At 42.0% G+C, this 70,619-nt stretch overlaps 5 protein-coding genes, 2 long non-coding RNA genes and 1 pseudogene across 9 annotated transcripts in view; 2 read left to right on the top strand and 6 right to left on the bottom strand.

The window, feature by feature from the left end:
• The window catches only part of LOC116512146 (proto-oncogene Mas-like), a 7,881-nt gene extending 405 nt beyond the window's left edge, over positions 1–7,476 (top strand). The window contains exons 2-4 of the mRNA XM_032222451.1: positions 2,511–2,606; positions 3,510–3,564; positions 5,472–7,476. Coding sequence (XP_032078342.1) covers positions 2,579–2,606; positions 3,510–3,564; positions 5,472–6,501 — 1,113 coding nt within the window. The 5' untranslated portion in view covers positions 2,511–2,578 and the 3' untranslated portion in view covers positions 6,502–7,476. The remainder of the gene's footprint in view (positions 1–2,510; positions 2,607–3,509; positions 3,565–5,471) is intronic.
• Positions 7,477–15,293: 7,817 nt separating this feature from the next.
• On the bottom strand, positions 15,294–16,693 carry LOC116512706 (proto-oncogene Mas-like). The gene has a single exon (XM_032223318.1). It carries the CDS (start codon positions 16,501–16,503, stop codon positions 15,547–15,549), a length of 957 nt encoding a protein of 318 aa, XP_032079209.1. The 5' UTR covers positions 16,504–16,693; the 3' UTR covers positions 15,294–15,546.
• A 335-nt stretch (positions 16,694–17,028) lies between these two features.
• LOC116512158 lies at positions 17,029–19,730 on the bottom strand. The gene is made up of 2 exons (XR_004255831.1): positions 19,643–19,730; positions 17,029–17,272 (listed from the first exon to the last, which is right to left on the bottom strand). It is a non-coding gene; the product is annotated as an uncharacterized LOC116512158 (long non-coding RNA).
• Positions 19,731–28,029: 8,299 nt separating this feature from the next.
• On the bottom strand, positions 28,030–41,573 carry LOC116512527 (proto-oncogene Mas-like). 3 transcript variants are annotated; one of them, XM_032223061.1, is made up of 4 exons: positions 40,737–41,567; positions 37,278–37,410; positions 32,887–32,950; positions 28,030–29,428 (listed from the first exon to the last, which is right to left on the bottom strand). In XM_032223061.1, the coding sequence occupies exon 4, from the start codon at positions 29,359–29,361 to the stop codon at positions 28,444–28,446; it is 918 nt and encodes a 305-aa protein (XP_032078952.1). In that variant the 5' UTR covers positions 29,362–29,428; positions 32,887–32,950; positions 37,278–37,410; positions 40,737–41,567; the 3' UTR covers positions 28,030–28,443. The 3 variants fall into 3 exon arrangements, 2 of the variants coding, with proteins under 2 accessions (XP_032078952.1, XP_032078953.1); XR_004255891.1 differs by lacking the exons at positions 28,030–29,428; positions 32,887–32,950 and adding an exon at positions 35,368–35,432 and having other exon boundaries at positions 40,737–41,573; XM_032223062.1 differs by lacking the exons at positions 37,278–37,410; positions 40,737–41,567 and having other exon boundaries at positions 32,887–33,131.
• A 10,147-nt stretch (positions 41,574–51,720) lies between these two features.
• Positions 51,721–55,035, bottom strand: LOC116512049 (proto-oncogene Mas-like). Its single transcript, XM_032222324.1, has 3 exons — positions 55,008–55,035; positions 53,992–54,043; positions 51,721–52,750 (listed from the first exon to the last, which is right to left on the bottom strand). The coding sequence occupies exons 1-3, from the start codon at positions 55,033–55,035 to the stop codon at positions 51,721–51,723; spliced, it is 1,110 nt and encodes a 369-aa protein (XP_032078215.1).
• Positions 55,036–55,056: 21 nt separating this feature from the next.
• Positions 55,057–58,001, bottom strand: LOC116512192. Its single transcript, XR_004255844.1, has 2 exons — positions 57,880–58,001; positions 55,057–55,102 (listed from the first exon to the last, which is right to left on the bottom strand). It is a non-coding gene; the product is annotated as an uncharacterized LOC116512192 (long non-coding RNA).
• A 5,900-nt stretch (positions 58,002–63,901) lies between these two features.
• On the top strand, positions 63,902–64,825 carry LOC116512048 (proto-oncogene Mas-like). Its single transcript, XM_032222323.1, has one exon. It carries the CDS (start codon positions 63,902–63,904, stop codon positions 64,823–64,825), a length of 924 nt encoding a protein of 307 aa, XP_032078214.1.
• Positions 64,826–66,221: 1,396 nt separating this feature from the next.
• The window catches only part of LOC116512047, a 5,433-nt pseudogene continuing 1,035 nt past the window's right edge, over positions 66,222–70,619 (bottom strand).

Raw genomic sequence — 70,619 nt, 5'->3', positions numbered from 1 at the left:
AGACGGGAAATGGAGCAACTATCGTGTCTCCCCCAAAAGAAGACATTTTATTTATTTTATATTGACCCACAAAATATGGCCTTGGTCTTATTATCGGGGGAGGGGTGTCTTATTATTTGGGGGATGCAGGAGGCAGCAAGCATGGGACTGCATGTCCTGTCGCCTCCATCGCCTCCCCTCCCTGTTCTTTGCGCCGGCTGAGCGGCTGGCTGGCACTGCTCTGACGTGTCCTGTCACTGCCCTGCGTCGGATTGGGCTTTCTTTGCAAGGGGAACAATCTGGGGCGTGGGAGATTTAGGAAGCCTGGGTTGGCGTGGGGCAGTTTCTCCAGTGAAGCGTCTGATTCATTCCCAGGGGTGAGCGTTTTGTCTATTCTCTGCCCCGGCTTGGAAGCTGCAGAGGAAGCCTGCCATGCTCGGCGAGGGGGAGGAGAAGAGACGACAAGAGCTGGCCCTTTGGAACGATCTACCCCCTGAGATCCGGACCCTCCCCACTCTCTTGGCCTTCCATAAGTCTGTTAAGACCTGGCTGTTCCGGCGGGCCTGGGGCTGTTGATCTAGATTGATCTTCAGCCCCATTAAGATGGAGTATATGTTGTGCCTTCCTTTAACTCATCTTTGTTCTGTACTTTAAACTTTTTGAAATGCTTTTTAACTGTTTTTATGTAAGCCGCCTGGAGTCCTTCGGGATTGGGCGGCATACAAATCTATTAAAATTGGAAAAAATTGGAAAGAGGAGCCATGTCTCACTTCACACCTCTCATTTCTCCCCCACCCCACTTGCCACCCCTCTCGCTAAAGAGATGGTGGGAAAGGGAAGCAGCCTGGATTCTGTTAGCATTGGGGTGGGGGTGGCGGAGGAGTTGGGCTGTGAGACAGGCATCCTACCCAAGTCTTACAGCTCTTGCTGTTTTGTCCAGGGAAGCACCCTGTAAAAAAAACATCTCGAGAGTTCAACTTCCCAGGACAAAACAGTGAGGAACACGACGGAGCTGCAAATCTCAAGTAGGACGCATGTTAATGAACTTTGCTCTGTCTGTGTCTCTGCAGGCATCAGTGTCGGCAGCATCTCCTCGCAGGGTTCATTCTTCCTTCTCTCTGGCTGAGTCTCAAATATTTTCAAGCAAAACACTGCCAAGAGAGGGAAATATCTCTTCTCCCTCCCTTGCCAAACTTTGCGTGTAGGCATAATGTTTCACAGAGCTTCTTAATCTGTGGCTGCTGGCTCCCTTGGTTTTTATTTTTTATACACATATCCACATACCCACCCTTCCTAGGAATGCCGTTTCCCACTCCCAAGATTACGTTTACAAGGAAAGAAGAGCGCTGGGGCCGCACTGGACATTCCTCCCTGCTCTGACTCAACTTTGTTTCTGAAACCCTGCGGGCCACTCCTCTGCTTGAGCTCAGCCGAAGGGGGGCTGAGAGCAAGGGCAAGATGAAGCTGATTGCTTCCCCTTTGCCTCCTCTCCCAAAAGCAGTCTTGGGCGCAGCCACTTTTGCAGCAGGAGACTCAAGCCGGCCTTCCGAAGGGTAATGTAGCAACAGCTATCCACAATTTTTTTACCCTTATTTTGTCCCGATCCACGTGGCTCACACAGCCACGTGGGTCGGGACGAAATAAGGATAAAAAATTGGGGATAACTGCTGCTACAGTACCCTTTGGAAGGCCGGTGCAAGGCGCGTGGGGTGCATCACTTGGCCTCCAGCTGCTTTTGTGGCCGTAATTGATGGCAAAAGCAGCCGCACTTGCTGGAGGCCACGGAGTGAGCAGCACCCACAAATCTGCTGTTTTTTGAATGGCAGCCGGATCGGCTCAACTGATCTAATTAAGGAGCCGAGAAGCGCTGAGGTGAAGGGGAAGGGAAGAGCCTCCTCCTGCACATCTCATGGCACCCTTTCACTAGGGCTTATTTTTTGTGGGAGGGCATATATTTACACCCACCTCAAAAAAACAGCCCTGGGCTTATTAGCAGGACATGTCGTATTTTCAGGGAAACACGGTAGCCTTGTGGTGCAAAGAGAACAATCTTGAACTAAATAGACTCAAAATGATAGAAATGGTGTTAGATTTTGGCAGAAACCCTCCTATCCTATCACCTGTTATAATACTAGACAATAAAGTATCAACAGTAGAAACTGTTTCTACGTTCTATCATATCTCAAGACTGAAAATGGTCACCTAACATCACAAAAGTAATCAAAAAAGCTCAACAAAGAATGTTCTTTCTGTGCCAACTCAGAATGTTCAAACTGCCCAAAGAGCTGCTGATTCTCTTCTACACAGGAATCATTGAGTCTGTGATCTGCACCTCTATAACTGTCTGGTTTGGCTCTGAAACCCAACAAGACAGAGACAGACTTCAATGGATAATTAGAACTGCAGAAAAAACAATGGCTAACAACCTGCCTTCCATCGAATTGAATTTCCCAAGAACACACCATTTTGACAATCAGAAGTACGCACAAGTTTAGTTTCTTTTATTAATTATATTTCCATTTAAATTGCAGTGTCCCGGGTTGTCCAACTGACCAATGAATTGAACCTTTCTTAGCAAATAAACAACACATTTTGCACAATGGAGCAAGAATTTTATCACTCAGCAGGTATGAAAAGCATGAAAACTATATTATATAACTGAAAATGAAAACCTCAAGGGTTTAATAATGCTTTGTGCGTTTATTCCAAAAGTATAACTCTATTACTAAATCATAAGATCCATCAACCCCTGAGGCTAGGAGTTGTGTTGGCATATTGAAGACATTCACAAAGGGTGCATTCCAGTGGTGGGATTCTGGTCCTGTGGGCATGGCTTTGTGGGCATGACAGGGGAAGGATACTGCAAAATCCCTATTCCCTCCCCCTCCCACTAACCTGCTTTCCAGCTCTATTCTCCTGTTCAGGGCAACAAAAGAAGATCAGCTGGGAGGCAGCAGGGGCGGGGCCAGCCTATTTGCAGGTTCTCTGAACTACTCAAAATTTCTACTGCCGGTTCTCCAGAACTTGACAGAACAGGCTGAATACCACCTCTGCTCCATTCACAAAGTTTTTCCCGAGGGAATTTCTCATAATATAGCTTTCATACGTAATGTAAGAATGCGAACACACTGACACCTGCCATTTCCTCTAGGATCATCCAGAATTGTCTTTTGGAGGACATGAGAGATGAAGTCAATCTCCATGCGCTTTAAGAGAACTTTAAGGAAAAAAATGTGATTGGAGTCCCAGATGCATTTCTGAAAATGAAGCAAAAACGAGATTGGGGGAAATGGTTTCTTCTTCAAAATGAGCATCGTTGAGTTGATTATTAGGTTAAATATTCTGGGGCATCTTAGACAGAGCCACAGAGATTGAATATTGGCTAATACTATCTGAGCAACCACAGGGGTGGGGGATAATCCCCCATTCAGAAAGACACAAACCAGTGTGGAGGAACATTCTAAAATATATTCGCATTTTTTTCTCTCTTGCTGCCTCATAATCTTTATTTACTTTAATTTCTTCCTTAGACAATGCTGGTGAACTTCTTGACGGCAATGGCATGTGGGATGAATACTCTCTTGGGTAAGAATATCACAATATAAAATATTTTCTTTGCCGGAATGGAGGTGATTTTCCAATTGTTTCATAACACTCTAAAAGGAAAATTGCTTCTCTGCCCATTGCAGCTGCTGGTAAGGAAACCTCTTGTGGATGAAGGAAGCTGCCCAACTCAGCTTGCTCTTAATCCACATTTGGGGGTGGGGTGGGGAGGATGTCTAGATACTTCAGAGTCCTAAGAAAGCCAATGATGATTTTTGTGTTCATTGTAGGGCAGTGGTGAAATTCAATTTGTTTTTACTACTGGTTCTGTGGGCATGACTTGGTGAGTGTGGCTTGGCTTGGTGGGCATGGCAGGTGAAGGATACTGCAAAATCTCCATTCCTCCCCACTCCTAGGGGAAGGATATTGCAAAACCTCCATTCCCACCTTTTCTGTCCCCCCTTCACGGCTTGTTAATAAACGGCAAGCAGGCAAACTTAAAAAGGAAATTTCTTTATCAGTTCTCAGCTCAGACTGGCTTCGAGCCCAAAAATAACAGAAATATAGTCTCTTTCAAGCAGATAACAGAATACAAAACAACTCTTACAAGCAATGCACTTCTCCAAGTGTAGCCTTGAATCAGGGTTACAGGAAACACAAAACACTTATCCAAGTGTATCTTACATAAACCATGACTGATGATCAAGCAATGTTGTACGAACCAAGGAATGAACGAAGGAACGTTGACTCCTGCGACTAGGGCATGGCAGCATCCGTCCTTTTATCTCCAAAACCTGCCCCTAACAAGCCCCAGCTGCATAATGAATCTTATATCCCGAAAAGACTCACAGAAGACATCTGCTGAGTCACAACACCACCCCACTCTGGGGTCAGCCAGATGTGGCATTTGCCGATTCTCTGAATGACTCAAAATTTCCGCAACCAGTTCTCCAGAACCTTTCAGAACCTGCTGGATTTCACACCTGGTGCAGGGGGTAGACAAGGTACAGGTTTTCTTAGAGAACGAGTTTGTCTAATAGTGAAATTTTTTACTACCGGATTTGTGAGTGTGGCTTGGTGGGCAGGACAGAGGAAGGATATAGCATAATCTCCATTCCCACCCCTCTCTGGGGCCAGCCAGAGGTGGTGTTTGCCGGTTTTCCAAACTACTCAAAAAACTGGTTCTCCAGAACCTGTCAGAACCTGCTGAATTTCACCCCTGTTTTCTCTCCAAGTTAATGTCTAGGTAATTAAAATTCAACACTACTCCTGTGGTATGTTCTTTACACACATTTGTTAACTTTCGGCAAAACCTTTGGCAAAAAGTTCATCTATTTCTTCTGCTTGGTTAGGTGGCCTATAGCAGTGATGGCAAACCTTTTGAGCACCGAGTGCCAAAAAGGAAGCACGTGCGCTCATCCGGGCCACAATCTGGAAGAGGAGCTGCTCAAGGCGCATGCACATGCCCAAAAATGAACTTCCAGTTTCTGGTGCTTCCATGCATGTCGGCCATCTAATGTTTCCGTTTCTGGAGCGCATGCGCACGTGACGATCAGCTGTCCAGCATGAATCCTCCTGCAGGAAAATGGAAGTCCAGCTCTTTCAGTTTCTGGCACTTCCACACACAAAAAGGCCAGCTGATCATTGTGCATGCATGCACCCCAGAAACCCCAAAGAGGAACAGGCAACACCACATGTGCCAGGTAACATGGCTCCATGTGCCATTTTTGGCACGCAAGCCATAGGTTCACCATCATGGGCCTATAGTATACAACTATGTGATGTTATTCTTTTTTCCTTTTATATTGCCCCATATGGATACTCCAAAGACTGAAAAAAATATTGATGTAAGTTTTTAAAAAAAACTGTGTGTGTGTGTATGTGTGCATGCATGTATATACATTTCTGTTAGAAGGACTGATTTTCTTTTGGTATCTTTTCATTATCAGGATACTTGAGCCGGAAAAAATCATTTGGTATATTCCTCAACCTAATGTGAGTGATCCTGAACTTGTCAGCACTTCTTTCAATACAACAGAAATTGTGGAAATTGTTTCCAATATTACCAGAATAGAAGAAATTTATCCTTACCCATATGAGCAACTGCACAACAACTTAACACGAAACCTTTCTAATGGTGTCATTGTCATTATCTGCATATTAGGCCTGGTGGGAAATGGAAGAACAATTTACCTCCTAGCCCATCGCATTAAGAGGAATCCTTTCACCACTTTCATCCTGAATCTCTCCATTGCTGATTTTGGGGTCCTTGTATCCCTCATTATTTCAGCAATCTTTGTGGCAGTGTTATCTCTGGGTCAACGAACTTACACTGTCAGAACCTTTTTCTTCTTATTTTTTGAGTTATTTTTCTTCACCTATTCTGCCAGCCAGTTTTTGCTGACAGCCATCAGCCTGGACAGGTGTGTGGCTGTCCTTTTCCCTCTCTGGCATCGCTGCCATCGTCCACCACATCTATCTTCCCTTGTTTGTGGCCACATCTGGATCCTCTCCTTCCTGCTCTCTGCGGTGCACTTCATTCTGTATCTGACCGAAAGCTTTGGAAGGTCACGTTTTCTTTACCAGATGATTGTGAATGGTTTACTTTGTACACCTCTCATGGTTGTGTCTACTGTGACTCTCTGGATTCATGTGAGGTCTAAATCGCAACACAATCAAAGGAAACTTCTCACTACCATCCTGCTGGCTCTCCTTTTCTTCCTCCTACTTTCTCTCCCAATGAATGTCTTTTATGTCATTGAATATTTTGGTTCCTATAATCCCATCCTCATGACTGTTGGGATAGGTTGTACGGCTCTCAGCAGCAGTATCAACCCACTCCTTTATTTCTTAGTGGGAAGGAGTAAGACGGGAAAGGATAAGCCCAGAGCATCATTGAAGGTGGCTCTGCAAAGAGTCTTCAAGGAAGAGCAGGACAGCCCAGAAGATTCAAACACTATGGAGGAATACGAGTTGTAAATACTCACTATCACGGTTTATTCATTTTCTAAACCTTAAATAATATCTGGATCCAAGGAGAACAAACAAAATTGATGGAATCTGCAAAACAAAATAGCTAATAAAAAACCAATGTAAACAGAAAAATACTGCTATATAGAGAGTTTTGAAAGTGTAATCTGAAAAATAAAATAATAATGATATGCCAATACCTACATATAATATATGGCACAGAGGAATAACAGAGTCCAGTTCGGATGTATACATATACATGCCAAAAATAGAATTCTGCAAGTTTACAAATGGATGCGATAAAGAACAAAATTGTTACAGAATCTATCACAGTAGTCCTGCTATAAGTATTTTGAAAGCTCCCCCCTCCATGGAGGAGCAACAGAAACAGACCATAAAGTGGTTGTCGGGGGTCTCTCACAATGCTTCGAGCTCTAACCACATAGTACTCATATGCAGCATCCTGAATAACATGAAATGAGCTTCCTATAATCTGCTTGGCTGTCTTCCCCACTCTCAGTTGTTGTCTGGGCTTCAACACGGATCAATGTGTACTCCATGGAGGTTCTACCTAGACCTATTATGAAGATCATCTCTCTGTTTCTCTTGGGATATAGCTAGATAATTTATTAATGGACACAAAATAAACAAAAAATAAAAATAGGGGAAGACAGAGTGGAACAAACGGAAAAAAGATTAGATAAAATAGAAAGTAGAATGATAGCAGTAAATAAAGAACTGGAAAAAGCCATAATAAATTTAGAGATGGAGAAATCAACATTTTATCTTCAATTCCAAAATATAGTTGAAAGTAAGGAAGAACTTCCAAAATTAATGGCAGAACTCTTGGCTGAACCCCTGGAAAAAAACAAGCAAGAAGTGGAAAATGAATTAGACAAAGTGTATAGGATTCAGACGAATTATGCATGCAGAAAAAACTCCTGATTGAAAGCTGCAGGAGTGTAACTGTGATTTTAATGTTGGAAAAATGTTGAATAAAAATTTATTTTAAAAAATTATTAATGGATTGCTCCTATGACCAAATTAAAAGTTTCCGTTAGGAGTTCGTGGTGGCTGCATTGGGACACAAAGTCACTCTTTTTAAATCTAGCATCTTTGTCAGTGTGTGTATTTAGTAATGTATAAACCACTTTCATTTGAAAGGAGATTGCAATCCAGTTATTGTTTGGGTTCCAGAGCATTTTAGACCATGTAACTATTAGAGACTCTGTGTCAAGTGGTGCCTTGCCCTGCATTTCAAAACTAATTATCCGGCAGCTCTCTGAGCGAGATAAGGTTCGTGTTGATAAATATTCCCCTGAAAGACTATTTGTCAAACCTTGCTGACTGTGAAAGAAAGGAATTCACAGTCATGCAAATAAAAGAGGTTTTGCCAGGACCAAGACTTTGCTTCATGCTTTTTAAGGAATCCTAGGTCAGAACAGCGGGAGGGCAAAGTATGTAGGTCAGCAGAAGGCCCATTCTCTCTCAACACAAGGAGACCTGGCTTTGTAACCAAAGCATCTTCAGTGATAGGATGGGAGACCACCAGGAGAGATCAGGAGGAGGAGACAAGGGGGTGACGAAAGGGCAGCAGATGTGTTCTTCCCGAGCTCCATTTGTTCCTCTTTTGTTTCCTATGGGAGGGGCCAATCACCTCCAAGGTGTGGTTTTACTCCCAAGTCGACCCTGCTTTCTTAGTTGTTCTTGCCTTCTGGCAGCTCTGCGCATGGGCACACAGGGAACAGGCTCCAGCTGCTCCTCTGCCTCACTGCTGTCTCGCTCCCTCTCTGCCTCTGATATGGAGCCCACATCTGAGCTTCCCTCGGCCCAGGACTGGCCCATGTTCCTCCCCAAAGTCCTCACTGTCTGACTCTGCTGCCAGCTCCACTGGCCACCAGCGGGCCACAACACTGGCACACACCATGAGCAACCTGGCCAAGGAGAGCAAGAACATCAGCAGTAGCCACAAAGAGAAGGTAAGTGCCCCTTGGGGAAGCAAGCAGGCTGGCCTGGACTGTGGGGTCCCAGTGGCTGAGGCACCCCTGCTCCAAAGCAACTCCAGGTGAATCAAATAAGCCCAAAGAGACAGCACTACTTTTGGGATAGATAAAGCGATCCTAAGTAAGCTTGGTGCCCTCACAAAAGGGTCTGACCAGCCCTGCTGGGTTGAAATGGGTGGGTCCCTTGGGGGGTCTCTGAGCTGGGTTGCTTTCCTTGCAGACATTTCATTATTAGGATAGCATAGCATAGCATAGCATAGCATAGCATAGCATAGCATAGCATAGGATATAGAATGGAATGCAGAGTAGAGTAGAGTAAAGTAGAGTAGAACATGAAATGGAATGCAGATAGAATAGAATAGAACAGAATATGGAATGGAATGGAATGCAGAATAGAATAGAACAGAATATGGAATGGAATGGAATGCAGAATAGAATAGAATAGAATAGAACAGAATAGAACAGAATATGGAATGGAATGCAGATAGAATAGAACAGAATATGGAATGGAATGCAGATAGAATAGAACAGAATATGGAATGGAATGGAATGCAGAATAGAATAGAATAGAATAGAATAGAATAGAATAGAATATGAAATGGAATGCAGAAGAGAAGAGAACAACTTTATTGTCACTTTGAATGTATATGAATCAGCATACATTAAAGTGAAATTTCATTGCATACAGCTCTCAAAGGGTCACCACCTCCAGTATATACAACATAAACAGACAAAATAAATAAATACAAAATGATGCATATACCCGCATATATTACATGACACAGAGAAGATCTAGGTGACGTCATCAGTGCTGGGGTGGGGGAATGGGGTTTGCTCTCAGTTTACATTCTGGGCAAGGAACTAGGGTACAAACTGGAAGCCAACCCCATCCTCACTGGCACTGATGACGTTACCTAGTCTGAGTAAGGAAACGCCTGCAAGAAAACCACCGAGCTCAGACAACACCGAGAGCCGCACGTGGTTCAGTGACACAACCACACTCCTTGCTTTGCACCATCGCCGAGAAGCCTCGACGGCCTCCATCCCAGCCCACGGCAGCTTCCAGCCTTTAAAACCTCCAGCTCTTCCAACCTCGCCCGAAGCAGAGCTGGGTCTCTGCGGAACCCGACCGGGAAGTCCAACCCTGAGCGGCATTCTCACGAGACCCTGACCCAGAACGCCCCCTCCCTTCGCCCGGGTGCTCCCGACGCCTCCGCGGCCAAGACTGAGGATCGCAACGGGCAGAGGGGAGGGAGAAGGGGGCTAGTCCGTGACGCCCCGTGTCGTGGGAACGCAGGAGCCGGGATTCCGCGGCAGGCAAAGCGCTTCCCCTTTTGCAGACCGTCCGGGCGGAGTCAAAGCTGCCTTTCCAGGGTTCAGGAGCGGAAGCCTGGCGGGCAGGAGAAAGGCTGGGTCTCCCCAGGCGTGCAAAGGACGCGGTGGTGGAAGCTGACTATTGCTTGGAGGCAAAGGGAGGCCGGGCTTCCTGCGCTGCCTTATAAACCAGCCCCGGTCCTTCTTGCGCCACTTGGGCGAGGAAGCCTCCTCGGCTGCAGCTGGGCCGCCGTCGCGGGGGAAATCCGGACGGCCGCCTTGGAAAGATGCTTTGGAAGCGGCGCTTTCCGGCTGGCAATGAACGGAGCACCTTCCCGGAGGGGCTTTGGAAGACGCCCTTCTGGACGAGAGGTTTGGAGGGTCTCTGGCTCCGGAGCGCCCCGCCTTCAGGATCGCCAGGCAGCTGCGCTAACGAGACGGAGGCCAGATGTTCAAGGTGGAGAAACTCTGGATTCTGAAGAGCAACGACCGTCATCCACCACCGTTTCCGTATCTGGGACGGTTCTTGTGGGAGCGAAGGAATAGAACGGCCTCGTCAAAGCCTGGCTGAGTTTTCCCACCGCAGAGGACGGACGCCGGTCGCCCCAACGGAGGTTTTAAAAGGGGACATTTACGTTCCTGTTCTTTTTTCTTTCTTTCCCCTTGGGCGCTTTTTTCTTCTTCTTTCCCTGTTAATGGAGTTTCCTCCCCAGAAAGTCTCCCCTTCGCCTCTTTTCGTCTCCAGGTGAAGATTTTTCTATTATCCTGGGCTTTTTCCTGAGTCCCCTTCGGGGGGGGGGGGGGAAAGGGCGGCATATAAATTTAATAAATTGAATTGAATTTTTCTATTTTCCTGGGCTTTTTGTTTTTTAAAAAATATATTTTATTTTGTTTGTACAAACTTCACATCTTTGCAACGCATTAAATAAATATATAAAAAGAATATTTTCTGGGCTTTTTGAATCCACTTTGACTTTGATTTAATTTGGAATGGCTCTCTTGGAAGCTGCCTAGTTCACATGGCAGCTTTATGTTGCACTTTCTTGCTTTTATTGTACAGTTTAAAAAAAGTTTTGTCGTGCACCACGTAGAGAACTTGGATCATCAAGTTGAAACTTGGAATCAATAACGTTTTAATGCTCTTTGGGATAATATTCTAGATCTGGAGCCTGGGAGGGGCAGGTCGTGGGGGACCACAGAGAGATGTTAAGCCACAGTTTAAGAAATGTGGTTTAGTCAGTAAATACTGAACTTTTAAGTGCATTTAGCAAATGGGAGAGGGCAAATTTCATGTGGTTAATTTGTTTAGTGTCAACACTGTCAGCCATTATCCTGGTCGTCGTCCCCCCAACCCACCCAAGCGAAAAAATACATCCATGGAGCTCACTTTCCAGACTATCAACAGCCTCATTTAAAGGAAGTGCCTTGTTGAAAGGACTTGGCCAACTTACTGTTATCTGAAGTTGCACAATGGGTTGGGCTATAGAGGGACTGAAAGGACTTTTGCCCAAATGTAAATGGAGGAGCAGGAAGAGGGAGAAAGAGGAAGAGTCATTCCCAAGTATGGACAATGCAGGTGGGCTTGCAAAGGTGCTCATTGGGAAGAACCAGTTAGAGACCAGATCTGATGGAAGTTGCGGCAGACAGTAACAAGAAACTAAGACCTGGGAGGGGGAGGGGGGCTCCCTGGAGGCATCCCGCAAAGGGAAGGGAAGGGAATAGAAAGGGAAAGGGGGAGGGGATGGGGAAAGGATAGGGACAGGAGAAAAGGAAAAGGGAAGGAAAGAAGAAAAAAGGGGTAAGGAAAGAAGGAAAGAGAAAGAAATAAGAAAAGAGGAAAGAAGAAAAAGGGAAGGAAGAAAAAGGGAAAAAGGAAAGAAGAAAAAAGGAAGAAAGAATGCAGAAAAGAAAAAAGAATAAACAGGAAAGAAAGAAAAAAGAACAGAAAAGGAAGGAGGAAACCAGGTTCAGCGTCTTCCATAAATGCAGTTGTTAAGTTTTAACTGATCTGATAAAAAGGTGTAGGAAAATGCCATAAAAGTTGCTCCTGGCAACTCATGGCTCTTTTGCCTGATTTTCAACTAGGACAATGATGGCTAACCTTTTTGTCTTTACATGCCAAAAGCCCGCACCCATAATACAATGTGCACATGGCACCACCACCCCGTGCTCCCCCCGCACATGCATGCATGCCCCTGCACCCTGTTTTGGGCCTAACAGGCCTCCCTCTAGCCTCCTGGGAGCATAAATGGGCTGCGGAGGGAGGGGGCACGCTGCACCCCACACATGCGCAGCAGAGACCTGAAAATCAGCTGCGCAGCAGGAAGTGTGCGTGCATGCACAGTGGGGTTGAGCTGGGGCGACGGCTGGGGTGCCTGCAGAGAGGGCTCTGCCATAGGTTCAGCATCATGGAACTAGGAGATGCCCCAGTGGGACCTGAGAATAAACTAGGAGAAAAGGAGAATCCTAAAGTCAGATTAGACAAGACCATTCCTCCTCCTCCTCCTCCTCCTCCTCCTCCTCCTCTTCCACTATAGGGCATTGCATGCCAAAACAACTAGACACTGAGTTAGTTCCCTCTCCCATGCCATCACTCTGCTAACACCTAATTCCCATAGCCCTGTCACATGCCTAAAGATATTTACCCATGTTGCAGTGCTGTATGACTATTATCCTTCTCATGTTTTCTGTTATCTTCTCCTATTACTGTCTTATGATTAAATCAATATTTTGTTTGTTTGTATGCACACTGAGAGTTTATAGACCACAGACAAATTCCTTCTGTGTCCAATCATACTTGGCCAATAAAAAATATTCAATTTTATATTCTATTCTATCATCTGGCTGGAGGAAGCTTCTAAGAGGATAGAACCAAAGTGAGGGGCATGAAATACTGAGGCCTGTTAAAAAGTTTTTAATTATTAAAATCTATTCTTCTCTCTTCCTCTCCCTCCCTCCCCCTCCCTCCCTCTCTCTCCCTCTGATTTTTATTAAAACATTTCTTTAAATTAAACATAACTATAGGGAAACATATAACAAGGAAACAAAAGTTGCAAGAATTTTTTTTTTAAAAAAAGAGGTGATTTTAAACTTTTTACGCAGGTTTTTTTTAATAGCAATAGCAGTTAGACTTATATACCGCTTCATAGGGCTTTCAGCCCTCTCTAAGCGGTTTACAGAGTCAGCATATTGCCCCCACAGTTTGTGTCCTCATTTCACCCACCTCGGAAGGATGGAAGGCTGAGTCAACCTTGAGCCGGTGAGATTTGAACCTCCGAATTGCAGATAACAGTCAGCTGAAGTGGCCTGCAGTACTGCACCCTAACCACTGCGCCACCTCGGCTCTCTTACATTCCTTGTCTCTCCAATCACACTTTAACCTCTTTCTCTTATATTTTAACTCTCTCTCTAAAGTTACCTCATAATGCCTTGGATTTTTGACCTCACTTTCTTAAACTTTACCACTAAATATGTACAATCTGACCTAAAGCAATGTTAAAATCATATTCTGAATGAAATCCCATTGAAAAGGCACCAGGAAAATCAGTATTATTAAAGTCAAGCTGGAGCTGTGAGCCCACCAACTTCCTAATCACTTTACCGTGGAGTGGAAGATTAGAGATTCGTCTAAATTTGCACTACACTTACGTTGTCTCTCATCTTAAACCCCTTCCCCATGTACTAATCCTAGCCAACCTTTTTTTTTAAACAAAAAATCCATTTAAAAAGAACTTGGGGGTGATATTTTTCTCAGTTCCCCCTACTTGGTTTTCACCAAGAGAGAATTGAGTACAGCGGGCAAAGTATTATATGATCTCTCTGGCCACAATCTTGGAGTAATAGAAAAGTAATTTCAAAGAAGAGGAAGATCATTCTTGGCAGGTAAAAAAGAAAAGTGGGAATAATCCAGCATTTACTGGGTTGGCAGTGGCGCAGTGGTTAGAATGCAGTACTGCAGGCTACTTACTACCAGCTGCTTGTAATTTGGCAGTTCGAATCTCACCAGGCTCAAAGCTGACTCTGCCTTCCATCCTTTCTTTGAAATGTGGATCTCAGGGGCCAGAGGCAAACACATGATTGCAAACACATGACTTCGAATGCATCTTGTATTTTTACACTGAAAGCTTATACACCAAAGACAAATTCCTTGGGTCTCCACTTGGCCAATAAAGAATTCTAGTCTAGTCTAGTCTACAAATAGTTATTTCTTATTAATTTATTTGCTACATTTACATCCTTTCTTTCTGTTTATTCAACATTCAAAATGACTAACAACAGATACAAATAGAAAATACAAACCAGAAAAATAGATGACTACAGTTTTAATTAAATCCAAATTGGTCTCCTTAAAATTGAAATGAACTGTGAAATATATCTTTAAACATGAATGACATATCAATGAAGCATAGATAGATAGATAGATAGATAGATAGATAGATAGATAGATAGATAGATAGATAGATAGATAGATAGAAGAGATAGATACAGGATAGATAGATAGATAGATAGATAGATAGATAGATAGATAGATAGATAGATAGATAGATAGATAGATAGAAAGATATAGATGATATAGATATATAGATCTAGATATATAGATACAAATATCTATATCTATCTATCTATCTATCTATCTATCTATCTATCTATCTATCTATCTATCTATATAGAGAGAGAGAGAGAAAGAGAGAGAGAGAGAAGGATATAGATAGATATATATTGACATCTTACACGGGAACATCTACAAAAACGTGTGCGTGTGTATGTATGTGTATGTATGTATGTATGTGTATATATATATGTGTCTATGTATGTATATGTGTGTGTGTGTGTGTGTGTGTGTGTGTATGTTTTCGTAGATTTTCACAGCTGTAGGTATGCAGCTCCAGCCACACTTTAAGCCAAAAACACCAGCCTGAGGATGGCGAGTGAGACCTCGCCGAAATATTGCCAAGACAATCTCAATCATACATGGGAACAGACCCAAATACAATAAGACCCGGGTGGATGCCCTGCTAGTATGGATGCTAACACAGAATCAGGTTTTCAGAATCACTGATCAATTCTCACTAGTAAATGAACTTTGCTGGGTGTCTGACAATGAGGATAAAACGCCTAGGAACATCAAAGCAGTTGAAACAATGTTTGGAGCATTTTGAATTGTGCCTGCAGGTGAGCAAACATCAGGCGCAGAAATGTAAAGATAAGGAAAACCATTCATTTAGCTTCTCATTGTTAATTACCAAAATTGAAGAAAAGTTTAACTCCTTTCATCCACAAGTTGTTTCATCAAGTCGCCTCAACAGCAGTGGTAGGATTCAAAAAATGTTACTACTGGTTTTGTGGCTGCGGCTTGATGGGTGTGGCCTGGCTTAGTGGGCGTGGGAGGGGAAGGACACTGCAAAATCTCCATTTCCTCCCAATCACCTGGGACTCGGGGGCAGGGCCAGACAGAGGTGGTATTTCCCAGTTCTCCGAAGTACTCAAAATTTCCGCTACTGGTTCTCCAGAACTGGTCAAAACCTGCTGAATACCACCTTTGCTCAACAGGATCTGTACAAAATGACTTGGAAACCACTGTTACAGTTGGGAGAATGGCGGACTAATTTCTCAATCTCCTTGGCATTACATTTTTGGCAATACTGGATTTGCCAGAAGACATTTCTCTGAATTAATTAACGGGTGGTGGCAAGGTGGTGTAGAAATATGGACTTTCCCCCCTACTCTTGTGAGTACATCATACCTGGGTATCAACCTGGACCTCTGTCTGCGTTCCATTCTCTTCTTCCTCCTTGAAAACTGTCTGGAGGATAATGTCTAGGTTATACGTAGAATGATGTTCCTTCTTTCTCCCCAGTAGAAAATAAATCAGTGGGTTAACGCTACTGTTTAGACAGGCACATAAGTAGCCGTATGTGATTAAATTGTCATACTTCTGCTTGAAAAGAGTCTCGCTGAGATAAATGGCAGTTGGTGGAATAGAAAAGGCGAGGAAGAAAAACAGGGCAAGCAAGGTGACTTTGAGAAGTTTTCCTCGCTTCTGCATCTGTGATTTAAGGTACCCTTTGACGAAGAGGGCCAGGCTGGAGACCACCATGAGTGGGATGCAAATGGAAGTACATATGAGAATGTGATAGAAGGAGGGGAAGGTTTTAGTCAGTCCTGCCCCACGCAGAGCATAATGATTTACACAGAGGAGCAAAGAGACTAGCCAAGAAAACACACAGAGTAGGGGGGCCAAGTATGGGGGCTGATGGCATCGATACCAAATTGGGAAGAACAGCGCCAAACACCGGTCGATGCTGATGATTGTCAGAAGAAATTGACCCGTGCAGTAAGTACATATGAAACCTTCTGTTGTTATGAGGGGGAACCATCTCTTAGCCAGGTACAGAATTGCGGTCAGAAATAGGAATAGCAGAGTCCCACTGTCAGCCATGGCTAAATTGACGATGTAGACAGTGAAAGAATTTCTCTTGATCTTGCTTCCCAAAAGTCGGATGACGATTCCATTTCCAATAATCCCTGGAATGCAAATTAAGATGATTAAAGAATAGATGACTTTCATCTGATATTCAGGCTGATAAACGCTGCTCTTTACGTAGATGATGTCAGTCTCATTGTGACCGCCGAGCCTGAATGCCAAACTTCCCGTTGGAGCATCCGTCAGTCCAGAAAAGTACAGAGTGTTCATATTGGTTGCTGCCTTCTGTGGAAATGAATCTCACTTTTGATTGTCTTGTTTCTGCTTCGCCTTGAGAGCTAAGGATAGATCCAGACAGCTGGAGGACAAAGCTTTTGGTTTAGTCAACAGTCATCAAAGAGCCGAGGTGGCGCAGTGGTTAAATGCAGCACTGCAGGCTACTTCAGCTGACTGCAGTTCGGCTGTTCAAATCTCACCGGCTCAGGGTTGACTCAGCCTTCCATCCTTCCGAGGTGGGTAAAATGAGGACCCGGATTGTTGTTGGGGGCGATATGCTGACTCTGTAAACCGCTTAGAGAGGGCTGAAAGCCCTATGAAGCGGTATATAAGTCTAACTGCTATTGAAATTGCTATTGCTATCAAATGACTTTTGCATCTGTTCTGATTTTTCCAAGAAGGATGTGGACAATTTCACAGGAAATCTTCAGCAAAAAAAATAATAATCACTTTTGGGTACTTCTGCAGTGGTTCTTGCTCAAGAAGGCAGAAGTGACATCAGTTTAGATTATTTTCTCCCATGAATTTTAAGCCATATGGATCAATTAAACATCTGGCATCGTCTGGTTTCAGAACACGTAAATAATTTAACTCCTACAAAGTAAAGGTCTTGTTTCACCTTAACACCTTTCTATATAAGCAAAAGCAGAAATGACTCGTGGAGAACAGTTAATTTGATCACTTTGTCAGTTAAAAGCGGAAATCTTTTCTGTTTTGTGGGTGGTTTGGTTTCGTCTGCTTCTTCCCAAGAACTGTGTCATATCTAAAGTTTAAAAAAAATAGTCAAATGATCACTTTAATGGCATACAATACAGTATGGATCTTTCCATCTTTATGTTAAAGTGTAAAGCAACTGCCATGCAAAGTTATTAATCATAATTCTTATCCTTCTAAAGTGCCGAGGTGGCGCAGTGGTTAGAGTGCAGTACTGCAGGCCACTTCAGCTGACTGCTATCTGCAGTTGGCCGGTACAAATCTCACCGGCTCAAGGTTGACTCAGCCTTCCATCCTTCCGAGGTGGGTGAAATGAGGACCCAGACTGTGGGGGCAATATGCTGACTCTGTAAACCGCTTAGAGAGGGCTGAAAGCCCTATGAAGCAGTATATAAGTCTAACTGCTATTGCTATTGCTATTCTCTTTGGGACCACCTATAAGTAACGGAACGTTTAATAACATTCTGGTTGGATTAATGTTTGCTCACGAGAGAAGAAAAAAATTGTCCTTTGGAATAGTAACTGATAAAGGTCTTCCCTACTAAATATTTCTAATAATGTAGAATCTCACATGGTTGGTGACAATTTAACAAGGGTTCTAGGTAGCTACCATCGCATTGAACCAAACCAAACCAAGCTAAATTAAACTTCAAGCTAATGAAATGAAATATAGTGTACAATGAAACAATGGCCGTATACAACACCAGAGAAGCAACCTTAAAATCATCTCCTGCCCCAAGTCAATTCTCTTTTGTAGAATGGCCCAAATGTAGGGCACTGATGGCCTTCAACCAGTTTAACAACTGGTTTGGTGAGCCCGTGCATGCAGCATTCAAAAACTGCTCATTTTAATCTCTAAAATTTACCTCCTATTGGGGCGCCGATGAGTAAAACAGCTGTGGCGTGGCAATTTTCTGTGCCATGCTAATCATCTGAGCTGAAAAACATGGAAATATAGGATAGAATAGAGCAGGGGGGGGGGTATGGGAGGGGCCAAGTGATCACCAGACCTACCGGTTCACCTGAATCAGTCTGAACCGGCTGAATCCCACCTTTGACGTAAGGACATATTTTCGCAATAATATAAAATGTGTAATTCCTTGATCTGAAAAAGGAATGAATGTAGGGGAGAAAGAGCAGGGGGGAAGTAAGCAAAAGACAAGAATATTTGATACAAAGGAGTCGATTGCAGAAATATCTCTGCTCTCTGTGACCTGGAAAAAAAAACATGATCAAGGAGTTCAGCTGCACAACACAAGACATATCCAGAGATGGTTCTCCAGGATGAAAATGAGGATCTTAGAATTGGGTCACGGGGAAGGGAGTCAGTAGAAAAGTACCAAGAGGGAGATCTTCACCAAGTCTCTAACAAACATTTGAAAGGAAACAATGTTCTTGACAAATAGCCACATCTGACAAGAAGATTACTTAGTCAAGCCTGAGAACTCACTAAAGAGGATTGGCCCTGTGCTTACAATTCACAGGGGTTACGCAATACAACACACTAAGGCACAATATACTGGAGGCATCAGAAACCTACACATAGTCTCCAAATATACGTCAAAACTCAGTTGGAGCCATGAGTGCTTTCATGGCAAGTTGGTTGGCTTAGAGGTGGCTACATCTAGAAATGGTCTACTTGTTCTGACCGAGGCTTCTCAAGAGCATGAAGTAAACTCCTTGTCATGGCAAAATCCCCTTTCATTAATTTACGGTGAATTCTGCTCATTCACAGCCGGCAAAGTCTTTCAAAGGAGGATTTACGATCATACACCTTATCTGATTTGGAGAGCTGACAGGCCGATATCTGCAGAACTTGGCAAGGAGTCTCAGAGAGTCACGAACCAATGAAGCGAACTAATTGTCTCCTGCAAACTCCACTCCCCTTTCGCTCCTCTTTTATTTCCTCTCGGAGGGGCCATTCATCATCCACCTGTGGCCTTACTCCCAAGTCGACCCTTGCTCTTTAGTTGTTCCCTTCATCTGGCAACTCTGCGTATGCACACAATGGGAACAGGCTCCAACTATTAGTCTGCCTCATCGCTGTCTGATTCTGACAACAGCTGATAACTGGCATACGGCTCAGGCCCCCTCTCTCTCCCTCAGACAGAGCCCTCATCAGCGCCTTCCTCAGACTCCAGGACTGGCCCATGTTCCTCCCCAACCTCCTCACTGTCCGACTCTGCTGCCAGCTCTGCTGGCTGCTGGTGGGCCACAACACTACTCTACCCAACCATTTAACTGATTTTAAAAAAAATAATAATTGGTCATCTGTGATGGATAACCATTCGTAAGAAATCATACTATCAAAAAATGTTGTCCTTGCAGTTTCTGAGACTTATTCTAAATTGAGAATTATTATTTTTTCCCCATAATAACAGTTATCATGATGAGAGTCGTATCTTTGCTAATGACATACCTGGGGATGAAGTAAAAGAATTCCTGGGGAGGTGGAACAGATCTCTTTGGGAATACAAGCAAGTTCAGAAAGCTAGATTTCTTTAACGATTCCAGTTTGGTCTGCCTTTGACGTGGCTGTGGCGAGCATGCAGAATTTATTCGGCATCGGAAGTAAAGAAGAGGAACTTGCTTCACATTTTTCTAAGTGTGTCTCCCCATGTTTTGCAAAGGAAAGACTTAATCATAACTGGGAAAGAGAAACAAAACTCACCCCCCTCAACCCCCCCTCCCGTTTATCACTTCTGTGAGAATGAGAAAACCCATGAAAGTGAACCGAAATCCTGTTTCATTTTTTGTTTGCAAACATTAGTTATTTTTGAAATATTTACATGAAAATTCAAGTCAATTTAATGGATGGGTAGGTTGGTGGGTGGGGGAATGGATGGATGGGTAGGTAGGTAGCAGTGGTGGGTTTCAAAAAATTTTGGAACCTCTTCTGTAGGTGTGGCCTGCTTTCTGGGTCCACGAGTGGAACCTCTTCTAACCGGTTCGGTAGATTTGACTAACCGGTTCTACTGAACTGGTGCGAACCGTTAGGAACCCACCTCTGGTAAGTAGATACTTTTTCTAGCTTTCTATTATTTGTGTGGCTCATTAGAAGATTGAACAGGACTGGTATTGTACAAATAGAGGGAAAGAATCTAGATCACATGAAGTGTTGATACCACTTTATAATGCCTTGGTAAGGCCACACTTGGAATACTGCATTCAGTTTTGGTCACCACAATGCAAAAAAGATGTGGAGACTCTGGAAAGAGTGCAGAGAAGAGCAACAAAGATGATTAGGGGACAGAAGGCTAAAACGTATCAAGAACAGTTGTTGGAACTGGGTATGTCTAGTTTTATGAAAAAGAAGGACTAGGGGTGACATGATAGCAGTCTTCCAATATCCCAGGGGCTGCCACAAAGAAGCGGGAACCAACCTATTCTCCAAAGCACCTGAAAGCAGGACGAGAAGCAATGGGTGGAAACTAATTAAGGAGAGAAGCAACTTGAAAATAAGGAGAGATTTCCTGACAGTCAGAACAATTAATCAGTGGAACAGCTTGCCTCCAGAAGTTGTAAATTCTCCAAACCTGTAAGTTTTTAGGATGAGATTGGATAGCCATTTGTCTGAAATGCTGTTGGTTTCCTGCCTAAACCAGAGGTTGGACTAGAAGACCTCAAAGATGCCTTCCAACTCTGTTATTCTGATGTTGATTAGCACATATACTTGAGGACATAGACAGCATTTAAAATGAATATTTGGAGCAAAGGAAGTAAAAAAGAAGCTTTAAAACTCTGGGTCCCCCCTCCCAACGCAGAAGGCATCACTTTCTTTACCCTTGAAAAATATTCAAAACTCCAGTTGGTCCAGAATGGAGCAGCCTAAGTATTCATAAGCACTTTTTTAATTTGTCCCTGAGATGCTTCTACTTTGTAAATTGCACTAGTTACCAGTGGACTTGCAGATATAATTCAGCGTTGGTTGTCCCCAATGAAGATCTCCATGGCTTGAAACCCAGACACCTAAAGGGCTACCTTCCTTTCTTTGTTTCTGTATCATCAGAAAGATTTGGCAAAGTAGGTTCACTCCAGGTTCCATCTATCAACAAGTCTCTTTTGGAAAGACCTAAATATTTGCCTTCTGTGTGACTGTGTCTACCCTATGAAGACACATTCCTTCTGGCTCCAACTCTCCTGAGTATTCACAAGTCTTGAAAGATCTCTTTCTCGGGGCCTGTAGCTCTTCCTACAGGCCCCGGGAAAGGATGCTTCATGATCAACTCTCTGAAATTATGTAGATTAAAAAATTGTCTTACCTGTGTTACAGAACTCCAGATGCTTGTAGAATCTGCCCCGTTCCTTGTCTGTGAAGAAGAACGGAGTGTCGCCTACCCTTTTCTCTACACAAAAGTTCCCTTCCTATCTTTGCTTCTCTTAGTGGTATTACTGGACAGAGTCAGGGACAGATGTCTTCTCTGTTGTTAAATAAAGTTCAGTATGGAACAAATTAGTCACTATGGAGTTTTTGCTGATTTCTGAGCTTGATTGTTTGGGAAACCACATCCCGGCAAGCTACAGTACACAAACAGGCATCAACCTCCACGCTCAATTTCATTGACGATGTTATCTTAATAGGGTAATGAAATGTCTATAAATAACCACACTCAGAGAACATCAAGGACTCCACAAGTCTCTTCTCTTGAAATCAGTCATTTTTGTCATCTCTTGTGGTTATCACACTTCTTTGCTGTGGTTATCTGATCAAAGGCAAACTTGTTCAACTCTTGTGGTCTCATTCATCCTGCCTGCAGGAGATAATGCCTAAAGACCAACAGGCAGCCAGTGCAGCTCGCGGAGGATAGATGTGACGTGGGTGTACCGAGGTGCACCCACGATCGCTCACGCGGCTGCATTCTGGACAAGCTGAAGTCTCCGAATGCTCTTCAAGGGCAGCCCCATGTAGAGCGCATTACAGTATTCCAGTCTTGAGGTCACAAGGGTGTGAGTGACTGTTCTAAGGGCCTCCCAGTTCAGGTACTGCATTGTCTACTCCATTGATCAAGTTTTCCCAAAGTTCTTGCAAATTTTCTGATTCTGCCAGCATCCCTGCTATACTGGCAATTACTACGCCTTCCATCTTTCAATTCTTTTCTGCTCAGGTCCCTGAGGTTGGCCAGGCGGCAAGGTCGGTGCTGAGACATGCGATGTGGCAGCTGCTGAAAGCTGGCTCATATTTAAGTAATAGTCCATTAGCATTCCAAGGTCGCTCTCACAGTTCATGTTTCTGAGCCAAGTTCCACCTAATCTGTATTTGTCCTTTTGTTTTTTCCTGCCTAAGTGTAAAACCTTGCTTTCCCCCAACCTTAAATTTCATTCTGTTGGCTAACCCATTGTTCAAGTCTGTCAACTTTAACCACTTGTCCAGAAGGTGTAGGGTTTTCTGCTTGAGCAGGAGGTTGGATTAAAATACCTCCAAATTTCCAGGAATCAGAATATTATCTAACTTGGAACACATGGCTGGAGGAAAGAAATAAGAAATAAGGAAACCTAAAACAGTGATGTAATAGAAGTATTAGGAGAGAAGGATAAGATAAGATACAGTTAAGATAAATTAAGACATAGTACTTAAAAGTTAGTTAGAACACAAAGTACAATATAGGTAATATGATATTCTGATATAAACAGTTACATATAAATAAATATGGAATAGTATATAATAAATACCGAGGTGGCACAGTGGTTAAATGCAGCACTGCAGGCTACTTCAGCTGACTGCAGTTCTGCAGTTCAGCTGTTCAAATCTCACCGGCTCAGGGTTGACTCAGCCTTCCATCCTTCCGAGGTGGGTAAAATGAGGACCCGGATTGTTGTTGGGGGCAATATGCTGACTCTGTAAACCACTTAGAGAGGGCTGAAAGCCCTATGAAGCGGTATATAAGTCTAACTGCTATTGCTATTGCTATAAATAAGTATAGAATAAGGAGACCCCGAATGTAAGATAGGAATGTATAGGAGACGAATCAATTGTATACACATACCGATATGGAACTGCTGTATGATGGAACGTTTGGTTCCTTTGTTGTTTTAATCTACATTCTGTCTTGTTTGTGTGTATATATGTTTAAAATAAAATTTATTTTAAAGGAACCCTCCAAATTTCCTTCCAATTCTGTTATTCCGAATACTATTTTCTGTCCTCATCTAACTGGCTGAGAACTGAGACGAGAAAATTACTGCATGGGAAAGCGGAAGACATGACAAAGAATTAATTTCAACATACAAATATTGCTCAAACCATCTAGCCCACAAAAAATAGATGACCTAATGGATTTTTTAAAAACAGTGTGTGAAAACAGAAATGAAAGTAATGACAGTCACTGCAGAGAGAGGAAGTTTTAACTTTATTCTGTGGTCTGTTCGCTGCCGGCCACTCCAGCAGCTGAATCAGAGGAGGAGGAGGAAGGGTGGGAATCAGGGTTAGCCTCTGGGCAACCTGAGAGCTCCGAGGAGGAAGAGAGAATGGAGCTGGCACACACACACACACACACACACACACACACACACACACACAGAGAGAGAGAGAGAGAGAGAGAGAGAGAGACAGACAGACAGACAGACAGACAGAGAGGCAGAGACAGAGGCAGAGGCAAAGACAGACAGAGAGAGACAGAGCCAGACAGACACACTCAGAGAGAGAAAGAGAGACAGACAGACAGACAGACAGACAGACAGAGAGGGACAGAGAGAGGAGAGGGAGGGGCGGAGCCTGTGTCATCTCTCAGCTCTCAGATGGAGAGTCAACAGCCCCCAGGTCTTGAGGTGGCTGATGAAGAAGAGGAGGAACAGCTGAGTCCAGTCCTTGACACATGGATGTGCAGACGGCAGAGGAGAGGAGAGCAATGGAAATCTATGAACAAGTCCTTGGGATGGAAGAGCCACTGCTGCTAGTGAAGCCCCACCTTAGCTCTGGGGATAAAAGGCAGGAGATGAATAGATATGGCAGACAATTATTCATCTTCCTGCTGGATGGACTTGTTAGCCTGTGAGAAAAACTTTTTGCCGCAGCTGCCGGCGTTCCTAATAAAGTAATCTTTTGAGTTCACCGCAGAGGGTTTGTCGTGTTTGAAGAGCTGGGTCAGAACACTTTATAACCACTGTGAATATACCAGAAGTATTGGCATTATTACTTCAGTCTCAGAAAAAAAAACTGACTGCCCAAACATTTACCTACTACTTAGGCAACCCAACTATTAACAGACTTTTCCAAATTGTAAACTGGAATTGTAACCCAATAGAGTTTCTGTTGACAATGATTTGGTGAAATTCCTTTCTGAATTTGAGATAATAGCCTTATAAGAAAGCTGGTTAGCTGGAGAGTATGAACCCAATATAACTCCAGGGTTTTCAATGCCAGTATACCCCTGCCCAGGAATTTAAAAAATAATGGGTAAGCTTCTGGAGGTTTGTGCATTCTTACTAAGGATCCTTACTAAGCAATCCCAGAGAAAACCGCTATATTCTGGGAATAAATTCCCACATACCCTGGTCATGAAATTTAGATATAAATGTTAGATATAAATGGTAAATGTTCATGTTCCCCCAAACACATCCCCTTATTATAATACTGGAGTTTGAATACCATATTACCATACCACAAGAGCCGAGGTGGCGCAGTGGTTAGGGTGGCACAGTACTGCAGGCCACTTCAACTGACTGTTATCTGCAGTTCAGCGGTTCTAATCTCACCGGCTCAAGGTTGACTCAGCCTTCCATCCTTCCGAGGTGGGTGAAATGAGGACCCAGACTGTGGGGGCGATATGCTGACTTTGTAAACCGCTTAGAGAGGGCTGAAAGCCCTATGAAGCGGTATATAAGTCTAACTGCTATTGCTATTGCTATTGCTATTGCTATTTTTCAGAGTATAAGACGCACCTCCCCCGCAAAGAGGGTGAAAATTTGGGTGTGTCTTATACACTGAATGTAGCCCTGCCCATCTGCCAGCCTCCACCCTTTAGCCTCTGCCTCCCAGCAATTTGCCTCCTTGCAGCAAACAGCCTGTTTCAGTTTCCTCACAGCCTGATTAGCACAAGCAGCTGATTGTTGGCCTCCCGACCATCAGCTGTTTCAGGCTGCAGGCAGGCAGCAATAGGATATGGCAATTCCTGCAGCCTGAAACAGCTGATGGTCTGGAGGCCCGACCATCAGCTGCTTGTGCTAATCAGGCTGTGCTAAAATTGAAAGTGAAACTGAAACAGGCTGTTTGCTGCAAGAGGCAAGTCAATAATTATAAATTCCTATAGAAAGTTAGAATTATTAAACTTATTTTTTAAAGACTGCTTTATTATTGTTCTAGACAAATTAACAAAATGAAGATTTTTAAAAATAAATGCTTGATCTGAAGAGGCTCAGTACTATTGCATCTTCTTTTAAATAGCAGAGAATAACGTATACTTCCAGAAAGCCACATTAATTTTAACAGCATCTCTACCAGTGTAGTCTGAAATGTAACAATGTCCTGTTGTAGTAATAAGATAAGGCAGCTGAGTTAGACCCCGATTTTGTCATGTTTGGAGTAGATCTATTTAAATCAGTGGTTCCCAAACTTTTTCAGTCCACCGCCCCCTTGGTTCTACAAACTGATCCTCAGTGCCCCCCACCCTGTGGTGGAATTCAAATTTTTTTACTACCGGTTCTGTGGGTGTGGCTTGGTGGGTGTGGCTGGTCATGTGACTGGGCGGTTTGCACGACAGAAGGAAGATAGTAACAGTAAAATTCAAACTGTAACAATTAATTGCACATTTATTCCAAATCCAATTTAAAAACCTTTTTAGTTAATGTTAATTCAACAAAATTGTTGAACATGATCTAGTGATACCAGGTTTTCAAAGTCTGATAGTCATTTATCAAGACTTTTAGTAACTAGTAACTTAGTAAACTCAGTAAAATTTAGTAACTACTTCACTGTCCTTAGTAGATGATAATTCCTGTGTAGATATTGAAAGAAGTAATCTCAGTAAGTATTATCACAAAGCACAAAACTGCAACAGATATCATTAAGATATCACAAACTTACACAAAAAGATGTTCTTGTAAGAAATTCAAAATGGATAATAAACACTTTTGTCTTTTATCTAAAGTTTTTCAACTTTAGATCAATGACCTAAATTATTTTTTCTCTCCCTCTCCTTCTTTCTTTCTTTCTTTCTTTCTTTCTTTCTTTCTTTCTTTCTTTCTTTCTTTCTCCTTCTTTCTCTTTCTTTCTTTCTTTCTTTCTTTCTTTCTTTCTTTCTTTCTTCCTTCCTTCCTTCTTTCTTATATCTCTTTCCCTCTTTCTTTCTTTCTTTCCTTTCTTTTTCTGCCTTCCATCCATTTTTCTTTCTTGTGTGTGTCTTTTTCTTTTCTTCCTTTCCCTTCCTTCCTTCCTTCCTTCCTTCCTTCCTTCCTTCCTTCCTTCTTTCTTTCTTATATCTCTTTCCCTCTTTCTTTCCTTTCTTTTTCTGCCTTCCATCCATTTTTCTTTCTTGTGTGTGTTTCTCTCTTTCTTTTCTTCCTTTCTCTTCCTTCCTTCCTTTCTTTGTTCCATCTTTCTTTCTTGTCTCTGTCTCCCCCACTTACTTTCTCTTTCCTTCTTTCTTCTTCTTTCTGGATTTTTCTTCCTACAAGATCTTATAACATACCTGGTAGGTACATTATTAATAAAATAACAGATTAACAGAGTTGGAAGGGACCTTGCAAGTCATCTAGTCCAACTCCCTGCCCAAGCAGAAGACCCTACATCTGCCTCTACCAAGGATCGAACTCACAGCCTCCTGGTTATGAGGCAAGAACTCCACTTTTAGGCTACCACAGCTGCTAGACCCCCAATTTAGAAGGCCTCAAACTAAAGAGAGAGAAAGAGAGAGAACAATCTAGAGAAGCTCTGGTGGAAAAGTATAGCATACTGAGAGGACATGTTGGCACAAGAAACTCCTCATGTCAATAAAGTCTGCAATATTCTGAAAACTTAGTTCAAACATTTCTGGAAGGATCAGACAGATGGGAGCTTCACCACTTGAGACTTTCAAGAACAGCTTGGACTGCCATTTGTCAGGAAGGGAGGCTCACAATGATAGAACCTACATATCTTTAAAGAATAAATAAAAAAGCCAACAAATGAAAATTATTAATAATGAACTGTTGTTATTAAGTATAAGTGTTCTGACCTAGGCTTCGTGAGACAGTAAAAAATTTTCAATGGCTGTGAATTATGTTCATTCACAGCCTATAGTGAGTCACAAATAGTTTGTAAAGAGTCCAACAGAACTCTGCCAAAGTCTTTCGGGATAAGGCTGATAAACACCCACTTTTATCTCCCTTGAAACATTGCCAAAGATCTAATCGGCATTAGTTTTGCAAGGCCACACGGAGCACAGAGTGAAGACAGAGCTTCAGACTTTAAGCCAACCAGAACGAACAAAGTTGCTTCCTGCAAAGGCTCACATGCCTTTGCTCCTCCTTTATGTCTTATGGGAGGGGCCAATCATCTCCAAGGCTTATTCCTGCCTTTTTTTTCCAATTGTTCTTCCTTCTGGCAGCTGTGCACATGGACACACTGGGAACAGGCTCCCCCTGTTCCTCTGCCTTGCTGATATCCAACTCTGGAGGCTCCGGAGGGAGCAAATAACTCCCAGAGGGTTCTGGCCCACTCTCTGCCTCTGACACTGAGCCCTCATCCAAGTCTTCCCCAGATTCCAGGACTTGCCCATGTTCCTCCCCAACCTCCTCACTGTCTGACTCTGCTGCCAGCCCCGCAGGTTGCCGGCAGACCATAACAATAAGAAAATAATATGTCCGAAATGTGTGAGGATCATAATTGCCACATTTTATTTCTGGAAATGTATCCTGTACATACTTTTTTTCCCCTTCTCTTTTCTTTCATTATACATATACGCATAACTTACATGTTTTAGTGAAGCCTATATTCTGCAAAGTTTATTAGGAACAAAACCTTGGAAAACAGGCAACCGATAACACATCAAATAATAAATATTACACATGTTGAACATTTCATGCAGTAATAATTATTTCTAACAGTTTTTATCAGGAAAGGAAAAAAGGAATTGTAGAAGTAAAACATTTACTATATAAGCATATTCATTTTTAGAATTATACAGAGATAAATATTTTCTATTTATATGGTTTTATGTTCAGCTTGTTCAATAAATCACAACAATTTTCTTACTGAACCCACAAATTACTTATGGATTTTAAAATGATTATTCAATGAGTGACACTTCACAATATGCTTTCCTCAGTAGTTTGCTGCTCTTTTGAGCTGTCCTGCTCATCCTTGAAAACTCTTTGCAGAGCCACCTTGAAGGATGCTCTGGGCTGATCCTTCCCCTTCTTCTTCCTCCCCACTAAGAAATAAAGAAGAGGGTTGATGCTGCTGTTGAGAGCAGCACATCCGAATCCGACGGTCATGAGGGAGGAATTATAGGCACCAAAATATTCAATGACATAAAAGACATTCATTGGGAGAGAAAGTAGGAGGAAGAAGAGGAGAGCCAGCAAGATAGTGGTGAGAAGTTTCCTTTGATTGCGTTGTATTTTAGACCTCGTATGAACCAAGAGAGTTATAGTAGACACAACCATGAGAGGCGTGCAAAATAAACCATTCACAATCAGCTGGTAAAGAAAACGTGCACTTCCAGAACTCTTGGTGTAATACAGAATGAAGTGCACTGCAGAGAGCAGGAAGGAGAGGATCCAGATGAGGCCACAAACAAGACTGGGCAAATATGGAGGACGATGGCAGCGATGCCAGAGAGGGAAGAGGACAGCCACGCACCTGTCCAGGCTGATGGCCGTCAGGAGAAACTGGCTAGCAGAATAGGTGAAGAAAAAGAGCTCGAAAAATAAGAAGAAAAAGGTGTCACCAATATCACGTATTTTACCCAGAGTTGACACTGTCACAAATATTTCTGCCATAACGAGGGATGTGAGGACTCCAAAATCAGCGACGGAGAGATTCTGGATGAACGTGGTGAAAGGATTCCTCTTAATGGAAAAGGCCAGGAGATAAATTGTCCTCCCATTTCCCACCAGGCCCAAGATGCAAATCAAGGCAAAGAATGCATATAAAAGGTGTTGGTTTAACCCTTGGTCATAAGGAAAAGATATTTCAGACCTATTTGGAGCAATTTCCACCATTTTAGTAGTATTTGAAGAAAGGTTGACCACTTCAGAAATAGTCCAACGAACTTTAATCACCTCTGTCCTGATAACAAAAAAAAAAGACCGAAAGAGAATCAGTCATTATTATAAATATAAATATAAATAATCTAAATATAAATATAAATAATCTAAATATAAATATAAATAATCTAAATATAAATATAAATAATCTAAATATAAATATAAATAATATAAATATAAATAATATAAATATAAATAATATAAATATAAATAATATAAATATAAATAATATAAATATAAATAATATAAATATAAATAATATAAATATAAATAATATAAATATAAATAATATAAATATAAATAATATAAATTTATCTATCGATCGATCAAGATATAGATATAGATATAGATATAGATGATATAGATGATATAGATATAGATAGATATAGATATAGATATAGATATAGATATAGATATAGATATAGATATAGAGATATAGATATAGATATAGATATAGATATAGATATAGATATAGATATAGATATAGATATAGATATAGATAGATATAGATATAGATATAAATAATAGATATAGATATAGATATATAGATATATAGATATATCAGTGACATGTGGTGAGGTTTATGGCTGGTGAGGCAGTTCTCTCCCCCAACACCCCACTGACTAAAGCACTTTCTTTCGGCCGCCTGAGTTCATGGCAGCCCGCCTGAGCTCTGCCGCGAGCACAGGCGGGCGAAAGAAAGTGCTTTAGTCAGTGGGGTGTCGCGGGAGAGGAGAGAATGCCTGAGCATTGCATTTATTTAAAGAAAAAAGAAAAAAAAGGAAATTTGAAGGAAAAGAGGGAGCGTGGGATGGGGGGCATCAGAAACGGAGAAAGAGAGGAGGAAGAATGAGCGCGACGCTGCCGCTTTAAACAGAATGACAGAGTTGAAGCCTCTAAAAAATGCGCCCTCTACTATGAGGCAGGAGAACTGCGTGCCTCAACTACCTCAGGATTTTTTAGGCTTTTAACCCTCGCTTAACTCTGCTCGAGCGCCTAAAAAGTCAGACTAGATGAGGCATGCAGTTCTCCTGCCTCATAGTAGAGGGCGCTTTTTAGAGGCTTTTTTAAACAGACGGTGTGGCAGCAACTAGCTAGCCTAACCTCAAGACTCGCCTTTTCCATTTACATTTTTTTTCCTTTTCATGATTTACAGTGGTGAGGCTGTGCCCCCCCCTGCCTCCCCTGACTGCACGTCACTGATATATATACACAAATAAATACACACACACACACTCATACACATGTGCACTCATACTGTATGCACAAAAGCAAAAGCACAGTTTCTTTTCCTTACACATATCAACATATATATCTGCTTTTTGAACATCATTTTTACTACATCCCTAAAATCAACGTTTCTCATACGGTTGCAAAATGGATGCCTGCAAAATCCAAAGGGTTTTTTTTTTCCGCCTAAAATACTCGAGATGCTTTTTTAGGTGAATTCCCACCAATCCCCATTAAAGGTAGTCCTCGACTTACGACCACAGTGGAGTCCAAAATCTCTGTGGTGAAGCGAGACATTTGTCAAGGGAGTTCTGCCCCATTTTGCAACTTTCCTTGCTGCTGTTTTCAAGTGAACCACTGCAGCTGTTAAATGAGTCACCCGGTTGTTAAGAGAATCTGGATTTCCCATTGATTTTGCTTGTCGGAAGGTCTTGTCATCATGCGCGGCCAGTGCGAAGAACAGGATGATGACGGCAGAGGCTTTTTCTGTGACCTCTAGTAGTTTTTTTTTCATTAAAAGTTTTAATAAGTTTTGCAATTATATACCTTTCCCCTCCCATCCTCCCCCACAAACCTCCCAGAGTAAATACAGGGTATAAACATTTAGCAAACATACACTAAAATAAACTCTCCTTTTCCAAAGCTAACTTTAGATAAGTTGTAACATTCCTTGTTCATTCATTCATAAGCTAACTGATATTTCTTAGTCCCATATTTATTTTGAATATAATCAGTCCATCTTCTCCATTCCAGCTTGTATTTCTCATCTGAATAATCCTTGAGGTATGCTGATATTTTAGCCATCTCTGCTAAGTGTGTTCCTTTTTTGTCCATTCTTGAATAGTAGGCAATTCTTCCTTCTTCCAGTACTGCGCCACCAACAGCCTTGCTGCCGTTGTTAAGCTCAGAATCAAATTAGTCTCTATAACTGTACAGTCTGTAATTATACCTAACAAGCAGAACCAGTTAGAAGAGGTTCCACCAGTGGACCCGGAAAGCAGGCCACACCTACAGAAGAGGTTCCAAAAATTTTTGAAACCCACCACTGGTCCTTGGATATGATTATTCTACACTATCATGCTCCTATTTATAAAACTCAGTGCCTCTGTGAAAGGTAAGGATGACTACTGCGTTTGTGGTGCAATCAGAACATTGCGGGTGTTGAAGTTGTTTTAACGCAAACCAAAGATGCCTTTTAAAAAACAAGTTTACATCCTATTCTTATGCATGCCAGTGCTGTGTGTGAGGCAATTTAAGGTGGTTCTGGCAAATGTCGTCGGCATCTTCATATCCGGTCACATGGGCGGCAAGCCACTCCCATTCGGTCACATGGGTGGCAAGCCACTCCCACAAAGGAGGCCACACCCACAGAGTAGGTTCGAACAATTTTTGAAACCCACCACTGAAAACAAGAATAACTGAGGAATAACTTCTAGTAGTTTTCAGCAGCCTCCAGCCAGCTGTCATTGCCGGGAAGCTGCTGGCAAAAGAGGCAGCTTCTTGCAGCCGCACCAAAAAAGAGAGCTTGCCTTCTGGAGTCCGGACCAGCCGTTGCGGGAGGAAGGGAAGCAGCCAGAAGAAAGAGGCAGTCATGGGGGAGGAAGTGGAGCAAGGCCGGGGCCTCTGAAGGAGCAGAAACAGACTGGCAAAGGGGGTTGGTGGGGTGACATGTAGGAAGAGGCCGTTGACAGATTAGGCCAGAAAATAGATAGATATCAGGTTCTGGGGACGTGGCTTGGTGGGAGGGTGTCATGTGACTGAATGGGCGTGGCCGTGCGTGACGTCAAGTTGGGCATGGCCACTAAGTCACAGGGCCCCCACCTAGCTATGCCCACAGAACTGGTAGTAAAAATATATGCCTCACAATATTTTATTTATTTTACTTCTATCCCATCTTTCCTCAAAAATAGCAGCAGCTTTGAATCATGGAAGACACTACCAGGTTAACACATTTTAATCAATAGCCTCATAATTATCTATTGGAGATGATCCACTCCCCAGAAAGTAATGCCCCTTATCTTTCCCCCCGGTACTGAATTTGAAATCCTCATTTGCTCTCTTGGAAATGTGATGTGTTCGGGTATCCATCCCAAGGTGAATAGGTGAACTTCCATCCTTCACAGGGGATCTTGTTTCAACAGTCACGATGGGTAGAGTAGAGCAGCCATTTTCTTTTTGGAATATTATGTAACAATCAGATGGCTGCCTTCGTTGCTGAAAAGAAAATATTTTGTACCATAATATACTTACAATTCGAGGTATTTTTCCCAAACATGGTTTAGGGCAACGTTCTTGAAGACAGTTGATTCATTTGCTAAGGAAGCAATTATAATAAGTTGTGATTATGGTCAATAATATCAGGCAGCAAACATGCTAATTTGTTTTAGCAATGTCTTCCCTACAAGTAGTTCTTTATGACCAATCACTAGATGGTGGTTGAAGGTATGCCAGATTTCCCCAAAAGTTATTTGACCACACCTAGAATATTGCATTCAGTTTTGGTCACCACACTATAAAAAAATGTTGAGACTCTAGAAAAAGTGCAGAGAAGAGCAACCAGGTTGATTAGGGCAGTGGTCTCCAACCTTGGCAACTTTAAGACCTGTGGACTTCAACTCCCAGAGTTCCTCAGCCAGCTTTGCTTTGGAGTATAAGATGCACCAGAGTATAAGACACACCAAGGTTTTGAAGAGGCAAATTTTTTAAAAAAGTTTTTGTACTCTGCAAACCCCCCAAAAAACAGCCTGTTCTTCGCAAAACGGCCCTGTTTTTCTTCAAAAATGGGCATGAATAGCCTTTAGAAGGCTTGTGGAGTGCTCCTTGGGGGGGGGGGTGAAGGGCAAAAATGAGCAAACTAATGGCCCATTTTTTTGCTCCTTTTTGCCCTCCCCAGCCCCCAGGAGCTCTCTGAAAGCCTCCTAAAGGCTGTGCATGGCCATCTAGGTGAAGGGAACAGAGTTTCGGGAGGCAAAAAATGCTGTATTCAGTGTATAAGACGCACCCAGATTTTCAACCTCTTCTTTGAGGGAAAAAGGTGCATCAAAAATATGGTAGATAGGCTATATCAGACGTGGTATTTTGCTGGTTCACACCAGTTCAGGTGAACCAGTAGTGGCGGTGGTGGGAGGCTCCGCCCACCCACCCAGATGCCATCACAGATGCTCTGCACATGCAACCAGCAGTTCCAAACTGGTAGCGAAGATTAGAGCATTTGATTTGTGGGATATATATACACATATGTATATACCCTAACGTATAGGTACATAAAAATGCTTTTTCTGGTGAGACGGGTCTATCAGGGCAACCTGCTCTACCCAAATACGGGACTTGTTTCACCAGAAAAAACACTTAATCTCTCTCTTGGTACAGCTGACAAAGCAAGGAGAGCCTGTGGCTTAGAGGTTAATACATCTACCCCATATGCAAGCACCCTGGGTTCAAATCCCAGAAGGGTATTGCTAGCTGATGTAGAGCTAAATAGCTTGAAATAGACCTATACTAGTCTCCCTTTATTTCTTTGTCAGTAAATATAAATTTAACAGGAAGGTTGAATGATCACAAAGTTGATACTGTAGGGAGCAAAACTGTGGATGAACGTGGATGTTCTGCTTCAGATGCCATGAAGCATCCTCCCTGAAGGTAACAAGGAAAACAGGTTGTGAAGAGAATATGTAGCACCCCAGACAATCCTGTCGACCCTGCTCAAGCGTCATGTATATGCCATATCCTGGATAGAAGGAAGTGAACTACCAATGATCTTTTTTGCCGTCCTCACCACTTTCTGCACCACCTTCCTGTCCAAAGTAGTAATGATAGGATCCTCTCGATTGTCCCTCTACAGAAAGTAGAGGGACAGGGGAAGGAACATGTAGTTTTCTCCATGTGATGGAGAAAATGCAGGGGCAGCTGTGCCTGCTTCACTAGTGTCTCACTGTTGAGTGACCCAGTCTACTCATTAGCTGCACACCCAAAAATACATATTCATTTTGAAAAGGAAACTATTCTACCTATCCTTGTTTTTCCTTCATTTTCAGAAATGCACATGGGCTTCCAATCACCATTACCCATTATCGCCATCATCTATCACTGCCTTCATGTGCCCCATTTTTGGCCTCCATGCAATCCTCGATGCCTGGAACAGCTGATCGGAGGTATTCCGGGAGGCAGATCCAATCACCAATCAGCTGCTCATGCTAAATCAGGCTGTGCTGAAGCTGCTGAGGCTATTTGCTGTTTGCTGCAAGGAGGCAGAGGCCAAAGGGTGGGGGCGGGGCAGCAGGTGGTCAGGGCTTTGGCAACATTTGCTCTCTAAGATGCAGACATTTCCACCCAATTTTTTTTGAAAGGGGGAGTGCATCTTATAGTCCGAAAAATAGGGTAACTTCGAACACCTGAGTTTTTCTTTATCAATAGTAGCCACGATGGAAAGGAAAATAATATATACTATTATATAGAGCCGAGGTGGCGCAGTGGTTAAATGCAGCACTGCAGGCTACTGCTAGATCAGCAGTTCAGCGGTTCAAATCTCACCGGCTCAGGGTTGACTCAGCCTTCTATCCTTCCGAGGTGGGTAAAATGAGGACCCGGATTGTTGGGGGCAATATGCTGACTCTCTGTAAACCGCTTAGAGAGGGCTGAAAGCCCTATGAAGCGGTATATAAGTCTACTGCTATTGCTATTGCTATTGCTATTATATCTCTCTTAATAAGTAAGAGAATGCTGCTCTTACTTGTAAAAATCTTGATTGTTTTATTGAAGAAATTCAGATGAGTGGTTGAAAAGGACGATCCAGAGCTCTGCAATTTAGGGGGAAATACAATTATCAGAATAAATAAAACTGGACTTGACTTCGGATAATCAACCTGATTCATAGGAAGAATCTTGTTTTAGAGTTACTACTTTTGTTCCAGCCGCTTAAAATCTTTCTTACCTTTCAGCCAATCAATTAAAATGTATTTATGGACCAAGACCAAACATAAATAAAAGACCACTCACGTAATCAGCATAAAAATGTATTTGTCGTAATAATCATGAGAATTTTTTTTTAAATTAGCAAGTAACAATAATATGAGGGGAGAACCTATTGGCTTTCAGCAACTGCAGCTCTTGATGAGAATTCTGCAACCTTCTTAGAGGTTTTTGAGAAGTGATCACAAAGGAGATATTCCCGGTCACCTTTTTCAACAACAGTTAGAACTGTGAACAATTGGAAGGTTTCACCTTGATTGCCATTAAGTACATAAGGGGCAATCTAATAGTTTACATGAGACAGATTTTCTGCCTCATAATTCTTGTGGTGGGAAAAAACAGAGGTAGATTTTTAGGAGTGTTTGTCGCCTTGGAAAAAAAATCTCTCTCTCTCTCTCTCCCACCCCTCCTTCATCTACCAACAATCTATCATCTGTCTGTCTGTCATCTCTCTCTCTCTCTCTCATCTATCTATCTATCTATCTATCTATCTATCTATCTATCTATCATCTATCTATCTATCTATCTATCTATCTATCTATCTATCTATCTCCATATCTATCTATCTGTCTATCTTTCTATCTATCTATCTATTTTTCTATCTATCTATCTATCTATCTATCTATCTATCTATCTATCTCTATATCAATCTATCAATCTATCTCTATCTATCTATCTATCTATCTATCTATCTCTATATCTATCTATCTATCTATCAATCTATCTCTCTCTCTCTCTATATATATATATATATATATCAATCTATCAATCTATCTATCTATCTATCTATCTATCTATCTATCTATCTATCTATCTCTATATCTATCTTTATATCTATCTATCTCTCCATATCTATCTATCTATCTATCTATCTATCTATCTATCTATCTATCTAATCTATCTATCATCTATCTATCTATCTCTATATCAATCTATCAATCAATCTATATATCTATCTCTATATCAATCAATCTATCTATCTATCTATCTATCTATCTATCTATCTCTATATCTATCTATCTATCTATCTATCTATCTATCTATCTATCTATCTATCTATCTCTATATCTATCTATCTATCTATCTATCTATCTATCTATCTATCTATCTATCATCTATCTATCTATCTATCTATCTATCTGCATGCAGCCCTCAAAGACCCCCCTCAGTGTCAGTGCTGGTGAGCTGAGCTGTTTTTTCCCCCCACTCAACTGAGGGGCGCAGCATTCTGCTCTGCCACGCAAATCAGCGGAGCTAAAAAACAATGGCATATGGGACAGGAAATGACCGGTGTGGGAGGGCGAGGCCAACCAGAGGTAGCATTTGCCGGTTCTCCAAACTACTCAAAATTTTCACTACTGGTTCACCAGAACCCGTCCGAACTGGCTGAATATCACCTCTGGTTGGGTGACTTTGGGCCAGTAACTTTCTCTCTGTTCAGTCCACCTGCTCTGTGATTTTGTAAAGAAAATAGGAAGAGGAAGGAGTATGTTTAGGGCCTTCAGTTATTTGTAAAAAGGCTAATAGTAAGATTTTCAGTTGGTCACAGAATTCTATGGTACTGGCTGTTACCATCCTAATGCTCCTCAAGTCTAATCATGCACTAAAAAAGGAAATGTACTTTGCAAATTGAAAGTACCACCATTCAAATGCTAGCTTTACTGCTGAAATACCTCGTTATCTCTGGAGTAATCTCCAGAGGAGATAAGCAGATTGCTTTCAGTCTTTAAGGAAGACATCATCGTTGGCCACACTCGATGCTGCTACAGTTGAAGCAGAGAACTTAGGCTGTCCAAGCTGCAAAACCTAGGGAGAAGAAAGACAATACTCATAATATCCTTCTCTGCATTGGTATTAAGATAAAGGTAAAGGTTCCCCTCGCACATATGTGCTAGTCGTTCCTGACTCTAAGGGCTGGTGCTCATCTCCATATAGAAGCTGAAAATCCAGCACTGTCCCAAGATGTCTCCATGGTCATGTGGCCGGCATGACTAAACCCCGAAAGTGCATGGAATGCTGTTACCTTCCCACCAAAGGCGGTCCCTTTTTTCTACTAGCATTTTTACGTTCTTTCAAACTGCTGGGTTGGCACAAGTAACGGGAGCTCTCTCTGTTACGTGGCACTAGGGTTTCAAACCGCCAAACTGCCGACCTTTCTGATCGACAAGCTCAGAGTCTTATCCACTAAGCCACCGCGTCCCTATGCATTTGTTTGAGCACCAAACTATTGCGAAAGAAATGTGTGAACATGTTATCACAACTTAGAAGAAGGCACAATACTTCAAAAAATACTTGACTGAAAAGCAGCCTGATCTGGATGTGACGTTCATTTTCTGCAGGAAAATTGGCAAGAAAATACAGGGCTGCTTTGCTTAATGTATAATCATTTCCTTCTGTACGTTCAGAGCTCTTTTCATTATTGTGAATTTTGTTAAAATACATAACCTTGGGGTACCCTAGAGGCAGGGTTGAAATTCAGCAGGTTCCGACAGGTCCTGGAGAACCGGGAGTGAAAATTTTGAGTAGTTTGGAGAACCAGCAAATACCATATCTGACTGGCCCCAGAGTACAATGGGAATGCAGATTTTGCAGTCTCCTTCCTCTGGAGTGGGGAGGGAATGGAGATTTTGCAGTCTCCTTCCTCTGGAGTGGGGAGGGAATGGAGATTTTGCAGTCTCCTTCCTCTGGAGTGGGGAGGGAATGGAGATTTTGCAGTATCCTTCCCCCAGGAGTGGGGAGGGAATAGGGATTTTGCAATAACTTCCCCCAGGAGTGGGGTGGGAATGGAGATTTTGTGCAGTATCCTTCCCCTGGAGTGGAGAGAGAAGAAGATTTTGCAGTATCTTTCCCCTGGAGTGGAGAGGGAATGGAGATTTTGCAATATCCTTCCCCTGGAGTGGGGAGGGAATGGGGATTTTGCAATATTCTTCCCCCAGGAGTGGGGTGGGAATGGAGATTTTGCAGCGTCCTTCCCCAGGAGTGGGGAGGGAATAGGGATTTTACAATATATTTTTCCCAGGACTGGGGTGGGAATGGAGATTTTGCAGTATCCTTCCTCTGGAGTGGGGAGGGAATGGAGATTTTGCAGTATCCTTCCCCAGGAGTGTGGAGGGAATGGAGATTTTGCAGTATCCTTCCCCTGGAGTGGAGAGATAATGAAGATTTTGCAGTATCTTTCTCCTGCAGTGGAGAGGGAATGGAGATTTTGCAATATACTTCCCGCAGGAGTGGGGTGGGAATGGAGATTTTGCAGTATCCTTCCCCCATGAGTGAGGTGGGAATGGAGATTTTGCAGTATCCTTCCTCTGGAGTGGGGAAGGAATGGGGATTTTGCAATATCCTTCCCCAGGAGTGGGGAGGGAATGGAGATTTTGCAGTATCCTTCCTCTGGAGTGGGGAGGGAATGGGGATTTTGCAATATCCTTCCCCAGGAGTGGGGAGGGAATGGGGATTTTACAATATCCTTCCCCAGGACTAGGGCGGGAATGGAGATTTTGCAGTATCCTTCCTCTGGAGTGGAGAGAGAATGAAAATTTTGCAGTATCTTTCCCCAGGAGTGGGGAGGGAATGGAGATTTTGAAATATCCTTCCTCAGGAGTGGGGAGGGAATGGAGATTTTGCAGTATCCTACAATGTTACACTCCACATGTTAATTGTAATATATTGTATAGCAGTATACCTAGTAATATTTTCCCCATTTCTAATTTCTATCTCTATTTTCTAACTCTTAATCACGCAGTTTCTTCTTTTGATGCTGTTGGTCTGGCTTTGAGTGGAAGATGATTTGGATGAGGGAAAATGTTGAAGACTATTGAACTCCAAATGGATCTAAAAATTACATTGAAGTTATCATAAATGTGTTGCACTAAGAGGCGTGGGAAAGGAGGGAAATCACCTTCATAGAAAAACGGACAGATCACTATGGGCATTACAGCAAATGAATCAGTCTAACATCAATGCCGGGGAAGATAATGGAAATGATAGTCAAAAACAGATCTACAAATAGCTAGAAAGAAATAAACTTATAACTAAAAGCCAGTATGGGTCTGTTAAAAACAAATTATACCATACCAATCTTATTTCATTCCTTGACAAAGTGGCTATATTAATAAACCAGCGAAATGCTGGGAGGACATAGTATACCTAGATTTCAGTAAGGCATTTGACAAAGTAGACCACAACCTACTTCTCAGTAAGCTAGAAAAATGTGGGACAGACAGCATCACCACCAGATGGTTTTATAACTGGCTGACTCATACTCAATGATATCTACATGGAGGGAAATAAGCAGTGGCGTACCACAAGGTTACTATATCTACATGGAGGGAAATAAGCAGTGGCGTACCACAAGGTTCTGCCTTAGGCACAGTACTCTTCAACATCTTCGTAAATGAGTTAGATGAGGGAATAGAAGGGGAACTCATCAAAATTTCAGATGACACTAAGCTGGCAGGAATAGCCAACACCCCAGAAAGCAAGCTCAGGATCCAGAAAACTTTAGTAAGATCACACCTGGAATACTGTATCCAGTTTTAGTCACCACATTACAAAAAAGAAGTTGAGACTGTGGGAAAAGCTCAGAGAAGAGCAACTAAGATGATTAAAGACCTGGAGAATAAAACATATGAAGAACGGTTGCAGGATCTGGATATAGCTAGTCTAGAGAAAAGAAGGACTGGGGTGACATGATAAGAGTATTCCAGTTTTTGAGAGGTTGCCGCAAAGAAGAGGGGGTCAGTTTATTTTCCAAAGCACCAGAAGGCAAGACAAACAATACATGGAAACTAATTAAGGAAAGAAGCAACAAAGAATTAAGGAGAAACTTCCTAACAGTGAAGACAATTAATCAGTGGAACAGCTTGCCTACAGAAATAATGGGCGCTTCATCACTGGAGGTTTTTTTAAAGAAGCGACTGGTCAGAGACTTGTCTCAAATTGTATCGGGTCTCCTGTTTGAGCAGGGGGTTGAGCAGAGAAATCCCCCAAGGTCCCTTCCAGATCTATTCTAGTTGATTGAATGAACATCTACAGTATGTGCTCGCTAAAAACGGACAATGATTTTATGGCACATTATCTATCAATCAATCACAGAGATAAATTCCAGGTATGGGATGTGTGCATAGAGCGCCTACCTTTTGATATCCAAATTCTACTGAGTTGTCCTATTTCAGAGAGTCCAAGTGGCAGCAAAAGAGGTCCTCTCTTCGCCCAGGTTTCCAGCAAAGTGCAAAAACAGAGATGGTCTTGGCTCCAGAAGAGTGAGACTTCGATTCTTCAAGACAGTCCTTATAAAGCCATTAAATTCTGGAACAATAGTGTTCGGCTGAACTCCGCAATCATTCTTCGCATCCAAAAGTCGGGTTGCTTTCCTGTTTAAATTACACTTAATAGAAAATTAAATTTCCTGTTTAAATTACTTTTAATGGGTACATTTACAGAAGTAAAAGAAGCAAGAAAGGGGAAAATTGGATCTCTATTTTTTTATTTCTTCCCCGGGGATGTCAAACACTACAGAGCATCAAGGACACGAAAGAAACAATAACATCAATAAAGGAGAATATTTGCAGCTCATGGTTGAAATAAGGAGTCCGTGGTGCTCTCTGAGCTGGCAGATTTTTCATTACCAAAATGAGGTAGCATCTAGTTAGTAGCACTGATGATATTACCTAGTTTGGGTAATGAAACATCTGCTAGAAAATCTCAAGCTCAGAGAGCACTAATATCCCCCCCCCCCCAGAAAGAAAATAGTTTTCTATACAGTTCAAGCAATGAAAAAACTCAAAATACTCAATTCGGATGACCCAATTTTAGGAGGTATTGAGGGGGCTTCCATTGTTAGCCCTTGAAGGCTCTCCAGACCAGGAAACAGACCTGCAAGATTCTTGTCTTATTGCATATCTCCATTTCTAGTATTCTTTTTCATCCCTATTTCTTTTTTTTCCCTCAAATTTATTTTATTCATTTTCATTTTCAATTTAGTACATTCACTTATATACTGGATATTTGCAATAATAATAATATAATAGTAAGAAAAAAAAAAAACACCCCCCAACCTAAACACAACTCATACACCCCTTCTTCTCCCCTCCAACTTTCCTTTCTCCCTCCAACAATCACCCCTCCTACTTCCCTTTCCCCTCCTATTTTCCTTTCTCACCTCCTACCCCTCTCATCCTCCTTACATTCCCCTCTTCCTCCCTCCTTACTTCCCCCTCTTCCTTCCCTCTATTTCTCACTATGGTGCGTTTCTCTCTTCCTTGATCTATTCGATTACACTAAAATGAAAAAAAAAGAAAGGAAAAAAGAAAAAAGAAACGAGAAAAATAAAAAGAAAATATAAGAATCAACAGTATACAAGTGTATTCTTCTTATTCTATATATTGAAATCTTCACCCACCCACCCACCCCCAATGAACCCCCCTCCCTAACCCCCTTCGACTTCCCAGGTCCCACACCCGGCACAGTTCAATACTCTTCACCTTCAAAATATCTTATTAACAATAATGATAAAAATAAAATAAAAAGAACACTCCAAAAAAGAAAAAAAAGAAAAAAGAAAAAAAAAACCCGAAAAAGTAAATAAATAAAAAAAAATTTTTTTTTTAAAAATCTTTTGCATTATGCTCAGCCTCCCATCATTCTTAAAATTTAATCAGTGTGAATCATTCCATTTTTATTTTGTCCTCGTCCCTTACTTCTTTGATATTTACCCCCATCTTCCTGTAGATTCTCCAAAAAAACCTTTCTTAACCTTATATTCAAATATGAGTTTATACGAAAATCAATTTATCTTCAAATACAGAGCAATCTAGTCATACTTTCGCTACTCATCTTCCTACCCTTCATTTCACGTCTCCATTCTACCCAGGCCGAAATTGCATAAGATTAGGATCTCGCTCTTCACTTTAAAATCCTGAGCTTTTTATGTTATACTTCAAGCATGTAAATCCGTAAAATGTGCACCCAAAATCCATACCAGTTCATTCAATCCCAAGATCCCTTCATCAATATCCCGTTCCACCCTTTCTGCCACACTCTTCCCCCCTCCATTCCTCCCAAGCCACAATTCATGCGCAGTTTGGATTAAGATTAAAGTAAATCTTATAAAAGTCCCGTATAATGTCTGTCTGGAATAAGCAATAAGCGATTCCTCATCAGTGCACAGCTTTACCATTTACCAAACAGAAATAATCAGTCCAAAAGCTTAGAAAGTATTTTAAAAACATCGCTGGGTCTATATTCTTTACTCTTCTGCCCTTCGGAAAGAGAAGGCTACCCTCTCCCTTGTAACCACATGTCCCACTGCTTTGAAAATATGACTGAATCCTCAGTTTCCGCTCTTCTGTCTCTCCAATAGGGGGAGAACAACTCCCTCCTTCTTGTAACCAAGTAACTTGCTGCTTGTCTTTCCTTCGCCTTGTCCTTCCGCGTTTCCGGATGAGTCAGGAAGCCCCACCTTCAGAGTTTTATAATAAAAATCCCAGGCTTCCGAAACAGAATTGATACGAAATCTTTGATTTTCAAATGTAACTGTGATTCCAACTGGAGCCTCCCACCTATACTTTATTTGACGATTTCTGAGTTCTTGGGTTAAAAAAGTATAGCCTTTCCTTGCTTGCAGCATCCGGAGCGGAATTTCTTTAAAAACAAACAAATCATGGCCGTCGATTCGGAGCCTGCTATTATAAAACTTTTGTGAGATCGCATCTCTGGATTCTTTTGTGAAAAAGTATATAATTATGTCTCTTGGAAGCTGTCGTTGCACTGCTGTATGCGAATTTTGGCGATAGATTTTTCGAATATTCCAATCAAAATTGAGTCCCGGACCTCCCACCTCTTGGGTGAAAGCTTCTACAAAAGTCTGTTTCAGGTTTTCTCCTTTCTTTTCAGGCAGTCCTCTGACTCTTACTGCAGACGCCTTTCTGTTATAATTTATCACTGTAATTTGTGTTTGAGTGTCAATAATCTCTTGTTGTAAGGCTTGAATATTAGAAGTCAATTTAAAATTAGCCCCCTCCAAAGTTTCCAATTTAGTCTCCATTTCTTCAATATAATCTGTCAAAGTAGACATGGGTTCAAACATATCCGCATTTATTTGGGCAATTTTGGTCTGTATTTTATCGCATAAATCCAGCACAAATTCTTTGATTTCTTTTTTAAAGTCATTAATTATTTGAAAGAAAAGCTCCTGTGTCAAAGAATCTCCAGTAGGTGGCGTAGGAGACAAAGGCAGCGATTTACTAACAAATTCTTTGAGCACAATCGGGGAGGATTTTTTTGCCTGTTTAGACCTGGGAGGCATTATAGATAAAATCTGAGAATAAACAGATAAACAGTGTCTTCAGCTGGTCAGTTCTCAATAAATTATTTGTAGATTTTGCTTGTTAATGAGTAGCAGTCTCCGGGGAAATAAAGCCAGTTAATTACGTCATCAATCACCAACACAGTAAAAACGCCATTTTGTATCCCAATTGCGCAGAGAAGTTTAAAGGAAAAACAAGGCTGGTGTTTAGATAGTTATATAAAAAACATCACAGGAGTAAGACCCGCTCGTATTATCTTAAAAACAATTTATCATTGTCCTGAGTGCGGGAGTCGGCTGTCTAGGGCTGCAAAAAGGCAGCTGCGAAGAACTGGCTGGAGATAAGAGCTCAGTTACGCTAGATCTCTTCTTCGTTCACAGCCCAAAAAAAAGAAAAAAGGGCTGTAAACTACGAATAAATCCTAACACCTGAGCTTCTGCCTGTCCCTTTCTGCCAGAAAGGGATGATATCTATTGATCTTAATTAGATATACAGACCAGAACTCTAAGAGGGGCTCGGTTGAGCTCCTCGGCGACAGGCTCTTCCCACAGGAAGTCTTCATCCCTATTTCTCATCTCTCAGTAATTCAGGGTGGTCACAGCCAGAGAGTTTTTCAATTCTGAGTATCTCAAATGCCTTACTGAAGTCCAAGTAAATTACATCCACAGCATTCCGCTGGTCCACTAGTTTTTCCCTTTGTCAAAGAATGCAATAAGATTTGTCTGGCATAATCTGTTTTTGACAAACCCATATTGGCTTTTGGTTATTACTTTGTTTGCTTCTAGATGTTTGCTGATTTGTTGCTTGATTATCTTTCCCAGAATCTTCCCAGGTATTGAGGTCAGGCTGCTATGTCTGTAGTTTCCTGGATCATATAGAAGGCAAGTGATGTCATGGCGCAAACATTGAATTATGTGATTTGTGTGACTTAAACAACATTGTTTTGCATGATGACATCAAGATAATAAGAGTTGCCTGTCTTAATTTAGTTGGAATAGTGGGTGAAGGGAAATGATTGAAACAAACCAATGGAGTTGACAAAAAAAGAGTGTTTTGTGTGTGTGTAAATGAAAGGGCTTAAGAAAAAAATGCTGGAAGAGAAATGAATTATAACTCTCAGGATATGAAGAGTGATTTCCATCACAGGCTTTAGAAAAGGACATATGGCCTGGATACTGTTGTTTTGGGCGCCCTGGGATCCCTCCCACCCTCCCTGCCTCCCCTTAATGATGCCTATTTTGGTATTTTCCTAGATCTTTTTATCAGATCAGTTAAAACTTAACGACTGCATTTATGGAAGACACTGAACCTAGTTTCCCTCTTCCTTTTTTGTTCTTTTTTCTTTCTTTCTTTCCTTTTCTTTCTTTTTTTCTTTTCTTCGTTCTTTCCTCCTTTTTCTTCTTTCCTCCTTTTCCCCTTTATCTTCTTTCCATTTTTCTTCTTTCCTTCCGTTTTCCTTTTCTCTTTTCCCTATCCTTTCCCCCTCCCCTCCTCCTTTCCCTTTCTATTCCCTTCCCTCTGCAGGATGCCTCCAGGGAACTCCCTCCCCCTCCTAGGCCTTAGTTTCTTGTTACTGTCTGCCGCAACTTCCATCAGATCTGGTCTCTGACTGGTTCTTCCCAATGAGCCCCTTTGCAAGCCCACCTGGATTGTCCATACTTGGGAATGACTCTTCCACTTTCTCCCTCTTCCTGCTCCTCCATTTACTTTTGCGCAAAAATCCTTTCAGTCCCTCTATAGCAGAACCCATTGTGCAACTTCAGATAACAGTAAGTTGGCCAAGTCCTCTGAACAAGGTGGTTTGTTTAAATGTGGCTGTTGATAGTCTGGAAAGTGAGCTCCATGGGTGTATTTTTTGCAAGGGGGGGGGGAGGATAATGGCTGACAGTGTTGACACTAAACAAATTAACCACATGAAATTCGCCCTCTCCCATTTGCTTAATGCACTTAAAAGTTCGGTTTTTTACTGACTAAACCACATTTCTTAAACTGTGGCTTAAGCCTCTCTGTGGTCCCCCACGACCTGCCCCTCCCAGGCTCCAGATCTAGAATATTATCCCAAAGAGCATTAAAACGTTATTGATTCCAAGTTTCAACTTGATGATCCAAGTTCTCTACCCGGTGCAAAACAAAACTTTTTTAAAACTGTACAATAAAAGCAAGAAAGTGCAACATAAAGCTGCTATGTGAACTAGGCAGCTTCCAAGAGAGCCATTCCAAATTAAATCAAAGTCAAAGTGGATTCAAAAAGCCCAGAAAATATTCTTTTTATATATTTATTTAATGCGTTGCAAAGATGTGAAGTTTGTACAAACAAAATAATTTTTTTTTAAAAAAAGCCCAGGAAAATAGAAAAATCTTCACCTGGAGACGAAAATAGCAATAGCAATAGCAGTAGACTTATATACCGCTTCATAGGGCTTTCAGCCCTCTCTAAGCGGTTTACAGAGAGTCAGCATATTGCCCCCAACAATCCGGGTCCTCATTTTACCCACCTCGGAAGGATGGAAGGCTGAGTCAACCCTGAGCCGGTGAGATTTGAACCGCTGAACTGCTGATCTAGCAGTAGCCTGCAGTGCTGCATTTTAACCACTGCGCCAAGAGGCGAAGGGGAGACTTTCTGGGGAGGAAACTCCATTAACAGGGAAAAGTTCTTTCTAGAAGAAAAAAAAGCGCCCAAGGGGAAAGAAAGAAAAAAGAACAGGAACGTAAATGTCCCCTTTTAAAACCTCCGTTGGGGCGACCGGCGTCCGTCCTCTGCGGTGGGAAAACTCAGCCAGGCTTTGACGAGGCCGTTCTGTTCCTTCCCCCGCACAAGAACCGTCCCAGATACGGAAACGGTGGTGGATGACGGTCGTTGCTCTTCAGAATCCAGAGTTTCTCCACCTTGAACATCTGGCCTCCGTCTCGTTAGCGCAGCTGCCTGGCGATCCTGAAGGCGGGGCGCTCCGGAGCCAGAGACCCTCCAAACCTCTCGTCCAGAAGGGCGTCTTCCAAAGCCCCTCCGGGAAGGTGCTCCGTTCATTGCCAGCCGGAAAGCGCCGCTTCCAAAGCATCTTTCCAAGGCGGCCGTCCGGATTTCCCCCGCGACGGCGGCCCAGCTGCAGCCGAGGAGGCTTCCTCGCCCAAGTGGCGCAAGAAGGACCGGAGCTGGTTTATAAGGCAGCGCAGGAAGCCCGGCCTCCCTTTGCCTCCAAGCAATAGTCAGCTTCCACCACCGCGTCCTTTGCACGCCTGGGGAGACCCAGCCCTTCTCCTGCCCGCCAGGCTTCCGCTCCTGAACCCTGGAAAGGCAGCTTTGACTCCGCCCGGACGGTCTGCAAAAGGGGAAGCGCTTTGCCTGCCGCGGAATCCCGGCTCCTGCGTTCCCACGACACGGGGCGTCACGGACTAGCCCCCTTCTCCCTCCCCTCTGCCCGTTGCGATCCTCAGTCTTGGCCGCGGAGTTGGCTGGAGGTCCGCTGCGTCGGGAGGACCCGGGCGAAGGGAGGGGGCGTTCTGGGCCAGGGTCTCGTGAGAATGCCGCCCAGGGTTGGACTTCCCGGTCGGGTTCCGCAGAGACCGAGCTCTGCTGCAGGCGAGGTTGAAAGGACTGGAGGTTTTAAAGGCTGGAAGCTGCCGTGGGCTGGGATGGAGGCCGTCGAGGCTTCTCGGCGATGGCGCAAAGCAAGGAGTGTGGTTGTGTCACTGAACCACGTGCGGCTCTCGGTGTTGTCTGAGCAGGACAACTTTTATTGCAGGCGTTTCCTTACTCAGACTAGGTAACGTCATCAGTGCCAGTGAGGATGGGGTTGGCTCTCAGTTTGTACCCTAGTTCCTTGCCCAGAATGTAAACTGAGAGCAAACCCCATTCCCCCGCCCCAGCACTGATGACGTCACCTAGATCTTCTCTGTGTCATGTAATGTATGCGGGCATATGCATCATTTTGTATTTATTTATTTTGTCCTGTTTATGTAGTGTATACTGGAGGTGGTGACCCTTTGAGAGGTGTATGCAATGAAATTTCACTTTAATGTATGCTGATTCGTAGACATTCAAAGTGACAATAAAGTTATTCTCTTCTCTTCTGCATTCCATTTCATATTCTGTTCTGTTCTATTCTATTCTATTCTGCATTCCATTCCATTCCATATTCTGTTCTATTCTGTTCTTATCTGCATTCCATTCCATATTCTGTTCTATTCTGTTCTATTCTGCATTCCATTCCATTCCATATTCTGTTCTATTCTGTTCTATTCTATTCTGCATTCCATTCCATTCCATATTCTGTTCTATTCTATTCTGTTCTATTCTGCATTCCATTCCATTCCATATTCTGTTCTATTCTGTTCTATTCTATTCTGCATTCCATTCTATTCCATATTCTGTTCTATTCCTATCTGCATTCCATTCCATATTCTGTTCTATTCTATTCTATCTGCATTCCATTCCATTCCATATTCTGTTCTATTCTATTCTATCTGCATTCCATTCCATATTCTGTTCTATTCTGTTCTATTCTATTTGCATTCCATTCCATTCCATATTCTGTTCTATTCTATTCTATCTGCATTCCATTCCATATTCTGTTCTATTCTGTTCTATTCTGCATTCCATTCCATTCCATATTCTGTTCTATTCTATTCTTATCTGCATTCCATTCCATATTCTGTTCTATTCTGTTCTATTCTGCATTCCATTCCATTCCATATTCTGTTCTATTCTATTCTTATCTGCATTCCATTCCATATTCTGTTCTATTCTGTTCTATTCTATTTGCATTCCATTCCATTCCATATTCTGTTCTATTCTATTCTATCTGCATTCCATTCCATATTCTGTTCTATTCTGTTCTATTCTGCATTCCATTCCATTCCATATTCTGTTCTATTCTATTCTTATCTGCATTCCATTCCATATTCTGTTCTATTCTGTTCTATTCTGCATTCCATTCCATTCCATATTCTGTTCTATTCTGTTCTATTCTATTCTGCATTCCATTCCATTCCATATTCTGTTCTATTCTATTCTTATCTGCATTCCATTCCATATTCTGTTCTATTCTGTTCTATCTGCATTCCATTCCATTCCATATTCTGTTCTATTCTGTTCTATTCTGCATTCCATTCCATTCCATATTCTGTTCTATTCTATTCTTATCTGCATTCCATTCCATATTCTGTTCTATTCTGTTCTATTCTGCATTCCATTCCATTCCATATTCTGTTCTATTCTGTTCTATTCTATTCTGCATTCCATTCTATTCCATATTCTGTTCTATTCTTATCTGCATTCCATTCCATATTCTGTTCTATTCTATTCTATCTGCATTCCATTCCATTCCATATTCTGTTCTATTCTATTCTATCTGCATTCCATTCCATATTCTGTTCTATTCTGTTCTATTCTATTTGCATTCCATTCCATTCCATATTCTGTTCTATTCTATTCTATCTGCATTCCATTCCATATTCTGTTCTATTCTGTTCTATTCTGCATTCCATTCCATTCCATATTCTGTTCTATTCTATTCTTATCTGCATTCCATTCCATATTCTGTTCTATTCTGTTCTATTCTGCATTCCATTCCATTCCATATTCTGTTCTATTCTGTTCTATTCTATTCTGCATTCCATTCCATTCCATATTCTGTTCTATTCTATTCTTATCTGCATTCCATTCCATATTCTGTTCTATTCTGTTCTATCTGCATTCCATTCCATTCCATATTCTGTTCTATTCTGTTCTATTCTGCATTCCATTCCATTCCATATTCTGTTCTATTCTATTCTTATCTGCATTCCATTCCATATTCTGTTCTATTCTGTTCTATTCTGCATTCCATTCCATTCCATATTCTGTTCTATTCTGTTCTATTCTATTCTGCATTCCATTCTATTCCATATTCTGTTCTATTCTTATCTGCATTCCATTCCATATTCTGTTCTATTCTATTCTATCTGCATTCCATTCCATTCCATATTCTGTTCTATTCTATTCTATCTGCATTCCATTCCATATTCTGTTCTATTCTGTTCTATTCTATTTGCATTCCATTCCATTCCATATTCTGTTCTATTCTATTCTATCTGCATTCCATTCCATATTCTGTTCTATTCTGTTCTATTCTATTCTGCATTCCATTCCATGTTCTACTCTACTCTACTCTACTCTGCATTCCATTTTATATGCTATGCTATCCTATCCTAATAATGAAATGTCTGCAAGGAAAGCAACCCAGCTCAGAGACCCCCAAGGGACCCACCCATTTCAACCCTGAGCTACTCATATTCTCCTTTATTGAACCACATGCCTTGGTTCTTCTAATTATGTTTTAAAAAAGGAAGTCAAACTTGCAATGCTCCCTCTAGGGGGAGAAAAATAAATGAAAGCCAAGAATGAGGATTGCAAGGTTTATTTTGCTTTGCAATAAAGGTTTGTTTAGTCTTTGGACATCAAGGTTTTACTTAATCCCGTGCCAATCTTTGCCTTTGACGGGATGCCACAAAGATGAAGGAGTCAAGTTATTCTCCAAAGCACGAGAGGGCAGGACAAGAAGTAATGGGTGGAAACTAATCAAGGAGAGAAGCAACCTAGAACTAAGGAGAAATATCCAGATAGTGAGACCAATTCATCAGTTTACCTCCATTTATTAATGGAGCAATCCATTAATAATTTTTTAAAATAAATTTTTATTCAACATTTTTCCAACATTAAAATCACAGTTACACTCTTGCAGCTTTCCATCAGGAGTTTGTATCTGCATGCATAATTCGTGTGAATCCTATATACTTTGTCTAATTCATTTTCCACTTCTGGATTGTTTTTTTTTCCAGGGGTTCAGCCAAGAGTTCTGCCATTAATTTTGGAAGTTCTTCCTCCTTACTTTCAACTATATTTTGGAATTGAAGATAAAATGTTTTTTTGTCCATCTCTAAATTTATTATGGCGTTTTCCAATTCTTTATTTACTGCCATCATTCTACTTTCTATTTTAGTTAATCTTTTTCCCGTTTGTTCCATTCTGGCTTCTACTATTTTTATTTTTTGTTTATTTTGTGTCCATTAATAAATTATCTAGCTACAGCTCAAGAGAAACAGGGAGATGATCTTCATAGGTAGAACCTCCATGGAGTACACATTGATCCATGTTGGAGCCCAGACAACAACTGAGAGCGGGGAGGACTGCCAAGCAGATTATAGGAAGCTCACTTCATGTTATTCAGGATACTGCATATGAGCACTATGTGCTTAGAGCTCAAAGCATTGTGAGAGACCCCCGACAACCACTTTATAGTGTGTTTCTGTTGCTCCTCTATGGGGAGGGGGGAGCTTTCAAAATACTTATAGCAGGACTACTGTGGTAGATTCTGTAACAGCTTTGTTCCTTATAGCATTTATTTGTAAACTTGCAGGATTCTATTTTTGGGATGTATATATATATACATCTGAACTGGACTCTGTTGTTCCTCTGTGCCATATATTATATGTAGGTATTGGCCTATCGTTATTATTTTATTTTTCATATTACACTTTCAAAACTCTATATCAGGGTTGACTCAGCCTTCCATCCTTTCGAGGTGGGTAAAATGAGGACCCAGATTGTTGGGGGCAATATGCTGACTCTGTAAACCGCTTAGAGAGGGCTGAAAGCCCTATGAAGCGGTATATAAGTCTAACTGCTATTGCTATTGCTATATATAGCAGTATTTTTCTGTTTACATTGGCTTTTTATTAACTATTTTGTTTTGCAGATTGCATCAATTTTGTTTGTTCTCAATGGATCCAGATATTATTTAAGGTTTAGAAAATGAATAAACCGTGTTGTGAGTCTTCACAACTGGTCTTCCTCCATAGTGTTTGGGTCTTCTGGACTGTCCTGCTCTTCCTTGAAGACTCTTTGCAGAGCCACCTTCAATGATGCTCTGGGCTTATCCTTTCCCGTCTTCGTCCTTCCCATTAAGAAATAAAGGAGTGGGTTGATACTGCTGCTGAGAGCCGTACAACCTATCCCAACAGTCATGAGGATGGGATTATAGGAACCAAAATATTCAATGACATAAAAGACATTCATTGGGAAGGAAAGTAGGAGGAAGAAAAGGAGAGCCAGCAAGATGGTAGTGAGAAGTTTCCTTTGATTGCGTTGCGATTTAGACCTCACATGAATCGAGAGGGTCACAGTAGATACAACCATGAGTGGTGTACAAAGTAAACCATTCACAATCATCTGATAAAGAAAACGTGACCTTCCAAAGCTTTCGGTCAGATCCAGAATGAAGTGCACTGCAGAGAGCAGGAAGGAGAGGATCCAGATGAGGCCACAAACAAGGGGAGACAGATGTGGTGGACGATGGCAGCGATGCCAGAGAGGGAAAAGGACAGCCACACACCTGTCCAGGCTGATGGCCGTCAGCAAAAACTGGCTGGCAGAATAGGTGAAGAAAAAGAACTCAAAAAATAAGAAGAAAAAGGTTCTGATAATGTATGATCGTTGAACCAGAGATAACACCGCCACAAAGATTGCTGAAATAATGAGGGATACAGCGACCCCAAAATCAGCAATGGAGAGATTCAGGATGAAAGTGGTGAAAGGATTCCTCTTAATGCGATGGGCTAGGAGGTAAATTGTTCTTCCATTTCCCACCAGGCCTAATATGCAGATAATGACAATGACACCATTAGAAAGGTTTCGTGTTAAATTGTTGGGCAGTTGCTCATATGGGTAAGGATAAATTTCTGGTATTCTGGCAGTATTGGAAACAATTTCCACAATTTCTGTTGTATTGAAAGAAGTGCTGACAAGTTCAGGGTCACTCGTATCAGGTTTAGGAATATTCCAACTGATTTCAGGCTCAGGTATCCTGCTAATGAAAAGATACCAAAGGAGAATCAGTCCTTCTAACAGAAATGTATATACGTGCATGCACACATACACACACACACAGTTTTTTAAAAACCTTACATCAATATTTTTTTTCAGTCTTGGGAGTATCCATATGAGTCAATATAAAAGGAAAAAAGAATAACTTCCCATAGTTGTATACTATAGGCCCATGATGATGAACCTATGGTAGGCGTGCCCAAAGTTGCACATGGAGCCATGTCACCTGGCACATGTTCCCTGTTCCTCTTCTGGGTTTCTGGGGTGCATGCATGCAGAATGATCAGCTGGCTTTTGTGTGTATGGCAGTGCTGGAAACTGAAAGAGCCGGACTTCCATTTTCCTGCAGAAGTATGCATTCTGGACAGTTGATAGTCAGGTGCTCATGCACTCCAGAAACTGAAACACTAGATGGCCGGCATGCATGCATATGCCAGAAACTGGAAGTTCATTTTTGGGCATGTGCATGCGCCTTCAGCAGCTCCTCTTCCAGATTGTGGCCCGGATGAGCACACGTGCTTCCTTTTTGGCACTCGGTGCTGAAAAGGTTTGCCATCACTGCTATAGGCCATCTAACCAAGCAGAAGAAATAGATGAACTATTGCCAAAAGCTTTGCCAAAAGTTAAGAAATGTGTGTAAAGAACATACCACAGGAGTAGTGGTGAATTTTAATTACCTAGACATTAACTTGGAGACAAAACAGGAGTGAAATTCAGCAGGTTCTGACAGGTTCTGGAGAACCAGTTGTGGAAAGTTTGACTAGTTTTGAAAACCGGCAAATACCACCTCTGGCTGGTCCCAGAGAGGGGTGGGAATGGAGCTTTTGCAATATCCTTCCCCCGGAGTGGGGAGAGAATGGAGATTTTGCAATATCCTTCCCTTGGAGTGGGGAGAGAATGGAGATTTTGCAGTATCCTTCACCTGCCACGCCCACCAAGACATGCCCACAGAACCAGTAGTAAAAAAATTTGAATTTCACCACTGCCCTGCATTGAACACAAAAATCATCATTGGCTTTCTTAGGACTCTGAAGTATCTAGACATCCTCCCCCCCCCAATGTGGATTAAGAGCAAGCTGAGTTGGGCAGCTTCATCCACAAGAGGTTTCCTTACCAGCAGCTGCAATGGGCAGAGAAGCAATTTTCCCTTTAGAGTGTTATGAAACAATTGGAAAATTACCTCCATTCCTGCAAAGAAAATATTTTATATTGTAATATTCTTACCCAAGAGAGTATTCAGGCCACCAGTGTCCAATCCAAGGTCCATCAGCATCATCTAAGGAAGAAATTAAAGTAAATAAAGATTGTGATGCCGCAAGGGAGAAAAAAATGCTAATATGTTTTAGAAAGTTCCTCCACACAGAATTGTGTCTTTCTGAATGGGAATCTCTCTATGCATAAATCAAATAATCCTCAATGGATCCTCCCCCCCCCCCCGGTGGTTGCTCAGATAGTCATTAGCCAATACTCAGTCCTTGTGGCTCTGTCTAAGCTGTCCAAGAATATTTAACCTGATAATCAACTCAAAGATGCTCATTTTGAAGAAGAAACCATTTCCCCCAATCTCGTTTTTGCTTCATTTTCAGAAATGCATCTGGGCCTCCAATCACATTTTTTCCTTAAAGTTCTCTTAAAGTACATGGAGATTGACTTCATCTCTCATGTCCTCCGAAGGACAATTCTGGATGATACTAGAGGAAATGGCAGGTATCAGTGTGTTCACATTCTTACATTACCCATGAAAGCTATGTTATGAAAAATTCCCTCGGGAAACACTTTGTGAATGGAGCAGAGGTGGTATTCAGCCTGTTCTGTCAGGTTCTGGAGAACCGGTAGTAGAAATTTTGAGTAGTTCATAGAACCAGCAAATAGGCTGGCCCCGCCCCTGCTGCCTCCCAGCTGATCTTCTTTTGTTGCCCTGAACAGGAGAATAGAGCTGGAAAGCAGGTTAGTGGGGTGGGGAGGGAATGGGGATTTTGCAGGATCCTTCCCCTGTCATGCCCACAAAGCCATGTCCACAGAACCAGAATCCCACCACTGGAATGCACCCTTTGTGAATGTCTTCAATATGCCAACACAACTCCTACCCTCAGGGGTTGATGGATCTTATGATTTGGTAACAGAGTTATACTTTTGGAATAAACTCACAAAGCACTATTAATCCCTTGAGGTTTTCATTATCAGTTGTATTCACAAAGGCAAAGACATTGTATATAATATAGTTTTCATGCTTTTCATACCTTCTGAGTTATTAAATTCTTGCTCCATTGTGCAAAATGTGTTGTTTGGTGCTAAGAAAGGTTCAATTCATTGGTTAGTTGGACAACCTGGGACACTGCAATTTAAGTGAAAATATAATTAATAAAAGAAACTAAACTTGTGCATACTTCTGATTGTCAAAATGGTGTGTTCTTGGGAAATTCAATTCAATGGAAGGCAGGTTGTTAGCAATTGTTTATTCTGCAGGTCTAATTATCCACTGAAGTCTGTCTCTGTCTTGTTGGGTTTCAGAGCCAAACCAGACAGTTATAGAGGTGCAGATGACAGACTCAATGATTCCTGTGTAGAAGAGAATCAGCAGCTCTTTGGGCAGTTTGAACGTTCTGAGTTGGCACAGAAAGAACATTCTTTGTTGAGCTTTTTTGATGACTTTTTTGATGTTAGGTGACCATTTTCAGTCTTGAGATATGATAGAACGTAGAAACAGTCTCTACTGTTGATACTTTATTGTCTAGTATTATAACAGGTGATAGGATAGGAGGGTTTCTGCCAAAATCTAACACCATTTCTATCATTTTGAGTCTATTTAGTTCAAGATTGTTCTCTTTGCACCACAAGGCTTCCGTGTTTCCCCGAAAATAGGACATGTCCTGCTAATAAGCCCAGGGCTGGTTTTTGCCTGGTTTTTGAGGTGGGTGTAAATATATGCCCTCCCCCCAAAAATAAGCCCTAGTGAAAGGGTGCCATGAGATGTGCAGGAGGAAGCCCTTCCCTTCCCCGGTCACCTCAGCGCTTCTCGGCTCTTTAATATGAGCCGATCTGGCTGCCATTCAAAAAACAGCAGATTTGTGGGTGCTGCTCAGTCTGTGGCCTCCAGAAAGTGTGGCTGCTTTTGCCATCGATTACGGCCACAAAAGCAGCAGGAGGCCAAGTGATGCACCCCACGAGCCTTGCACTGGCCTTCCAAAGGGTACTGTAGCGTGGATCGGGACAAAATGAGGGTAAAAAAATTGGGGATAGCTGCTGCTACATTACCCTTTGAAAGGCCGGCTTGAGTCTCCTGCTGCGAAAGTTGCTGTGCCCGAGACTGCTTTTGGGAGAAGAGGCAAAGGGGAAGCAATCAGCTTAATCTCGCCCTTGCTCTCAGCCCCCCTTCGGCTGAGCTCAAGCAGAGAAGTGGCCCGCAGGCTTTCAGGAACAAAGTTGACAGGAGTCAGGGTAGGGGGGAATGTCCAGTGCGGCCCCAGCGCTCTTCTTTGCTTGTAAACAGAATCTTGGGAGTGGGAAATGGTATTCCCAGGAAGGGTGGGTATGTGGATATGTGTATAAAAAACACAAAGCGAGGGAGCCAGCAGCCACGGATTAAGGAGCTTTATGAAACGTTACACCTACACATAAAGTTTGGCAAGGGAGGGAGAAGAGATACGTCCCTCTCTTGGCAGTGTTTTGCTTGAAATATTTGAGACTCAGCCAGAGAGAAGGAAGAATGAACCCTGGGAGGAGATGCTGCTGACACTGATGCCTGCAGAGACACAGATAGAGCGAAGTTCATTGACATGCGTCCTACTTGAGACTTGCAGCTCCGTCGTGTTCCTCACTGTTTTGTCCAGGGAAGTTGAACTCGCAAGATTTTTTTTTTGCAGGGTGCTTCCCTGGACAAAACAGTGAGAAACACGACGGAGCTGCAAGTCTTGGGTAGGATGCCTGTCTCGCAGCCCAACTCCTCCGACCCCACCCCAATGCTAACAGAATCCAGGCTGCTTCCCTTCCCCACTATCTCTTTAGCGAGAGGGGTGGCAGGTGGGGTGGGGGAGAAGTGATAGGTGTGGAGTGAGACATGGCTTCTCTTTCCAATTTTTTCCAATTTTAATAGATTTGTATGCCGCCCAATCCCGAAGGACTCCAGGCGGCTTACATAAAAACAGATAAAAAGCATTTAAAAAAGTTTAAAGTACAGAACAAAGATGAGTTAAAGGAAGGCATAACATACACTCCATCTTAATGGGGCTGAAGATCAATCTAGATCAACAGCCCCAGGCCTGCTGGAACAGCCAGGTCTTAACAGACTTATGGAAGGCCAAGAGAGTGGGGAGGGTCCGGATCTCAGGGGGTAGATTGTTCCAAAGGGCCAGCTCTTGTCTTCTCTTCCCCCTCTCGCCAGGCACGGCAGGCTTCCTCTGCAGCTTCCAAGCTGGGGCAGAGAGGAGGCAAAACACTCACCCCTGGGGATGAATCAGACGCTTCACTGGAGAAACTGCCCCACGCCAACCCAGGCTTCCTAAATCTCCCACGCCCCAGATTGTCCCCCTTGGAAAGAAAGCCCAACCTGATGCAGGGCAGTAACAGGACACGTCAGAGCAGTGCCAGCCAGCCGCTCAGCCGGCGCAAAGAACAGGGAGGGGAGGCGATGGGGGCGACAGGACATGCAGTTCCATGCTTGCTGCCTCCTGCATCCCCAAAATAATAAGGACCCCCCCCCCTCAATAATAAGACCAAGGCCATATTTCATGGGCCAAAATAAAATAAGACCCTGTCTTACTTTTGGGGAAACACGATAGTTGTTCAACTTCTCATCTGAATGCAGATTCATCGTTGTCTCGAACGAGACCAATCACTGTTGTATCATCTGCAAACTTCAGTATTTTAACAGAGGGGTCTTTTGAGATGCAGTCATTGGTGTATAGAGAGAAGAGGAGAGGAGAGAGCACACAGCCCTGGGGGGCTCCTATTTATTGGAGAATGCTGGAAAAACAATTGTTGCTGAACTGAGTTCTGTTATTGGTCAGAGGATCCTTCAGCATTAGGTGATCCCATCCTGATGGTCCCCAGGTCCTACCCTGACCTCAAAAAGGAGAACTTCGAAAGTAACAGTTACAAAAACCCTAAGCTTACCTGATGATGCTAAGAATCTCCCAACAGAGCCAGCAAGGTCTCTTTCAGAATCTAAGGATATGAGCTCTTCTTCAATGGCTCCCGTTGGCCTCCACTCGATGCAGTTAGTTCCTGCTTCAGAGGAAGAAGAATTGAGCTGGACCAAGCTGCAAACTTTCTCAGAAATAAAAAACAAGACCTTACGTCATATGCATGTCTGGCTTTTTCAATTTTAAAGTGGAATCGCACACAAGTTCAAAGGAAGTGCTTGAAGATACCAACATATCACAAGGCGATAAGAGTTTTAAGGTCAGGGATTGAGATTTGGTTTCCCACAAAGATTTATGGTCCAATAAATGAAGAGTAGCATTTAAAAATCTTTTTACTAGATTTTTGCCAGGTTGTTTATATGTGCAACAATGGAAGGAAGAGTTCATACCCCACAGTGGAAGTAATAGAGTTTGAAAGTAAGATATTGATGAAATTGATTGCTCTGCTTAAAGACTATAATCTGAACAAGTTTCTTGTGGCTTGGCGATCCCTGTTTTCCGAGTTCATATATTATGCTAAGCCAAAGTGTGACTGTGGTTTGTAAACAAGCCATCCTTATTAGATCAGCACATTCTGTGAAGCCAGAAAACTGAGTTTAACGCTATCAACTCTGGCTTAGCACTCTTTGAGAACTCCCCTAAGGTAACTATAGAGAATTCACCTACTTTGGTTGGTGTTCCCTCAAAGCAGAAGGTTTGTTGCCTCGCAGGCTATACTTAAATAAATAACACCAAAGGTGGAGATGAAATCCATTTTATTCTTTCCAGAATAGGTCACTTGATGATTCCCAAATCAAAGGACCAGGGACAAACTTTCCAGCATTTTTATGCCCATGCTTGCAGAAAAAGCTTCATGGGATTTTAGAGATTATCAAAGCAACCGCATCTAGCAGGCATTTCTGATCAGTACAGTCAGCATTTTTGATATCTCTTCTATCTCAGGAAGGCAGGAAAAATAAAGTTGCATGAGTCACATCTGCCATCTATCAATTGCCTGTGTTTCCTGCAGCACCACAGCTGCAGCCCCTTAAATGGCAGAGCCACAGGATAGCTTTTACAGCCCAATCTTCCACTTTAGCTTTGCATGTGAACATTTTTCTCAGAAGCAGCATGGAAGGCCATTCGGAATATGACAATGGCTGAAAAGTTCAAAATGGCTGCATATTGGCTCTTGGACCAGTTGAAACTTCCAAGTACTCTTCAAGGGCAGTCTCGTGTAATGTGCATTGTTGTAGTCCAGCCTGGAGTTCATGAGTGACCATGAGCAGGGCCTCATGGTCCAAGAATACATGCAATGGATACACTGCCTTAAGCTATGCAAAGATGCTCCTAGGCTACAGTAGCTGTGGATCAGTGGTGGGATTCAAACTTTTTTATTGCCGGTTCTGTGGGAATGGCTTGGTGGGCATGGCAGGGGAAGAATACTGTAAAATCTCCATTTCCTTCCAATCAGCTGGCACTCGGGAGGCAGAGAATAGATGGAGGTGGGGCCAGTCAAAGGTGATATTTACCAGTTTTTCGAACTACTCAAAAATCCCACTACCGGTTCTCCAGAATTAGCTCAGATCCTGCCGAATACCACCTCTGCTGTGCATGCAGCTCCTCCCAGGTTGTCAGTTAGAGAGACAAATTTGTTATAGCCCTGTATCACGGATCTCAATTGCAAAACAGTTTTAGATATGGTACGGTCATTTTCATAATTTTTGACATGGTTCTGGATAATTACTGTAGTTTATAGCAGTGGAGAGAACTTTCTTGCTTTCTCCGTCTTTTCCCAGTCTTCAAGATGAATTCTGGCAACATACTTTTTCGAGGGAAACAAAATAAGTTCAGATTTTATTTTTGTAGCAAGAAACAATTCTTTTAGTCGAGCGATCGCTAAGATTAGCGACAAGTTAGAACTACATTTTTACAGAGGGGTTGAAACAGTGTTTGTAGATTTCTCTGTGTTTTCAGGAGTTTCATCTTCCTGGATGGCTCTTTGAAAAACGACCTTGAATCTCTCCTTGGTCTGAGCTCGTCTCTTTCTCCCAACCAGAAAATAGATCACTGGGTTAACAGGGATCTGATGTGATGTTGCCAACTTCACCTGCTGCTTTGTGAATAGAGTAGCCTGGCTTTACAAAATATCCATTCACAATGCTTAGCCCCTTCAGGCTTCTGCTTGAGGCTGTTTCCTATGGCAGAAAGAAAACACATGATAAGAAAATATTGAAAGTCTGACTAATTAATCTATTTTTATTCTTGGCTTTTTCCTTCTATGTAGCAATTTTGCTACCACTTCCCTTTAGACGGTTCATCAGTTAGAAAAAAAAACTGTTGATATCAGCATTCTCTTCCTCTTTTTTCCATATCTGTTATTAGCATCAGGGAGGAAGAAGGAGGAGGAGGAGAAACAGAAGAAGAAGAAGAGGAGGAAGATGATGATGAAGAAGATGAAGAGGAGAAGGAGGAGAAGGAGAAGCAGAAATATGAATAATTACTCAGGCAGAATGCAGAGGAGAAAAAGAAGGCAAAAGGTAAGTGAAAGAATCTCCAACAAACAAAAAGGGACAAGAACATTTGATAGGACAGAAGATAATTATTGAAATAATTCTGCTCTCTGTGACCTGAACAGTGTGTGTCCTGTCTTCCCAAGGTTCTAGGTAGCTAACCTTTAATTAAAACTTATTAGACTAATCCACCCTGCACTAAAGTAAGACATAAAACAAAATAATAAAATAAAGTGAAGAAGACAGTGAAACAACATCTATACCACCATAGAAGCAACCTTAAAATCATCACTATAGAAGGTCTCAAAAGTAAGGACATATTTTTGCAATTATTTTTGGAATGATATAAATGAGTCATTTACTTGGGCAGAATGTAGGGGAGAAAGAGCAGGGAAAAGGTAAAGAACAGAAACCCAAATTAAAACAAGAGAGAGAGAGAGAAGATGATTTGATAGGACAGAAGACAATGATTGCAATATTTCTCTGAGCTGAAAAATCTAACCAAGCAGTGCGGTGGCACAAGGCATGATATATCCAGAGAATCTTCTCTGGTTCTCCAGAATAAAATGAGGAGCTTAGAGTCTGGCCACGGATGAGTGGAAAAGTCACTAGAAGAGAACCAGAAAAGGACATTGTCACAATTTTTTTGACAAGCATTGCAAATGATTGACCCTGTGCTTATAATTTAGTGGTACAAAATGTAAGTGCTCTAAGGTCCCCTATACTGGATGCATCAGAGATCCCCACACTGTCTCCAAGCAGAACTCCATTTCTGAGACTCATCCTGAACTGGCAAAGAGCCATTTTCATAGAATAGATACCTTGAAGAACTTTGTTTTTGCTAAGGACCTACCTGGCGATGCTCACCAAGAATTCTTGGTGAGCATCAACAAATCCCTTTGAGAATCCAAGGAGGTCCAGAAAGGATGTTAGACTGCTTCGATGAATCCACTTCGGACTGTATTTGATGTCGCTGTGTGAGAGTAGCAGAATTTATTTAGCAAAAGGACCAGATTTCCTCGTTGAGTAAAAGAGGAACTTACTTGACATTTTGCTATAAACCAGGAGTGAGAAAGTAGTTCTAAAATTCTGTGGAAAGGAGAAGTTGAAAAACTGAATCGTAACTTGGAAGAAGAAAACAAGAAATAACAAATTGAAAATCAGTCTACCTTGTTCCCCCTTCCAAATTATGATTCACTTTAAATACTTGCTTTACCTGTAGAAACACTTTTATTTTTCTGGTTCAGAGCAAAATGTAAAGCAAGTTCCTCCTTTCTGTTCCCTTTGTTGGATAAATTCCGCTTTTCAACACGGCTAGATGATTGCAAACAAAGACATCTCATTTTCTGGATGTCTTTGGCTTCTCAAAGAGACCTGTTGACTTACACCAGGGATTCTTCCACATTATCACCAGGTACGGTAAGGTTGAATTTTCATTATGATAACTGCTATATGAAAAGAACTCATTCTCAGTTCAGGATGAGTCTCAGAAACTTTCTAGATTGTGATTATTTGAGAGCATGATTTCTTAGAAAAGTATTCATCACAAATGACACCACAGAAGGAAACAAAATCAGATAAATATTTGGGTGGGGGAGATAAACCATTTCAGGGTGTACTTCTTGAACACTGAAAGTCCTAACCAACATAACCAACCACCTTATAGTCATGCCAAACTGCCTGCCATAGAAACACTAATCGACCCAACTAAGTTCTCATATCTGTTTGGAGATTGTGAGGAGATTTCTGATGCATCCAGTATATTGTGTCTTAGAGTGTTTACATCTTCTACCACTAAATTATAAGCAGAGGGACAATCCGTAGGCTTCACCTTGTAAGAGCCAAGGTGGCGCAGTGGTTAAATGCAGCACTGCAGGCTACTGCTAGATCAGCAGGTCAGCGGTTCAAATCTCACCGGCTCAGGGTTGACTCAGCCTTCCATCCTTCCGAGGTGGGTAAAATGAGGACCCAGATTGTTGGGGGAAATATGCTGACTCTCTGTAAAACCGCTTAGAGAGGCCTGAAAGGCCTATGAAGCGGTATATAAGTCTACTGCTATTGCTATTATTCACCAAGAGTCCAACATCCCTTATCAAGTCCTAATGTGTAGTGACCCACAATTCTGCTCTTGCTGTTCTAGGCAGGTGGGGCTATTTGTCAAGAAAATCCTTTTCTTTGAAATTTGCCACAGAGTTTGTGAATAGAATAGAATAAAAGAGTTGGAAGGGACCTTGGAGGTCTTCTAGTCCAACCCCCTGCCTAGGTAGGAAACCCTATGCTGTTTCAGACAAATGGCTATCCAACATCTTCTTAAAGACTTCCAGTGTTGGGGCATTCACAACTTCTGGAGGCAAGCTGTTCCACTGATTAATTGTACTAACTGTCAGGAAATTTCATTTTGTTAGATAGCTCCCAATGTTCAAGTTTTGTCAAGATCCTCCTGTATTTTAAGCCTATGAAGATGTCCTTTTCTGGTCCTGTTCTCTTATGGACTTCTTTCTCACCCATGACCCAAGTCTAAGCTCCTCATTTCCATTCCTCAGAATCTTCCTTGGATATATTTTATCTTATGAATGAAGGCAAATATACATATCCTAAAATAAAGTTACAGGATCCAGTCTGGGTTGGTCATTGGGACCAGAGTTTTAATCTTCAGGGAAAATCTTTTTCATGGAATGTGTGCTATGCATAATATTTATGGGGTGCTTGGCTGTATGTGCCAACAGGATATGGTAGAGTGTTCCACACATTTACTACCCTATTGTAGAAATCATTTTTCCTGCAATCAAGATTAGAACGGATTACATTTAGTTTGTATCTATTGATAACCCTTGTGTTATTCCAGTTGGAGTAATGTTGAAGTATGTTGTATGCTATCAGAGTGATCATATGAACATTGTATTCTTTTCACTTTTGATGTTACATAGTTCTTGCAAAGAACCAGAGGAAACAAACTCCCCACAAAATGGACAAACATTTCTGCTTTTGTCTGTCAAAGTGATGAAGGAAACTGTCCTCCATGAACCACTTCTGCTTCGCTTGTATGGAAAAGCACTGAGGTGAACCAAGTCCTTTCTGGGAGTCAAGTTCTTCATTAGCTCTCAAAGAAGTTCTATGCGTCAGATGATGAGCTGACCTTGAATGGCTCAAAACTGATGGAAGAGAATCTTCTGATATCACCACTGTTGCCTTCTTGAGAAGAAATCAGAAGTATTTATATGAGGAAATATTCAAAAGCATAATCCAAGTAGAGGAAGGTTCCTGTGAAATTTCTCACATCTTCCACCCTGATTCTTGGAAAAATCGAAATAGATGCAAATGACGTTTGATGGCTGTTGACTAAAACAAGGGTGAGTGGCTTGTTCTTTAGCTGTCTGGCTCCATCAATATCCCTCAGCAAGAAGCAGAAACAAACAAACAAACAAAACAAAACAAGAGTCATTTCTATAGAAGAAGACAAGCAACAGGATAACCATCTTTTCTGGAGTAACAGATGCTAAAATGGGAAATTGGACAGTCAATTATATTTCACCCAATGGCACGGATGACATGTCCTCAGAGGCCAACATTTATCAATTTGACTGTCAGAAAAAAGTCATCCATTCTTTAATCATTTTAATTTGCATTCTAGGAATTATTGGAAATGGAATTGTCATCCGCATTTTGCATTTTCAAATTAAGAGGACTCCTTTCATCATCTATATCCTCAATTTGGTTGTGGCGGACAGCGGGACTCTCGTATTCCTATTTATCTCAGCAATTTGGCACATAACTATGGACAATTCCAACCTAGAAATCATAGAATGTTTAGTAGGAACTTTCTGCACGGGTCAATTTCTTCTGACAATCATCAGCATTGACCGGTGTTTGGCTGTCTTCTTCCCAATTTGGCATCGATGTCATCAGCCTCCATACCTCTCCACCATTCTCTGTGCCGTTGCGTGGATTGTCTCTTTTTCAGTCTGCGCAATTCATTACACTCTGATTTTGGTCAAAGGCTCTCGAAACATGCGCCATTTCTACCACCTGTTTATATATACTATCATTTGCGTCCCACTCATGGTGGTCTCCAGCCTGGCCCTCTTCCTCAAAGGGTACCTTAAATCTCGAATGAAGAGGCGAGGAAAGCTTCTCAAAGCCATCTTGCTGGCCCTGCTTTTCTTCCTCATCTTTTCATTGCCAACAACCATCATTTATCTCATCAACCTGATTTCCAATGAAAAGTATTTCAATTTATTTCAGTATGGCTACTTATGTGCCTGTCTAAACAGTAGCGTTAACCCACTGATCTATTTTTTGCTGGGGAGAAAGAAGGAACATCATTCTATGTACAACCTAAACATTAGCCTCCAGAGAGTCTTCAAGGAAGAAGAAGAAGAAGAGAGTGACAAGCAACCAAAGATCCAGGTTGATATCCATTTATGATGTACTCATGAGACAGTGGTGGGATTCAGCCAGCTTGCACCTACTCGGGAGAACCGGTTGTTAACCTTCTAAGCAGTTTGGAGAACCGGTTGTTGGAAGAAATCTCATTTTGTTTTTTTTTCCATTTTACAGGGCTAATCCTGTAAGGGAGGCAGGAAGGAAATATTCTGGTGTTGCTTCTAGCCTCATCTTTATTGCCCTGCTTACAGAAACTGCCTCTCCGGTTAACAGCTGTAACAGCTAAGGCGAAGTGCCCATCGACATGTGTGATGTTGAGTTGGCCACGCCCACCCAATCACATGACCACCAAGCCCCACCTACCCAGCTGGTCATTAGGGCAGAGAACTGGTTGTTAAATTATTTGAATCCCACCACTATCATGAGAGTGACAAACCCTGATTTATATGTTCATATACACACTGACAAAGTTGTTAGATTAAAAAAAGAGTGATTTTGTGTCCCAGTTCAGCCACCAAGAACTCCTAAGGGAAACTTTTAATATAGTCATAGGACCAATCCATTAATAAGGAGGAGCCGAGGTGGCACAAGAAGGAGCCGAGGTGGCGCGGTGGTTAGAGTGCAGTACTGCAGGCCACTTCAGCTGACTGTTATCTGCAGTTCAGCAGTTCAAATCTCACCGGCTCAGTGTTGACTCAGCCTTCCATCCTTCCGAGGAGAGTAAAACAAGGACCCAGATTGTTGGGGGCAATATGCTGACTCTGTAAACCGCTTAGAGAGGGCTGAAAGCCCTATGAAGCGGTATATAAGTCTAACTGCTATTGCTAATAAATTGACTAGTTGTATCCTGATCTACATAGCAACTATGGGTAGAACTTCCCTGGGTTTGGTCTACATTGAGATTCAGCCAGGAGCTTCCAACATGATTTGTCACAAATATGCTTCATCCTCCCTATTCACAACCACAGTTGTGGCATGACTATTCAATCTGCCTCAAAAGAAGCCAGGCAGAATACAATATAAGGTGAGCTTAACAGATGTGAAGGAAAGTCTAGTAAGATTCCACCATACCAATACTTTACACAGTGAAGTTGGTGCCAGAGGGAAATAAGGACTTGAAATGCCAATCAGGCTTTGAACCAAATTGCAATAAATGAGATTAAGATGCTACACATTTCAACGTGTATCCCTCCACTGGAACAGGGACATAAAAGTTTCATGACTTTGATCTCTTTCATTTCCTCTGGTGGAAGGACTCCAAGCTACACTCCCTCTTCATTCCTCCCTCTACTCCAGCCAGTGATTCCTCCACAATACAGCAGTAATTGTTACTATTGTTATGAAATATGATGGAACTATGTAATGTCAAGATATTTGATACGAATGTCTCTTCTCCACTTGTAGAAACTGCACATCCAGCATGGTTTCCAAATATTTGCTATTTCGATCCCTCGGTTACATTAATTTTCCATGCTCTTACTGAACAATATATTGTTTGTGACTTGAAGGAACAATGGTATTGATGCTTTTTTTCCCCCATGGTTTGCTGCTGTTCTGACCTGCCTTTCTCATCCTTGAAAACTCTTTGCAGAGCCACCTTGAAGGATGCTCTGGGCTGATTCTTCCCTTTCTTCTTCCTCCCCACTAAGAAATAAAGAAGTGGGTTGATGGTGCTGTTGAGAGCCGCACTTCCTATCCCAATGGTCATGAGGAGGGGATTATAGGAACCAAACTATTCAATGACATATAAGGCATCCATTGGGAGAGAGAAAAGGAGGAAGGAAAGGAGAGCCAGCAATAAGGCAGCGAGCAGTTTCCTTTGATTGTGTTGCATTTTAGACCTCGCATGAATCAAGAAAGTCACCGCAGATGCAACCATGGGAGGCGTGCAAAGTAAACCATTCGCAATCAGCTGGTAAAGTAAAGGGGAACTTTCAGAGTTTCCAGTCTGGTTGAGAATGAAGTGCACCGCAGAAAGCAAGAAGGAGAGGATCCAGATGAGGCCACAAACAAGAGTGGGCAAATATGGAGGACGATGGCAGCGATGCCAGAGAGGGAAGAGGACAGCTACGCACCTGTCCAGGCTGATGGCCGTCAGCAGAAACTGGCTGGACGAATAGGTGAAGAGGAAGAGTTCAAAAGATAAGATGAAAAAGACTGCCAGAAGGTTCGTCTTTGTACGGAGAGTTAAAACAGCCACAAATATAGCTGTAATAATAAAGGATGTGAGTGCCCCAAAATCAGCAATGGAGAGGTTCAGGATGAAAGTGGTGAAAGGATTCCTTTTAAAGGAATAAACCAAAAGATAAATTGTGGCTCCATTTCCAATCAAGCCTAAAATACAAATAAGGGCAATGGAGCCATTAATAAGGTTTCGCGTAAAAAAACATCAAGCAGAGGAGTAGTTCTGAAATATTCCGTCCAGTCGTGACTCTAAGAGCCAAGGTGGCGCAGTGGTTAAATGCAGCACTGCAGACTACTGCTAGATCAGCAGGTCAGCGGTTCAAATCTCACCGGCTCAGGGTTGACTCAGCCTTCCATCCTTCCGAGGTGGGTAAAATGAGGACCCAGATTGTTGGGGGCAATATGCTGACTCTCTGTAAACCGCTTAGAGAGACCTGAAAGGCCTATGAAGCGGTATATAAGTCTACTGCTATTGCTATTGCTATTGCTCTTGTAAACAGGGAAAAACAAAACAAAAAGAGAATCAGTCCTTCATTATCTTTTGAGAGCTGAAATCTACAGGGCGGGGCATAACCTTTTCCTAGGGGGTCACAGCAACACTTGTAATAACAACACAAATAATTCATACACCATTCGAAAGCCCATCAAAAACTGAGTTTATTGACACGATTTAATAGTCAGTATGACCACCATTAGCCCTTCGAACAGCATTCAAACGAGGTGGATAAGAACACAACAAATCTTCAAACAGTTCCGTTCGATTTTCCAGATTTTTCAACACAGTTTCCAAATTCATTCTCAAAGTTTCAACCGAATATCGATTTTGACCTTGCTCCTGAATCATCAGAGCTTCCACTTCATCCTTAATTATGGCCCCAATGTTCTCTGCCGGATTGAGATCTGGCGAATTTCCCGGCCAGACGTCATTGCCCCAAAATTCGACATTGTTTTCCTTTAACAATTGCTGAGTCGCATTTGCACGCATGCAAGGAGCTTTGTCATGAAGAAAGACAGCCTCACCAACCACCAAGACATTGTCTGGATCACTGAGAAATGGAATGACATTCTCCAATAAAATTTTCTCACGGAAATAACTGCCATCTCAGGATTCCCCTTTATCCTTCAAAACCCAATGCAGTTTCTTGGCTGTGAAAATGACGAAAATCCCGATGCAAGTCGGATTGCGAACGATTTGTCGATATCGTTCATGTTTGGCGATGTCGTCGACGTCTTTAGCCCAAATTCGATCGTTCTGGAAATTCGGTTTTCGAATGGCATAAACGAAGAATTCGTCAGATGGCGCCAAATGAAGAAAATCTTCCTCGGTCCATTCAGACAACCAATCGCACAACCAAAGCCGATCTTGAACGTGTGTTTGAGTTTTCAATGGTTTGCAAATGACGTGGAATGGCTTCAAACCTTCTCGTTCTCGATATCGGCCGATTGTCCTTTGATCAACTCGTTTTCCACGAATTTGAAGGATTTCTTGGGCCACTTTTCGGTTTCCTTTTCGTTGTTTGCGACTGCCAGTTGCAATGATGGCTTTGCTTTCTTGGGACAGTTGCAGAGGACGCCCTTCTCCAAATTTTGTGAAACATTCTTGGGCTGTTTTGTTCCAATTATCAGTAACCCAATCCGGATGACGTTTCAATTTGTTTGCAATCCATTTTCGATTGATAAACGTCGCTCCAGCATCGCGAGCCTCTCGAAAGGCAATGCATTTTATTCTGTCAATGATCCTTTGTTCTTCCGAATCGAATTTTCCAGCCATTCTTAAAGCAAATTTAACATTTAATAGCTCATTCAATTCAGTTTTTTATGGGCTTTAAAATGAGGTGTCGCGGAAGTTGTAAACTGCTGTCGATCTTGCTGTGACCCCCTAGGAAAAGGTTATGCCCCGCCCTGTATTACCTTTTAATGCCTGCCAATTAGTGAACATTTAAAGTGACTATAAAGCTCTGCTCTGCTCTACTCTACTGTCCTGTCCTGTCCTATTCTGTATTTTCTGTTCTGTTCTGTTCTGTTCTGTTCTACTCTAGTCTACTCTACTCTACTCTACTCTACTCTATTCTATTCTCCTGTCCTGTCTGTCCTGTCCTGTCCTGTCCTGTCCTGTCCTGTCCTATTCTATTCTATTCTATTCTATTCTATTCTACTCTACTCTATTCTATTCTATTTTCCATTCTATTCCATTCCATTCCATTCTCTTGCAGAAATTCCTGAATGCTGAAATAGAATTTCATATGGTGGGCACTTCTGCTCTCATTCTTCACATGTTGTGATTATACAGGACACATCCCTAAAATGTGGGGACAGCGAACAACAGTGCCAACCTAGGAGAAAACTCCGCTGGCAGCTGGGGGGCAACAACAGAAGGCTAATTTCATTTTACAATGAAAATATTTTGCACCATAAAATACTTACAATTCATAGTAGGTTGGCCAGATATTGAGGGAGCCTTCATAATCTAAGGATTCAGTTACAGAAAATCATGATTAGTGTCACATTGCACATATATTTTAGACACATCTTCCATAGTTACAATTTTATTTTTATGTCTCTATATCTGTGTATAGATTAATAAAATAATCCTCAATAATGTTTTCCTGTGGTCACCCCACAGAGTCACTGGTGAATAATCAGTTTCTCTGATGCTTTCTAAGATGCCTGCCACGGAAATATTTAACCAGGTAATTAATTATAAAACAAACTCATCCCGAAAGGGATTTTTTTTTCTTCCCACCCTTGTTTTTCCTTCATTTTCAGAAATGTTTCTGGACCTCCAATCACATTTTTTTTCTTAAAGTTCTCTTAAAGAACATGGAGGATGACTTCAACCCTTGTGTCCTTCTGGAGGACAATCCTGGGATGATGTTGTACACAGGAAATGTGGCAGATATCACCATGTTAGCATTCTTACATTCCCCATGACAGCTAATGTCAGGGTTCCAAATAGCATCCAAAAGTAAATCAGAGTCCAAGGCAAAATATTGCTCAAACTTCCAATTTATTAGGAGAGCCATGTTGGCACATCTGGGAAAACCTGAATCTGAAAGCTTCCCGGTTTTCCCCACCCAGTTGAAAGTTCAAGATCTTGCCCCCACACCCACAAGTCCATATATGGTCCAATCATCCACTGCCACTGCCATCCAGTTCTGATCAGGTGCAGAAGTGCAAAGACAAAGGATGACCTTGGCTTTCTAAAAAGAATGTTGTTATGTCTACATAGCATCTAATTCTGTACAATCCCCCCTCCCATTTTCCCACAATAGAAAATTCATAGTAGAATAATAGAAAGTGTGACAGGCCAAAGATCCAGCAGAAAAGATGGCTGCAGGCCTGACAGCTATGTTGTGTGTGTGTGTGTGGGAACCTTTCAGGAGACATTTTGTGAATGCATTCATAGAATGTCTTCAAAATGTAAATGCAGTTTTAATCCCAGGATGGATGGGACAACAGGAACTCATGATCTGGTGCTAAAATTTCCATTTGGGAATAAGCACACAAAGCATTATGAACCTTTGAGGTTTTTTCGTTATCAGTAGTATCCACAAAGGAAAGGAAATTATATATAATATGATTTTCATACTGTTCATACCTTGTGAATCTGAACAATTAAATTGCTGCCCCATTGTGCAAAAAGTGTTATTTT

Source organism: Thamnophis elegans, chromosome 8, assembly GCF_009769535.1.
Source record: "Thamnophis elegans isolate rThaEle1 chromosome 8, rThaEle1.pri, whole genome shotgun sequence".
Taxonomy (NCBI): domain Eukaryota; kingdom Metazoa; phylum Chordata; class Lepidosauria; order Squamata; family Colubridae; genus Thamnophis; species Thamnophis elegans.
The sequence above is the reverse complement of the archived record's forward strand: the minus strand, read 5'-3'. Positions and strand labels throughout refer to the sequence as shown.

Bases quoted from the DNA above. Each gene is read 5' to 3' on its own strand.
- LOC116512706 (XM_032223318.1), bottom strand. From the start codon at position 16,503: ATGAACACTCTGTACTTTTCTGGACTGACGGATGCTCCAACGGGAAGT.
- LOC116512527 (XM_032223061.1), bottom strand. From the start codon at position 29,361: ATGGTGGAAATTGCTCCAAATAGGTCTGAAATATCTTTTCCTTATGAC.
- LOC116512049 (XM_032222324.1), bottom strand. From the start codon at position 55,035: ATGGAGCAAGAATTTAATAACTCAGAAG. The intron at 54,044-55,007 runs GTATGAAAAGCA...TTTCTTCCTTAG, and splicing joins AGAATTTAATAACTCAGAAG to ATGATGCTGATGGACCTTGG. The intron at 52,751-53,991 runs GTAAGAATATTA...TCTTTTCATTAG, and splicing joins TGGCCTGAATACTCTCTTGG to CAGGATACCTGAGCCTGAAA.
- LOC116512048 (XM_032222323.1), top strand. From the start codon at position 63,902: ATGGGAAATTGGACAGTCAATTATATTTCACCCAATGGCACGGATGAC.